The following is a 72,089-nucleotide window of genomic DNA, read 5'->3' on the forward strand; positions in this document are numbered from 1 at the left end:
GCGTTTTGGTAAGAAGAGGAAGTTGGATCCGAGGTATGTCGGCCCTTTTCAGATTCTGGAGAAGGTAGGGTCCGTCGCCTATAGAGTTGCTTTGCCAGGATATTTTGGGGATATTCATGATGTCTTCCATGTATCATCCCTGAAGAAGAGCTTTGGACAGCAAGAGCCACGCTTTGTCGACCCAGCGGGTATTCAGTTGCAACCGGATCTCACTTATGAAGTTGTTCCGTCGCAGATCATGGATTGGAAGGAGCAGCAGTTGAGGTCCAAGACGATACCTTTGGTTAAGGTGGCTTGGGGAGATCCGTTAGCACAAGACTTCTCTTGGGAGTGAGTAGCGGACATGAGGGAGTAGTACCCATACTTGTTTGAGTAATGAAGGTACGTATCTTAATCTTGGTTACGGGTGGTTTATGTGTTTTTATGTGGCTTGTTTTAAGTTGGTGGTTGATCTTGCAAATTTCGAGGACGAAATTTGTTTTTAAGGAGGGGAGGATGTGATGACCCGCTTTTGAGTGTATTTTCACTGAAGGGTTGTTTTTATTTTAATTAATATATTAGTTTATTTATTTTAATTTTTGCATTTTAAAATTGGTTTTTATTTAATTGATGTTGTGTTTTATTTCTTTTAGTCGTTTTCAGTTTTTAATCTTGTTTCAGCGGATTTGTTTTGTTTTCCCGGAGTGAGGATTGGATCTCATTTCATTCTTACATCTCTTTTCCCTTTCTTCCTTTTTCCTTTTCTCTTTTCTTTTTCTTCTTTCTTTTTCTCTTTTTTCTTTCTTTTCTTTTTCTTCCTCCTTCTGCCCCCGATCGGCTCTCTCCCTCTCTCTCCTCACCCACGCCGTAAACCACCCAAACCCTCGACCCACCGCCGTCCAGCCGCCCGGTCGAAGCCTCTCCATCCGGCGCAAACCCCCACCAAATCTCAGCCCCATCCGGCCAGCCTTTTGGCCGGAAAAATCTATCAAAGCCCCTACAATTTTTGCTCCGATCCGCCGCCGTTGCTCCACCTCCGGCCACCATTTCTTCACCACTTCATCACCGGTCCCTTGCCGTCCTAACCCACCTATTTTCGGCCTCCAATAGTCACCGGAACAGCTCCCACGAGCTAGCTTTCCATTTTGGAAAATCCGGCCATCAACCTCCATTTCCGCCACCACCCACGGCCAATCACCACTTCCAATAGCTTCATAATCATCCTTAGACCATTCCCTATCAATCCCAAGCCCTGGTTTGTCCCCGTTCAAAAGTGGGTATTTTACAACCCACGGCCACAGTGAATTTTCACTGTTACGTTGCTTTTCCTCTGCCGTTTGCAACGCCGAGTGTTTTCTAAAAGTACCGTATAGCGCTGTAAGTATTTTCCAAACCCTATTTTCAGATTTAAACATATATTGCTCTTTCAATTATTTTATCTGCTGGTTGGTTGATTCCGGACTGAATCCGAGGAGTTCGGGGTCGGACGGATGGAGGACGGAGTTGCTTGTTTATTGATTTATGTTGGTTGGTTACTTTTTGTGCATTGATATAGCATTTACATGGTGCATGCACGTGTGTTTTTGTGTAATTGTGAAAAGCCTGTTTATTGGCGTAAGTGGACTTACAGGTGCGTGTGTATCACGACCCCAAGCCGAGATGGGGTATTATCTCGGTGGAGCTCCTCTGGTCACTCGGGAGTGGAATAGACTGAGTGATGTCCCCTGGGTTGTCGCTGGGCGACGACGGGAGCGGGGGCTAGGGGGTGCTTGGCTACGAACGCGCCGGGCGAGGAACCGGGCATCGCTCTACGCACCGACTCCGTGGCCCTTTGCTGGTGAGGGCTAGAGGATGCTTGACTACGAACACGCGGGGCGTGGAACTGGGCATCGCTCGTTAGGTGTCACATGTGTGGTGGTACTCTGCAGTGTGGTACTGGAGCCAGGGTGTGCGGATGACCCCTAGGAGAGGTCATGGTGCATATGGATAAAATGAATTTTGGTTTGAGACGGTTATCGAGGCCAAATGTGTTCTTTTGGCATGTGTGGAAAAATATGTTTTATGGGTTTTGTGCATTGGGCATGCTTCATGCATTTTGTTTGAGTTCTATGTGTTTTTATCTGGTGGTGTTTGGGTTTTACTTACCTGCGGTACCATTTTTGGTTCCGTAGCTTTTGGTACAGGTTTTGAGGATGAGGAGGAGGAGGTTGAGCCCGAGGATGCGGCTCCTCCGGGTTGCTGATGTTATGCTTTATAGTTTGGTTTAAAACTATATTCGTGTTTTGTAATATTTTGTTTATGTATGTTTTAAACAGCTTGGATTATGTTAAGAAAAAATTCTGGTACTTAGTTATATGACTTTCGTTATCTGCTGCATGTTTTTTCATGCACATATGTTGCCTTTGCACACACTTGGCACCTGTCGTTAGGGTGGTGACCCGAGTTATCACCATCCGGACGTCTCGATTTCCCCGTATCCGTGTGTGGGGATTTGGGGGCGTCACACTCTAATTAGTTAAATTTACATAGAAATATGGAGTTATTAGTTGGGAATATTTTTAATATTATTCGAGAGAAGGTATTGAATAGTTAATGGATTTTTATCATCAACTTGAGAAATTTGAAATTTTATAATAAGAAAGAATAAATTGTTTGGGATTTGCTAGGTGAAATCAAATGATCTAGATCAATTCTTATTATATTTACAATCTTAGATTTTATGCTCTTTTATTTTTAAATTTATTTTTGTCAAGTATTTCAATTAAATTTAGATAGTAGAATCTTTCCATTTTTTGGTTTTCCAAATAGTAATTGATTTAGTAAATTTTAGTACTCAATAGCTGATTACACTTAAAGAATAATGCGGTAGTTATAGCACAACTTTGGGGTGTCGATTCCACAGGGAGACAAATTAAAAGAATAGCAAGAGGAATAAAGAAACTAAAGAAAAATATTAAATAAGTAATAGAGAACAAAGATTAATTTTAAATGTAAATTCAAGTGAAGCAAAGTGATTAAGAGAAAAAGTACTCAAATTTGACAAACAGTAGAGCGTCGGGAATCCCTTGCACAAATATGATATTTTAATTATTCTTAATTCATTGGATAACTCAATTAAGAACTCAATTTCCGCAATTTCCAATCGGAAGGTATAGATTTATAAACCAGACTTAAATAAAATGTAACCCTTTGAAAAAACATTCACTACTTTTAAAAGACGTGAATTACTACCCCTATTGATAAAATCTAATGACGACAATTTACTCAGGAAGCGATATTGCAGCAAAAACCTAAATCAATATAGATAAATAATTGATTCAAACATAATCAAAGAACTAATCCATTCAATAGAAAAAGCATGACTGAATCCATAAATACAATAAATTCTATGATTATTCGGAAAAGAAAACATCAACGATGAATTGAGAATTATAAAACAAAAGAGTTTTAGCAATTGAAAATCAAATACATGAATTAAGAATAAATTAGAAATACCATCTAATGTGCAAGTTCATCCCTAACCCTACTAGAGAATTTAGTTAACCATAAATATACTGGACAACAAAAATCTCCAGAGAAAACTGAAGCGAACGGTGGCCATGGAAGTGATTTTCTCCTCTCTTCAGATCTGCCTCTTGTGCCTCTTCCTCCTATTTCGTGCTAATGATATGCTTATATAGGGTAGGAAAGAAACCCTAATGTCCTCTTAATTTCTGCATAAAAAAATTGCCTAAATTTTAGGACTTATCTTGGCAGCCACGTATAGTCTTCAGGATTTCAAATTTGGAAATCCTTATTAGAGACAAAGTTATAGCCCTTTAAGATAGCTTTCCAATGCATCAAGAATAGAATCAATCCGATATGTGAGTAAAAAGATACAGTTAAAAGACTAAAGTATGTCTAGACTGTCTCCTAGAGAATTTCGGACTTGGACTTCTTGTGGTTTCATCTTGTGATTTTTTTCTTTTTCTTTTCTTCCAAATTGCTCTCAAACCCCATGAATGTCCTCCTTTGAATTTGACTGGGCTTGACTTGCTCTTTTATAAACTCTGAAATTAGACATAAAAAAACTGCTTAGGAGTATCCCAACGTAAATAGAAATTCAATTTAAGAATACACATTAATTCCTATGATTTCTATTAACATTTTAGCATTTTAGTCCAATAATAGGATATATAGAGTGCACTTTCGCACACTCATCAATAACAAAAAAAAAATAATTTCTGTGGGTTCAACATCTATTTTCTTTAAAACACTTTACTACTTATTACAATTTTGTGCACTTGTAGATATTTGCATGCGAACAATAGTCATGGACTTCTTCAAGTGTAAATACCTAGTGAAAATTGCAGATATTTCAAACAATACATTTTTAGTGAAATTAACTCTTTATTGTTGTACAAATTTAGTTGAGGTTCATCATTGTGTTGAATTCCTTAATAAGTTGGTTTCTTTGAGTGTTAATAAATGCTCTAACCTCTGGAGTTTTTCGAAAAGCCTCAAGTTGAGATCACTGGAATCTATTAATCTTGAAGGATGCTCAAGCCTTGACAACTTCCTCGAAATCGAGTGAGAAATGAAAGGTTTACAAGACACTAGCGTAAAAGAACTACCTTCATCCATTGCATACGTTACACGGCTGGAGATCTTGAATCTACTAGGTTGCAAAACCCTCCCAACTAACATTCTTTAGTTGCAACATCTAAAGTCTATTCATCTTGATGATTCATCAAGACTTAAGTTTCTAAAGCAAGTGGGGGATTCTACACAGTCCATGCAATCTATTATAAGGTTTCAATCACTGCAAGAGGCAAGTCTTCAAGATGGGATTATGTCAAGATGGGATTCTGTCAGAATCAAATTTCTTTACAACATTTAACTACTCATCCACTCTGGGGAATTTAAATCTGTTAGGGAGTGATATTGTTAGCCTTCCTGCATGTATCAAAGGATTTGTTAGACTAAGGTAACTTTGGTTGAATGATTGCAAGAAACTTGTTTAGATGCTGTTAGATGCATCTATATTAGAGGTATCAAATATATTAGAGGTGATACTACTAGATGCATGTCATTGGAATGTTTTCTAGAAGTATAAAAAAAGTGTGAACTCAATGCATCTGACTTGGAACCTCTACATTAGATTTACTTGTTTAGATGCTTGTAAATACTGGGAATCATGTTCAAGATTCTTTATGGGAACAAGTATGTCTCTCTTCTTTCTCCCTTTATCTAACCATTGCTCTCCCATCCTCAATTTCTTGCTTGAATATAAGGGATATTGATCCTTATATGTTTTTGCTTTGGTCTACATTTATAGCTAAGCTAGCTTATCTTGTTAACCATTTATAAATTTCATTTTTTAGGGGCATCTTAAGCACCATCGATTTGGTGTAATCTTTTTGGGACATAAGATTCCAGATTGGTTTAACCATCATAAGGTGATTGCACATGGTACGCTATCTGATAAAAGTTGTAGTGCTGAAAATGTAGAGGATGATCAATTTACCATTGGATTCTTCAAAATTGGGGTTCCAAATTGGGTCATCCATCGTAAGGAGGAAATGTATATTCATATTCATGAACCCCTGTGTTCGTATGAGAATAGAGAAATTGCTTTTTGTGCTATTATCAGAACTGTTCACTCAACCTCTACATAGAAGAAGTCAATGATAATTTCTCTATTGGTGTTGAGATCAATGATGTGCATCTCAAAAGGTTTATTGCAGACAAAACATTTGATTATGTAGGTTCAGATAATGGAATGTGTTTATAACATGTCTGGCTGGACTACTTTGTTGGGGAACCTTTGAAGATAAAGGGAGACAACCTCCAAGTTAAACTTTTTTGCACTTCAAAGCTTTTGGAATCCATATGATACAAAAGCATGAAGTGTAACGCCCGTCTTTGGGGTGGGTCATTTTCAGAATGATTTAAATAAAAATTGACGAGAATTACGGTTCCTTTTAAAATTTCTTTTCCTTTCATGCCAGGATACAAAAGACTCTATGTTATAAATAAAATTCATTTTTTTCTTAATTAAAAGATTACAGCGGAAAAAATTAAATTTTATAATTAAAATTTCTCGTACAAAATATCTTGCCTAGGCCTTCGTGCTCTTCCCCTTGGGTTGTGCCCGTCCTGACCTGTCATGCTCATCTTGTCCTTGGCAAGGCACACATAAAAACTAAAATGAGTCGATGACTCGTAAGCATTACTTCATACAGTTAAAATATAATAACATAGGTTTTCAGTCATGCAGTTATCATTCCATATACACATATCGTACATAGCATGCATTGACATTCTTTTTGTTTTAAAACGTTACAAGGTTGGGTTTTTCTTTAAAAACATGCTTTCTTCTTTAAAACAGTTTCCCATGCATTGCTGCCTTCATTTTTTAAAGAGTCTGTTCATGCATACGTCTTTTTACATACATTCATGCATTCATCTTTTCTTACTTACTTACATTCGTGCATATGTCTTTTCATACTTTCATGCATTCTTTCTTAACATGCTTACGTTCTTTCTTATCACTTTCATTGGCTGTTGCACACTGTTACATCCCGTGTGTTGGGGTTAGTGATTTTTTGGGCCTGATTCCGCTCATGGCCATGGGTTGGGAATCCATTTCATCAGGGTGCAGCACTGGGTGCACTACCAGCACTGGGTGCCCAGTATAGTCCATTTGGTACCATTTCCATTCCATTCATGTGGCTATTACATATTTTCATACATCATGCATTCAGTTCATTCATTCCTTTTCAGTCCTTTCCTTTCCTTTACAGTCCTTTCAGTCCATTCGTTCATTTCAGTCCTTACAGTTCTTACAGTTCTTCAGTTCATCAATTTCGTAAAGTCATTTTAAAAATGGTTTACTTTCAGTTCCATGGTTTTCTTTCTTTTCGTTTAAAAACGTCTGTTTGTGCATCTTTTAAAGCTTTAGTTCATTTCCTTTCGTGAACATACATACAATACGTACCATTCATAGCATCCTTTCACATGCATATACGTACATACTTTGGGTGCTTGAAAATGGGCTGCCAAGGATGGCCGCTACATACTTATACTTGAAAACTTAAACTTCATTTTCTTTTTCTTCGTAAAGTGCGTCTCGTAGAGAAAAAGTTTCATTTTCCTTTTAGAGAGAAGGCTTTCCTTTTCTTCTTCGTTTATATAAGAAAAACTCTAGTAGAGTATGAATGCAATACTTACCTAGACTTCATGCCATACTCATTTCATGCAGTCCATTCGTGTGAGTGTCAGATGGCAACCTACATGCATACACATAACCTTACGTCATTATCTATCTAATGCATAAGCCACTATACTAAAAATAGAACTATGCCTCACTTGGAACACTCTCCATCCATCCTTGGGCTCTTACATGCCATTTACTATGCTAAAACCTTCGGGGTCTTATTCTTTAAAGTGAACCTCCATGATTCACCTTAGGGTTAACACACTAAGACGTCTATCTCATTCTTCTATTTCCACATTCCTACGCATGATTCCGACCGACAGATTCATGCGTCCAACCTTAGACTACTTACCCATTACTACCTTCACGTATCCTAGCCCATACTAAATCCTCATTCCCAACCAGTCAAGCTACATGAATTTAAGCCAACTTCGGGGCTAAAACACCATGAAACCATGCTCAGGACAGATTACCCATTAAATATGGTAAACATGTCTGGCACACGTGTCTCACCAAAGGCACATGTACCTTATCCTTTTTATCACCTAAGAGTAACTTATAATTCCAATGGACGCCCGCTTGTATAAACAAGCTCCATACTCCGATACCAACTTGCTTAGACCCGGTCGATAGGACTTTTCCTACTTCTCGGCCCTGTACAAGTTCATCCCAACGCTTTATAGGAGAGAATTGCATCCACAAATGCAGCTCTATCACTTCATATAGCTCGAGACCAAATCCCGAGTTGCAGCACGACACCCATCATGCTTCCGCTGCACTCTCTGATACTTTTCCACCACTTCCATATACTCTTAGCCATAAGTCAACCACAAGGTGATACCTGCCACCTTGGACTACAGGCCACATCACAGCTATTTCGAGACACCTTTTCATAGTTCCTGACTTACACCATACACTCCACGCTTCTCCGCTACGCCAACCAACCCTTCGTGACACGCTGTCTGGTGTATCACGACATAGCACATAGTACACTCAAGTGAACTCTCTTCCATCCACACTACAACACATCGCTAAGATGCACACCTCACGGTGCATCGCGACACAACATGGAGTATGCACCATGCATACTTCCTTCACTACATCACTTTTTATCACGACGCACATCACACGGTGCATCACCATACAACATAGAGCACATGCCACGTGTACTCTATTCACTCTATGCCACATCACTACAACGCACGTCGGTGCACTACACGGAGTATGCTCCACGCGTACTCCCTTCCCACTTCACGCTGTATTACAACTATGTCATCCATCTCACACCCATACTCACAGCACAATCCACAATACTACACAGTCAAGCCCAACACTTCACAACTACACTTCACTTACCAACTACGCAATGAACTCCACAATTACTAACTACACAGTTTACAGTCTAACCAACCATCTAATATAAACATAAATAACTAGAGATAGAGGGTTATATCATTGACGGGATAACCTGTGTGTCGCTTGCTGCCCGTCACAATCAAGACATCGGAGGAGTCGTATGTGGTGGTAACACCACGTATGGTGGATGTCCACCACGTAAAGTGGCGGTTTGGGATTGAGAATAGCTAGGCATGGTCTTGGAAAGGCTCAAGGTGGCCTCATGGTGGTCAAAGGTGGTAGAGCACGGCGGCATCATGCCGTGAACAATGCATGCAAAATGGAGGGAGGTTGCTTGAGGTGGAGGAAGGCTATGCAACTTCATGGGAAGCTAGGGAATGGTAGAGGAAGATGTGGTGGGGCTGTGGAGGCGAGGTGACGGCTGGCGGAGTGGCCACAAGAAGTGCAATCCATGCGTTGGAGAGTGAGGGAGAGTGAGAGCTGTACAAAGCTCCGTTGGGCATGGAAATGGTTGGGGAAGGTCTTGGTGATGAGAGGAACAAGATGGTGCTAGTGAGACACCATGGTTAGCTGTGGATGATGGTGCACGGTGGTGCAACCAAACTTGTAGTTCTGGAGACCCATCTGAGAAAGAGAGAGAGGTAGAGGAAAAGGAGGACTTGGGCAGGAAGCCCGTGATGTGTGGTTTTGGTGGAAGTGCACGGTGGCCGTTTTGGTAGTGTATGGCGGTGCTAGGTGGAGGAATAATCTTTAAGACCCACTTGTTTGGAGGGAGAAAGAGAGAGAGAAAGCTGCCAGTGTAGCTCACCACCGATAGGGTTGAGCTCGCTGGTGGGAGGGGAACATGCTGGAGGTGGAGGTGAGGCACGGCGGCTAGAGGTGGCGCCGGCTGGGAGGCACGAACTGAATGGTGGAGGAGGAAAGAGTGTGTCTTGGGCTAGATGTGCATGGGAGAGAAAGAGGAGAGAGAACAGAGATAGGGAAAAGAGAAAAGCGATGAGGAAAAGAGAGGGGCTTGGGTATTTAATCCAAGCCTTTTGTTTCGGGATCCTCAAAAAAATCTAACGATGAGTTTAAATATTGATTTAAAAACACGTAAGTGTTTTCTTTAAGCTAAAGTTTAAAATAAAACACTGAGAGGAATTAAGATAGAATATTATTTTATAAACTAAAGTTTATAAATTAATATTTCTCAATCATTATTTAAAATGATGAAGTATCGTTAATTACTCAAAGAGAACAAAATAATTTAAATTTAATTTAGAGTTTTGAACGTAAAGTTAAATCTCTTAATATTTTAAAATAACTAAAATATTTAATTTAAATAACTATCAACAATTATAATATTTTTAGAGCTCATTAAAATATTATAATTATATTACTTTAAAAACAAGTTTATCTAATAATACTGGAAATATCACCTATAAATATTTTCAGAATATTTAAAATATCCTTAAACTTTAAAATATCTATCTAGCTTTGACATTCGCTGGATAACTTTGAAAACACTCCATCAAGGTATGGCATGTACGACGAGACTCAGCACGTAGATCGAGACTCAACACGTAGAATGAGACTCAGCATGTAGACCGAAACTTGACACGTAGAATGAGGCTCATAATTAAAGAAGAAGAAAGGAATGAATATCACATGAAGAGAGAGTGAAAATTCATCCAGGTGTGCTGCATGAAGATGGTTGTTTAGGTGGAATATAACACCCGTGTCCAGTACCAGGCCCTTTTTCTAAGTTATTATTATTATTATTATTTTGGGTTTATAGGTATGAAAATCCCATTTGGGTTATCAGTAAAACTTTTGGATGAGGGTACGGGCCTAAGATTTTATTTTGGCAGATATCGATTTTTTTTTTTTGTTTAATGGACTTGCCATGCTAGTTAAATTCATACGGAGCATGTATATTTATAAGGTTTGGTCGGGGCCCAAGATTTTGGAGAGAAAGCCCAAGCCATAAGAACCATGCTTGAATTTCCCTTCGCACGTGGCTTTGATCGCTTCATGTGCATTTGTCACTGGATGTCGTCGTGTTCGTGTCCTTCGTAAGCACGTTTGTATCTCTAGGGTTTTCTATCTCAAACACCTATTTAAACACCTCTTGCACGACCCTCATGCATGCGCTGCACCCTCGTACCCTAGGCTTTCTTTTCAGAGCTGACTGTGCCTCCTCAAGTAGCCATCGAGCAACTGCCCCTTAGCGTCCTTCTTCGTGAAGTTTTGTGACTCCAGCTGTGCACCACAAATTTTTTCTCCTTAGACTACTGCTGGAAGGTAACCTTCTCGTTCAGAAGGTTACTTTTTTTTTAAAGCATAGCTCCCGGTCGAACTACCTTCTCTGCACCACTCTCAACTTCATCGAAGGACACTGTTTTTGCATCTCAAAACAGAGCAAGTCTTCTCGTGTGGTGATTTTAGCCATGGCAAGGGAAGCCCAGCGACGTCGACATCCAGCCTCTCCGTGATCTGTCGCTTCCCAACCACCTTGTCACTGCCGCTTTGTTGCCTTCTCGGTGAGTATCCCGTGCGGTCTCTCTCTCTCTCTCTCTCACGGCTTACGGACCTCTTTCTCTCACTCCCATGCTTAGCCACTCAGACCAACGGTAATTATTTTTGCCACACTACTGTGATCCATTGTTGTGCTCTCGCCGTCACCGAACCACAACTCAGTCGCGCCTTGCTCTGCCGCTCGGTACTGTCTCCGTTGTGATTTTTTCCTTCTTGGTAAGAGGCAGTTCTTTTTGGTTTTAGAGCTAGTCTGCTTTTTACGTTGCTGTTAGTTGCATGCAAGATGTTGTAAATTATGATCTTACCCTTAAGTTCAACTTTTGGCAAGACCGTTGGTTTTGGTTTGGAATGGACCCTTTTAGTGGAGGTGTTTTGATCTTACGTTGGGTTTTTCTTTAAGGCTTGGTTTATTTCAAAAGGTTGTTTTACTGTTCTAAGATGTTTTGGACCTGAGTTTTAAAATTAGTTTGGGTCAGGATATAGTTTTTACGGAAACTATTTTTAACCATAAGTGATGGTTTTGGCAACAATGGTATTTTAGAAATTGTGAGGATGTTTAGATTTTGAGGTTTTAGAATGGATTATTTTAGAATAGGTTAATATCGAAACATGTGTTTGATAATATATTTATGAGAATTACATGATTATTTTTTTATAGGTGGCAAAAAATTTGTTTTCGACATGATTGAGGAAAATTTCTAAAAAGCTAAGAAGACCAAGTAAGCGGAGTTCCTATGTTACATAAATATTTGAGACTGGGGTTGACTTTCTGAAAACTTTGCATGCTTTGTTATGAAATGAGAACTTGAGAAAAACAACCTCGGTTGTTTCTTTGCATTACTCATAAAATTGGCATGAAAAAGGAAAAATATTTTCTTACACGCATAGTGTAGACATGAGCTATATTTTTGTCATGCTGCCTCTGAAATGGGAAAAAAGAGTGATATGAAAAATATGAAAAGTTGTGCATTTAGTTAGAAAGATGCTCCGACCTTATTTTTCAGTATGTGAGAAAGATCTGAATATTTTTAGTACTTTGTTTTATTTTGATATGGCATATGAAAACCTCTGGCATGATGTACTGATTTTGTATATGACTCTGTCTCTGCTTTGCTCTGCTCTACTGTGTTATGCTCTGCTCTATTTGGGTTGGTACCAACTTCTCTGTCTCTGAGTGCACCCACTTTGGAAACAAAGTGGTTTTTATGTGGTCTTTCCTGTATGCACACTCGAGGCTTCGAGAATAATAAGGAGAAGATTCATCTCGGTCTCTGCCCGGTTTGGCCATCGAGGATAGCACAACCCTACCACAGGGGTTAAACATGATCTCTTTTTTGTGAGATGCTTTGTTTTGATATGATGAAGATGCTCAGATTATGCTATGCCAAGAGAAATTTTAAATAAGAATATTTTTGAACTTTCACTCTGATATTGTTTTTATAACATGTTTATGCTACTGCACTCTGAAAAATGTTAAAAATATGTTTTGTTCTACATGATAACGCTGGAAAACATTTTGTTTTGCATACTGCACTCTGTAAATGCTCATGTTTGCATACTTACTGAGTTATTGATAACTCACCCGTTACCTCTAAATACTTTTCAGATAATTTTGATGGTTCAACCGGAGAACAAGAGTGGGTAGTTTTAGCAAGGTCTGATGATCGTAGTGGAATAAGTGCCTGAGGGTACAAGTGCTTATTTGAGAGTCTTAGTTAATATATTGATTTATTTTTGGATATATTGATTTGATGAGTTAAGGATATTTTCGGGTCTTTGGGGAGTTTCTAATTTATGTTATTGAGATTTTCTTTTTTGTTTATGAAGGAACATGGGTATTTGGATTGAGTGAATAAATGAATATTTTATAGAGTTTTCTGGATTTTATAATTGTGTTATTGAAGTTTATATTAAGTAATAAGAGCTAACTCTCCGGACCTTCAGGAGCGAGGCATTACATGGAATCTTCAATTTTTATTTTTTGTTCCCCAATTTTCTCAGTAACTGAATTGTGGATGGGGAGATGCATGCGCTTTAGGAGATTGATGATCCGTTTGAATGTTAAGAGTATATAAGATAATCTGAGTTTATCTATGAATAGTCATGAGTTAAGATGTTTAGTGGGTTTTGTAGGTCCCATTGATATGTGTTAGGGCAATGAATAAAGTTGAATTAGAGCAATGTGGGGATCATGTGAAAAATCTTTTATTGGATGAGGTAAGTGTCTGTCAATGTTTCTGTCTCTCTATTAACTGTCTCTTTTATATGTAAATATGCTTTAATTTATTGGTTAAATTTAATAGGAACATGTTGAGGGAACTTTAGGTGTCATTATATTTTCTAGAAATTGGATTCGAGACTGGTTTATCCTTTGCAAAGAGACCTCAAACAATAATTCATTTGAAATAGGCATTAATGGGATCCTAGCTATGTTCAAATGAAATTAGAGGAATCGCCATATGTGTGGTGATTGGACCTTTGTCTGAAATCTCCTCAAATACAGCTCTTGATATTGGTTATGGTGTTGAAATCATTGGTCATGCCTGATGGTGTTGTATTTCAAAGAGTTCTTGCTTTAACAAGCTCAAATCATGATCATGTATACTTACTCAAAACCCATGTTCTTTAAAACTTAAAGAATCTATCTGATACACAAGCATGAAGAGAATGCAAAAGATCATCATCAAGATGTGCTCCTTGAAAATGCCGATGTTCATTTGGATGTATCCCATGAAGAAATTGAAAACTCAGTTGAATTACTCTTTAAAAGATTAATTGAATTGGTATCCACAACAGAAGAGGCCTAAGTTGAATCATAGCTAATCTAAAACCCCATGGCTTTTCTTCACTAATGGTCTCATCATAATGACTGGTAATTTTATTTTTGGTTTAACCCTGTTTGTAGCATTTGACTGAGAACAAGTTTGTGCAGGGCAACCCAACTATTGAATGTCACCTGCAGTGCCACATGTATTGTTTTTTTTTTCCTATGAGTTTTGCACTATTTGTGTAATCTTGCAAAAGGCAAGTATCACCCTGGAAGACCTCTTTATCATTTGATTTTTGCCAATGATATGGCCAATTTGTACATGTATAAGCAGTTCTAAGATTGTTATCTCTTCATTATGGCCTTACTATTTCTAATATTGTCATTCCTTTCAAATGGCCTTAGGTTCTGCTTGGCCACTGAGAATTCTCAGATGAGAATTTTGAGTTTTAAGATTAAATATTAAAATATTATATTTTAATATTATTATTGTATTGAGATTTGAAAAAGTTAAGAAAAAGTTAAATTGTTTATTATATTTTATATGGAGATTTGAGAAAGTTGTAATGATGAGATGAGAATTTTATGTTTGAGATGAAAATTTTTTATGGCCAAGCAGAACCTAATCTTAGTTATTGCTCAAGCCTGTGTCACTTTCCTAAATTGGGTGTAAATACATTATATCTACATTGCACCGTAGTGGAAGAGCACATGTAAGAAGAAAAATGGATTGAATTCATGACAGCCCCTGTTGCTAATATTTCTTTGGCATTTCAGGTGAGATTTTCCTTTCATTTTTGTTTGTTCTCTCTAGTATTTTAAGACTTGAATTGGTATTTGTCACTGAAATTGGGATCTGTCATATGTTTCATATGTAATGTTAAAATTGCTTATTTTGGGTGGTTGGGATTATGGCAACTCACTCTCTTGATCTCAACTTTTGGATTTAGAAACATTATATATGCAAAAATAATTTTATGATTTACAACAATCATAATCACCTTAGTTAGGTGATATAAATATTCTCAAGTCTGTTAATTAAGAAACAAGAGCCCAATTTATTTGCTCAATGATTTTAGAATGACTCAAAGACTTGCAGAACATGTGCACTTTGAGTTTTGAGGGATGCTAACAGACTAGTTGAGGTGCATGATTCTGTCGAGGCACTTCTTTGATGGTCCCCGTCTGCCCGGTTTATGAGCCCCTTTCCGATTCTCTCACACAATCTCATGAGAGGCAAGCCCAAAAGCTTTCTTATTTGAGTTTTGAGAGATGTTTCCACAATGATCACTTGGCTTTTTACTTTATTCTTATACTTATAGCCATTAGTTTGTTTGTTAAATAATGAACTCATCAAGTGTTGTGCTGCCCTGAAAATTGTCTTCTGCATCCTTATTATACAACAAGTATTTGCTAAAAACAAGTGCTAAAAAGTCAGAAAACACTTCTTTTCATTCAAAAACTCCCATTAAGTTGGAGAGCAACGTATACAAAACCAATAAAAGTTGATTGATATGCATGCATAATACATATTTGTCATAATGTCGTTTTATTTTGTGTTGTTTTCTAAATTCATCATCCAAAACTAGCAGGTAAGCTTTTCACTTTGTTCGTTTACTTGTAGCCATTAATTTGTTTCTTGGACGATGAATTCAGTGTTGCACTAAACAATGGTGCCAAGTATCCTTTTGAATTGAAGTGTCTTATTAGTTTTTTCACCCCACTTTTGCCATAGATCTTTTTTTTTTCTTTGCAAGTAAACTTTCATTTCAATAAAAACTAAGACTAAGTTCATTACAAATGTCTTAAGCAGGAAGAGAGAATATTTACAGATGAAAAAATCTATTCACCATTCATTTTCTCATCATCCCATGATGCGGCATTAGATGATAGATTCACAAGTGAAATATAATAAATAGTCCCAAATCATCTAATGCCATATCATAGGATGATGAGAATTAAGATGATGAATAGTATTACTCTTTACAAATTATACATAGGGTAGTGAGGGAGGATCTTTCCGACTATGGAAATTTGGAAAATATTGAGGAATTTTGATTAGTGGAATATTTCCTAATTTTTTGTTGGAATGTGCCCATTGCACAATGGAATGCACTTATCGATTTTGAGATCAATGTATTTTGATTCTTCCCAGGCTTCGGAATCTTTGAGGAGATACCTTCTTGTTCTTGAGTGGTTTAGAGTAGAGTGGAAATGTAGGATTGACACTTGTTTATGTTAAAAGTTTTAATTTTGGGAGTGATTGAGCTTGGCTCATTTGCACCTATTTAATAACTCATTTTTAGTCTAGATAGATCGAAACATAAAGAGAATTCTTCAACTTTTGAGAATTATGATTGTGATCCATGATATTAGAGGCAGTTATTGAATTTATTTAATCTTTATTTAGTTAGATAGGGGAAAGATCGCTTGGGTGATTAGTTTTGGGCCATAAAATCTTATTCCGACATTCTATGATTTAAAGATGATCAAGGACAACGTACGAGCCCAACTTCAAAAGCCATTTTCAGATGGCGACAGAATAAATAGAATTATCAAAATTATGAATGCAAACAAAACCATAACTTGTGATTCTAGTCATGACTACAAAATTATTGTTCGTCCAAAAAGTTTAAATTGATAAGAATAGGTAAATTTAATCATTTATATTCATTTAATATTCTCACTCACGTGTATGTTAGACTTTCTTTCAATAAATAAGTCTAACATGTAAAAAATTTAATTAAAAAATACTTTTTTAATCATAAAATAAAAAAACATAAAAAAAAAAATAATCAATAGCCACCATCAGTGACTTATGTGGGTGGATAAAGTATTATCCTATTACAAATAATATAAGATTTTATTTTATTTTATTTACGTTGGCAAGCCAACTAGCATCCCATATACACACGATTTTGAGCCTGTGAATTAAATAAAGTTGTATTCAAAGTTTCTAGGTAAGTCTACTTGCAAAGCTTTACATTGTTTCAAGTTCAAGTTGTGACATCTTGTTTTTACGTGTATTTTTACTGAAGGAGTATTTTAATTTAATTAATATATTAGTTCTTTTATTTTAAATTATTGTATTTTAGTTGGATTTATTTAGTTGTGATATTTGTTTTGTGGAGCTTTCTTTATATTAATTATCGTTTTGAATTTAAATTGCTGTGTAATTTAATTTAGTTTGTTTTTGGATTTAAAATTTAGTTATTAGTTTTTATTAATTATTTATTATATTTTAACTTGATGTGGTGTTTAAATTAATTTAGTCGTTTTATAGTTTTTAAAATTGTTTTCGTTGGATCAGTTTTTAGACTCCGGAAGTGAGGATTGAAACTTATTTCTTTTCCTCATCTTTTATTTTTCTCTTTTTTATTTTTCTCTTTTCTTTTTCTTTTTCTTTTCATTCTTTTCTTTTTTCTTCTTTTCTTTCTTTCTTCTCCGTTTTTCTTCTCTTCCGCACGGTACGAGTTCTCTCTCTCTCCTCTGTCGCCGGTTGCTTCTTTAGCCCAGACCACTGTCGTCCGGCCACCGTGGCCTACACCACCCACCCAGAAACCTTCCCCTCCGGCCGGTGAACCACCCCACCAAGTTTCACCTCCATCCGAGCCGCCGTTTGCAGTTGAGAGCCCATCTAAGCCGCAAAGTTTTTGTGCATTTCCGCCGCCGTCACTCCACCTCTGACCACCATCTTTTCACCACTTCATCACCTATTTCTTGCCGTTCTAAACCACCCATTTTCGGCCCCGATCCGTTGCCGAAGAAGCTCCCACGAGCTCAACTCCGATTTGCCATTTTTTCACTTCCACTGCCACCCATAGCCAAAACTCACTTCCATTAGTTTCATAAACATCTCTAGGTCATTCCCTATCAATTTCAAGTCTTGGTTTGTCCCCGTTCGAAAATGGGTATTTTACAACCCACGGCCAGTGTATTTTACACTATTACGTTGTTTTTTCTCCGTCGTTTGCAATGTCGTGATCATTCGAAAAATATCTTATAGCGCTGTAAGTATTTTTCAAACTCTATTTTAGATTTAAATATATTATTGCTTTTTCAATAAATTCATTGATTGGTTGGTTAATTCCAGACTGAGTCCGAGGAGTCGGGGGTCGGATGGATTTGACGACAGAGTGTTTGGTTATTGTTGATATTGTTATTTGTTGGATGAATTATGTCTTGAGGTGTGCATTACATATATGTACATGTGTTGGAACTTGAAAACTGGGCTTTCAATCGAGAAATGTTTTTGGTATATATGAACGATTGGATTGACTGGTTTGAGTTAGAGGTACGTGTAGGGATGGTGGTAAGCAGGGACGGTGGTAGAATCATGCCTGTGGTTCCCGCCTACAGTGCACGCGGCGTAGGGATGGTGGTAAGTAGGGACGGTGGTAGAATCCAGCTTGTGATTTCTGCCTACGGTACACGTGTAGGGATGGTGGTGAGCAGGGATGGTGGTAGAGTCTCGCCTGTGATTCCCGCCTACAGTGCTTTGATGGTTTAGTTTTTGGACCATTATATGGGATAATGGCAAGATTTTGTTTAAAGGATATGTTTTGGACCAAAATGGGATTTTTGGCGTGCGTGGGAAAAATGTGGATTTATGGGATATGTGCATTTGTAATATGTTTTTATCTTGTGATGTTTGGATCTTTACTTACCCGTGGCACCATTTTGGTATCGTAGATTTTGATGCAGAGGAGGAGGAGGCTGAGCCCGAGGAGGCGGCTTTGCCAGAGTTTTGATTTGGAGTTTTATGCCTTGTAGTTTGGTGTTGAAACGAGATTTGAGACTTTTAATATTTTATTATGTATGTTTTGAACGGGTTTGTATTAAACAAAGAAAAATTCTGGTACTTAGTTATAAGACTTTTTTTATCTGCTGCGTGTTTTTATTGCACACTTGTTGCATGTACACACATTTGGCACTTGACAATAAGGTGGTGACCTGTGTTGTCATCATCCGGACGTCTCGATTTCCACGTGTCCGTACGTGGGATTTGGGGGCGTCACACAAGTCCTACTGCATAAAAAAAATGTCCATATCTCACATCTATTAATTTTCTGTAAGAACTCAAGACTTTTGAGATTTTCAAGAAGTTATCGAGAAGAAGTAGTCAATACGATTTGAGAAGACTTTTGAACTCGTGATAGCCAGTGTGGTTGTTGGCAACTTGGCAAAGAAGTTGTCAATAAGTTTCTCATCTTTCTTTGACCCACTTTTGAGATATTTATGTGTTCCATATTAACTTCCCGGTCCTTAATTCAGACCAGATCGATCAAGCTAATTGGGACCTACTCAAACATCTTTTTGGGCAAGCCAATAATGTTGTTTTAAGAACATAGAACCCATACAACTTCTTATACCCTGTAGTTGACATGAATTCCAACTCAAAGCAACTTTGGATGATGTTGAGATTAGTATTTCATATCATCTATAAATAATAGTGAAATAATTTATGAATAGTAAGGAAATAGTCGTGAAATATTTATGAATAGTAGTTTAATTCCTTCCATTTTGTGGACTTAATTTACTATTTAGCCTTATTTTCTTCTCTTTCTTTTTTCATTTATTTTTTATATTTAAAAAAAAATTGAACTCCGGTCTCTTTTAATTAATTAATTCCTATATATATATTTATATACAAAAATGCTAGAGTCATTGACAGTTGAGTCCCGATTGGGTCCCAACAATTTTGTTTCTTTTTTTTTTTTTTTACTTAATGATTAAGGAAGTATTTTTTAGTGATGTTGTGATTTAAAAAAAATGTTAAAGAATATAAAAAAAATAATTTTTTTTTTTTTTTTGGTTCTTGTTGGGACTGATCTTGTGCTACATCCTGGATGTTGCACTGCTCATATATATGATCCCTATAAGACCTCTTGATGATTATTTTTGTCAATGATATGGCCAATGCAATTTGTATAAGAAATTCTAACTATGTACGTGCATTTTTTACCTCTTCATCGTGGCCTTACTATTTCAAATGGCCACAGATGTTCATAAAATTAGTCATATTCTTTGGACAATTATAAGCGAAATAACCACACATTGGTCATAAGGTGCAATGTACGAATCCCAGTAGTTTAAGGTAAAAAGTACCGAAGTTACCAATTATCATATTTAATAGGATGATGAATGTTCTTTCTTTCTTTCTTTCTTTCTTTTTTTCTTTTTTATTTTTTTTTTTTTTTAAATTAATTAAACTTGCACCGTATTGAAATTTGAGACTTTGGATACTTCCTTATCAACTTTCAGACGTGGGGAACAGCATAGAATATTTTCATGTGCTAAAACAGAATAAAGTCAATTGCTGTGGGACCAGTTAATTGATCTTTGTGGGATTTTATTCTGTCTTTTTACAACAAAGTCATCATCAAATGGATCAAATGAATGGATCAAATTGCTTTGAGACGAAACTGATCACTTTAAGGACAGCAATGGGCCAACTAAATGGATACATATATTGATACATATTTATATATAATTGCATTTTTATATTTAATTATGCATTCAAAATAAATCTATGGTATCTCCCTCGTCTAAATTTTAAGATTACTTAATAATTACTTTTATGTATCAATTTAGTGAATGAGAATCGTGATTAAGCAGCAATTAATAGTACGAATTACATAAATTATGGAAAAGATTAATATCAATCTTTCAAATGGATTCGACACAATCCCTACTCATTTCAACCAGGTAAGCTGCATCAAAACACTCAGGGCCCAGCAGGAATAAATGCTCCCAGCCTCCCATTCTATTCACAATGCCGCTTTTCCATGACCTGCTGTCTCTCGTCTGGATTCCCATGGGATTTCATACACAACCTCTGTACATGATCTTTTGCTTTACCGCTGCGTATTACTAACATCATGCATCAGAGAATCGGTAGTTGTCCTGAGTTGTAATCAGGCTTAATTACGTGCATACTCCGTGACTTCTTCCATGGCCTTGCAAGGAGCTTCTTCATCTTCTTCTTCCTTTCTTTCTTTCACCGATCAGTACCGCTGGGCATATGATGTATTCTTGAGTTTTAGAGGTGAAGATACTCGTAATAATTTCACTGCCCATCTATATGATGCTCTACATCGAAAGGGAATCAACACTTACATAGACTATGATCTTAGAAGAGGAAATGAAATTTCATCGGCACTTCTCAAAGCTATTGAAGAGTCGAGAATTGCGGTTATTATATTCTCTCAAAACTATGCATCTTCCACATGGTGCTTAGACGAATTGAAGAAGATCCTTGATTGTAATAAAACAAGGCAACAAATTGTTCTTCCTGTATTTTACAACATAGATCCATCAGAAGTACGACATCAAAAAAGAAGTTTTGGTGAAGCATTTGAAAAACATCAACATAGGTTTAATGATGACATGAAAGTGCGGAGCTGGAAGGAAACACTCAAAGAGGTGGCCAACTTGTCCGGGTTTCATTTAGGGAACAGGTGCTTAATTTTAATGCTCATCGTGTGACTTTATAATTAAACTCTTTTTTTTTTTTTTTCGTAGTAGATGACGAAATAGTAATACCTTTATATATATACATATATATATTAGCAATTTCACTATATTTATTAGTACGTTATGTTACTATCTCTTTTCAATTCATTTGAAGAGTCCTTCTCATTGATTGGTTCTTAAGATCTTATGTTTGATTGTTTCTTATGATCTTTTGTATTGGTAGGAATGAATCTGAATTCATTAGCGAAATTGTTGAAGAGGTTTCAAGAATAGTAAATCGTATATACTTAAACGTTGCCAAGTATCCAGTTGGAATAGAGTCTCATATACAAGATATTAATTTGCTTCTAAGTATTGGGATGAATGACATACGCATGATAGGGATCCTTGGAGTTGGTGGAATTGGAAAGACGACCATTGCCAAAGCAATCTACAACTCAATTGCTTACCAGTTTGAAGCTAGTTGTTTTCTTGCAAATATTCGAGAAAATTCAAATCGAGAGGGTGGTCTAATGCACCTGCAAGAGACACTTCTTTGTGAGATCTTAGGAGACTCTAGAAATTTGAAAGTTGGTAGTGTTGATAGAGGAATCAATGTGATAAAGCATAGGCTTTGCTCTAAAAAGATTTTACTAATTCTTGACGATGTGGATAAGTTGGTCCAATTAGAAAATTTAGCTGGAGATCATGATTGGTTTGGTTTAGGAAGTAGAATCATTATAACAACAAGAGATCAAAATTTATTGACTAGTCATGAAGTTGATTCAATATACAAGATGAATGAGTTGGATCACGACAAAGCTCTTCAGCTCTTTAGTTTACATGCCTTCAAAAGAGAAAAGCCTATTGATGATTATGTGGAACTAACAGAAGATGCTATACGATATGCAGGAGGTCTTCCACTAGCTTTAACGGTTCTAGGTTCAGATCTAAAAGGTAGAAGCATACATCAATGGAAAAGTGCTTTGGATAAGCTCAAGAGAATTCCTAACAAAGATATTCAAATGATACTGAGAACAAGTTATGATGGATTGGATGATAATGAGAAGGATATTTTCCTTGATATTGCTTGTTTCTTCAAAACAAAAGATGTAGATTATGTCATCAAAGTATTGGATAGTTGTCGTTTCTTTCCAGATGATGGTATTCAAAGGCTTATGGATAAGTGTCTCATAAGTGTTGATGAGAATGAAAAATTGTGGATGCATGACTTGTTACAAGATATGGGTAGAGAAATTGTTCGACAAGAATCACCTAAAGAACCTGGCAAACGTAGTAGGTTGTGGTTTCATGAAGATGTTCGTTCTGTACTAGAGGAAAATACGGTAAGAGAATAAATGAAGAAAAAAAACACTAATTTTACTTTTTTTATGAGCATCTTCCGTTTTCATTTATGAACAGTTTTCAATGATATACAAATTTTGAAAACATTAATTTTGATATTTTGAATGTGATTAATTGCTTTTGGAAACTCAAATATTAGAACAAAATACTCATTTTGGAAAATATTAGCAGAAAAGCAAGGTACAGTCTAGATGTGAGTTTGCTAATACATGTTGTGTATGTTGTTGCACTAGGTAACAAACAAAATTGAAGGGATATTGATAGATTTGCCAGAACGAGACTTGATATGCTTAGGTTCCAAAGCATTCATGAAGATGAAAAGACTCAGAATATTTATAAATCGCAATGCACGTTTATCTGGAGGGCCTAATTACCTTTCTAATGAGTTAAGCTTGCTTGATTTGGGTGAATGTCCTTTGCAATCTTTGCCATCCAATTTTCATGGAAAAAAACTCATCGACTTTCAGATGCGTAGTAGCCACATAAAAGAATTGGGGGAGGGAATCAAGGTGAGTGTACTATGTTCTCAATATTTTTCTTTTCAATTTAATTTTGAACTTCTTTGAATCTAATTTCTCTCTTTTTTTTCCTGATTGCAGAATTTTCAGAACCTCAAGTTTATGAGTTCTTTTGATTGTAAATTCCTAACAACCATTCCTGATATCTCAAGAATTCCAAATTTAGAGGAATTGTATCTTCGTAATTGTGAAAGTTTAATTGAGGTTCATGATTTTGTTGGGTCCCATGATCATCTGACCTCTTTATCATTCTTCGGATGCTCTAGCCTTAAAAGTTTTCCAAGAAGCCTCAGGATGAGATCTTTAGAATCTCTTGTCGTTGAAGATTGTTCAAGCCTTCAAAGTTTTCCTGATATTGAGTGTGAGATGGAATGCTTAAGATTCATTAAATTTGATCAAGCTCCTATAAAAGAATTGCCTTCATCCATTGGGTATCTCACTGGCCTTCAGGATATATACATTAAAGGCTGCAAAAACCTGATGCATCTCCCAACTAACATTCTTGAGTTGCAGCATTTACGCAATCTTTGTGTCAAAAATTTTTCAGAAATTGTTAAGCTTCCAAAGGAGAAAAGATGTTCCACGCCCTGTGTCATGTCAACAGAAGAATGTGAAATTTCATCAAATGAAGAATTGCTCTTGCCACCTCCATTGCCAGCACTAGAATATTTGAATCTCTGCGATTGTGTCCTATCAAAGTCTGATTTCTTTACAGCATTTAATTTCTCATCCACTTTGGAAACTTTAGAACAGTCAAGGAGTGATATTGTTATTCTTCCCACAAGCATCAAAAGATTTGTTGGACTGAGGTGCCTTATGTTGTTGGATTGCAAGCAACTTGAACAAATTTTAGAACTTCCACCAAATATAGAAGAGGTGTTTGCCAGTGGATGCATTTCATTGGAAACCTTTCCAGAAGTAGGAAAAAAATTTGAGTTCAATACAAGCACCTTACCAACACTACATTGGATTGACTTGTCTGCATGCAATAAAATGCTTGTGAATATCAGGAATCATGTCACAAATCCTTTATTGGTTCTCTCTCTCTCTCTCTCTCTCTCTCTCTCTCTCTCTCTCTCTCTCTCATACGTGTTTGTGTATGCCATTAATGTTTATGGGTTGTACTACTGAAATTTATAATGATATTCATTCAATAGGGGCAACTTGAGGAGGCACTTTCAGGTGGCATTATATTTCCAGGGAATAAGATTCCAGACTGGTTTAGCCATCGCAAGGAGGTTTCAAACAGTGACTCTTGTGAAATACAAATTAATGGACCCTTGTGTTTGGATCAGATCAAAGGAATTGTTTTGTGTGCTGTTATTGGACCCACTATTGGGATCACCCCAGGTACACCCCCTCCTGATATTAGTGCTAAGATCATTGGCAATGGAGTCGAAAGGTTCCTTAGAGAAAGAACAATTCATTTAATGGATCATGTATGGCTAGAGTACTCCATTCCGGAATCTTTTAACCAAGAGGAGAACAGTTTGCGAGTTGAGTTTTCTTGTGAATCAAAGATAGTGTTCTTTAAAGGCTGCGGGTTGCATTTGATAAACAAGCTCGAAGAAAATGTGAAAGTTCATCCAAGTGTGCTCCCTAAGAATGTTGATGTCGAGATTGAAGATTCAGTGGCCTCAATGGATGGTATTCAAGTTTCTAAGAGACAACGTGATGGTGATGATGACATCTTGTAATCCAATTGGTACCTACAATAGAAGAGTCTAAAGTCCACTCATGATGCCGTTGATGGTAGTATAGAATGAACTGATTTTGCCACTGGGGTGGGTTATACAGACTTAAAATTTGTTATAGAATTGCTGGTTGTTTTAAGCATGTCATTAAAGAGGATGAATAACTTTAGCCCCCTCATTACCTAATAAGTTTCGTATAACCCAACAATATTGACAAAGTTGCACTCCAAGCTACATCCTCTGTCAGCAATTGATATCAACTAATGCCAGAAGTTTGGAGGACAACTCTTTCTATAACATATTCCTCCGCTTTCAGTAAAGAAATAAAAGAGTAATGGCTTATACAAGTTTTGCAGTCTCTTTGTAAAAAAAAGTGAACCCTATCATGAAGAGTGTTAAAAAAGATCTTTTATTTATTTATTTTTTATTTTTTATATTTTTTATAGTGAGACTACTTTTTTTATAAAAGACTTGAACGAGACTTATCTATTTGAAATTTGTTACTAATATTATTCATCAATAAAATTGAAAAAATTATGTTTAGAACTCGGCGTGCAAAACACACCCTCCATTTAGTTGACATGACAAGATTTGATTTATTAAAGAAAACTTAAAATTAAAATATCTAGCAAATCAAGTTGGACTAGTTTGATTGTTGGAATACACTGAGATTAACTCAATTCAATCTACTTTTAAGCCGAGTCTAACATCCAAACATAACTCTCAAATTAATGAACTCATCTCAACTCAAAACTTCCTTACATGTGGGATGCACAACTTTTTTTAACTCAATACCTTTTTACATATCAGACCTATAACTTTTTTCAACTTCACATAATTAAATAGTACTAAACTCATTTTAATATCCAAACACATCTAAAATTATTTTAGATGGGCCCCATAAAACTCACTCTACTATCTCAACTCATACTATTCATAAAGAACTGAGCTCAACTCAGCTAAATTCAACATCCAAACGCAGCAGAGGGTGGTCTCCTCTATACACCTGCTTTCAAGAATTGATAAAATTGAGTACCTTTTTTATTTTTTTATTTTTAAAGAGTGGTTTGAAAACCTGCCTCCTTGTAGAGCACATTTTGAGTGAAATTAATATTCCTGGTTCAAAATTTTTGAAGATTTCAATATTCTCTTGAAATTTCTCAATTAAACACAGGACATCAAACCTAATTACAAATACCACTGCCTTCTTTCAGCATGCGGATTTGGAAATTTGGAAGAGCCACTATTGTTTGGACTTGGGGATTCTCTATCGAGTCAAAACCAGTAAAACGTGACTAATTTTGGAACCAAACAGTGCGCCAGATGGGTTGGACAAGGAACTAAAACCAAGCATCTAATTAAATTGTTTTTTGGGTGCACCGACACTCAAATTTAGCAGAAAAACGGAATCAATGGATTTCTCATTTATCTATTTTTTTCTTTGTTTTTGAACTATACAGTTTATTCATTCAAATAAGGTCACATGCCTTTCAAATCACAATCTCCCTCGGTCACAATTATAATCCATCAAATATGTAAGAGCCAACTAGGTATTGTGTTTTAGAGGATACTGATCATCCATTCTGCAAAATCATCTTCATTTTTTACTTTAAAATGTTTCTGTGTGTGATGTATTCCAAGACATCTGCTTTTATGCTTTTCAAAAGCATCTGCTTTATAAAATGTTATGTGGGTAATTTATTCCAAGACATCTACTTTTTTGCTTTACAAAAGATGTCGTGTATGATTTATTCCATTTAGTTTTCTTTGAAAGGAAGTTGCTCATTTTTCTTTTACTAACTAGTGTGACCAACTTGTTCCACGAGGACTACTTCAATGGCTTTCCATGGTGGCTCTTCCTCTTTCTGTTTCCCTACTTCTTCTTTAAGTCCTCAGTGGACTTACGATGTATTCTTAAGTTTTAGAGGTAAAGATACCTGCAATAATTTTATTGTCCATCTACGAAATGCATTGCATCAAAAGGGTGTGATCACCTAAGTAGATGATAAGCTTAGAAGAGGAGAGGAAAATTTAAAAGCACTTCTTAGAGCCATTGAAGAGTCAAGAATTTCAATAACTATACTCACCAAAACATATGCATCATCCACTTGGTGCTCGGATGAGTTAACGAAGATTCTCAAATGTAGAAAAACAAAAATAGCAAATGGCTTTACCAGTATTTTATCACGTAGATCCATCAGAAGTACAACATTAGACAAAGATTTTTGGAGAAGCTTTAGCAAAACTTGATGAAATATTCAAAGATAGTGTGAGAGTGCAGAGGTGGAAGGCATGCCTAAAAGAAGTGGCCAATTTGTCAGGGTGGCAAATAGGAGGGAACGGGTACTTCTAACCATTCTTGTGTCTCTCATACAAGATATTTACATATTCTTTTCAATTTTACACCATGAATACATACAATGCATGTTCGATCTTGGACTAGAGAGTAGGAAGTTCAAAAGAGATTAATTTGATTCAAATTCTGAGACAAATCCATCCTCCATCCTGGATCTGGGGTGGAAGTTTCCTCCATCCTGGACGTTGCTATGTCCACATAAGATTTCCACCAAAATCTTCTACCGATCACTTCATTTCTTTTTTCTTTTCTTTTTTCACTTTTTCTTTCACCATTTTTTAAAAATATTTAAATATTTTTTTAAAATAAAAAAAAAAACACATATTCATTTAAAACACATACTTAATCACTAAGTAAAAAAGAAATGAAAAAAATTTTCAGTAAAGAATTTCAGTACAAAATTTCTGTGGGACTAGTGTTTTCCTTTATAATGAGGATTGTTCCTCAACAGTGTTTCCGTCATTGCAATTTTTGAATCTTGGGAAGTGTGTCCTATTAGAATCTAATTTGTTTAAGCTATTTAACTACTTTTCCACAGTACAAGTTTTATATTACTCGGGAACTGATATTGTGTGCCTTCCTACAAGCATAAATAGATTTATTGGACTGAAGATCCTTATATTGGAAGATTGCAAGCAACTTCAAGAATTTGTTCAACTTCCACCAAATAATATCAAGGGGGTAGATGCTAGTGGGTGCATGTCATTGGAAATTTTTCCTGAAGCATCAAAGAAATTTCAATTCAATGCATGCAACTTAAAAGCACTAGAATGGATTGACTTGTGCAAATGCCATAAAATGCTTGTGAACATAGGGAATCATGTGGCAGATCCTTTATTGGGAAAGGTCTCTCTCTCTCTCTCTCTCTCTCTCTCATGCATTTTCATGTGCCCCTTGGTGTGTAGTTTGTATTGCTGAAAGTTGATGATATTTGTTAACAGGGTCTATTTAAGGACCGTTTAGGTTGCATTATACTTCGAGGAAATAGGATCCCCAACTGGTTCAGCCATCCCCAATGGACTTTGGTACATGGATGAGGTCGTGGGAATTGCTTTATGTGGTATTATTGGACCCAATCTTTGGACTGGCCGGGGAAAGCCCCTTCATCTTATTGGTCTTAAGATCAATGATAATGAAGTCCAAGAAAGAACGGTTGATTTAACGGAATGTTGATGTCGAGAGTGAAGATTTAGTAGCCTCAAGGTGTAAAATTTAATTTACTGAAATATGAATATCCAACTATCATGAAAATCACATAATTATCTTTTATGTGGAAATAAATATTTCATAAAACATACCGGAATTAACAATAATGAAATCTCATTCTTGAAGAAAGCTTGTAGAAATTATTTCTCTTACTTAACCCATTTTCTTTGCTTCACCAGAACGTATGAGAAAAACTGATAAAATGAAAAAATGTGGGTAGAGAGAGAACAATTCCTACTTACAAAAAGAAAACAATTATCCTACTCCCCATAAAAGTAGGTAGATAGGAAAATAACTTCCCATATTATCTCTCATTATTTAAGTAACCGTGCATCTCTTTTCCAAAGCCAATAACCACCTTATCTCATTAAGTCCAAATAATGTCCATATTACCCTTTCATGTGTAACACATTTTAACATTCTCCCACTTGGCCCATATGAATGACACTTATTTGGATTGACAAGGTAAACATAATATGCGATAACATTAGCTTATTCGCACTTTAGTGAGATTACAATAATATCATAATTAAATAACTTACCAACATGAGTCATGGCGATAAATATCAATAAAGCAACATCTTCCATTCCATGCACTACAAAGCTAGCAAATCACTTAATTATAGTCCATAATGGATAATTCTTCTCGTCAGCTACTATTCACCATCCACACCCTATGAAAAACACTCCCACATTCTATGAAAAGCTATAAGTGTGGGGTGTGTGATGTGAATAGTGGCTGATTTGTAGCAATCTCATCCATAATAGGAAGTAACTGTAATGTCCCCATAATGTCCTTGTTAAAGACGATTCCTGTCATCAATAATCCATCTTCATAATTATGTAATTGATGGTAAGTAGGAAAAAAATGTTAGAAACACAATTAGTGATATCTCTATAGATGTTATAGAACCAAAAAAAAAAAAAAAACATAAAGCCATGCGATCAACGTGTTCCTTAAATGTCTTTGGTGCTAACCATTTAGTCAAAGGATCTAGAATCAAGAGTTGGTCTTAATATGTTCTATAAACACTGTTTATTTATGAACTTCCTCCTTAACGGCCAAATATTTGAGCTCCATGTGCTTAGTGCCATTAGAATATTTGTTGTTCTTGGAGAAAAAGATTGTTGTGGAATTATCACAATACATTCTCAACGGCTTGGCAATGCTGTCGACATTTCCAAGTCCCGAGATAAAATTCCGCAACCATAAAGCATGAATTGTGGCCTCAAAGGATGCCACAAATTCAGCTTCCATAGTTGATGTTGCAATGATAGTCTATTTGGCGCTTTTTCATGATATTGCTCCTCCAGCTAATAGAAACAAGTAACTTAAAATTGACTTTCGACTATCAACACAACTAGCAAAATCTGAGTCAGAGTGGCCAACCACCTCCAACTGATTAGACTTTCAATACGCGAGCATATAGTGTCTTGTTCCCTTCAGGTATCTTAAAACCTTCTTAGCAGCTTTCCAATGGTCCATTCCGGGATTACTTTGGTATCTCCCGAGTATTCCAACTACAAAATTAATATCCGGTCTTGTACACGTTTGAGCATACATCAAGCTTCCAACAACAGATGCATAAGGAATATTTTTCATTCTTTTCTTTTCTAATAAATTATATGGATAATCCTTTTCACTGAACTTGTCCCCTTTACAAATAGGAGTAGGAGTGGCCGCACATTCAGCCATACGAAATCTTTCAAGAACCTTATTGATCTATTGCTTCTGAGACAACTGTAACAATCCACGTGATCTATCATGAAATATTTTAATTTCTATCACGTAAGTTGCCTCACCCATATCTTTCATTTTAAAGTTCATAGAAAGAAATCTCTTGGTTTCATTCAGTAAACCAAGATCATTACTGGCAAGGAATATATCGTCAACATACAAAATCAAGAAAACAAACTTGCTCCCACTGGCCTTTAGATATATACACTGATCAACGATATTTTCCTTAAATCCGAAGGATGTGATGGTATCATTAAACTTAAGATACCATTGTCTAGAAGCTTGTTTAACTCCATAAATTGACTTCTTTAATTTGAAAACCATATGCACCTTTCCTTTAATCAAGAAACCTTCAGGTTGATCCATATAAATCTTTTCATCTAAATTCCCATTCAAAAAAGCCGTTTTCACATCCATTTGTTGTAACTCCAAATCGAAATGAGCCACCAAAGCCATTATGATCCTAGGGGGGTCCTTCTTCGATGTAGGAGAGAATGTCTCTTTGTAATTAACACCTCCCTTTTGAGTGAAACCTTTTGCAACAACTCTAGCTTTATGTCATTCAATATTGCCATTGTAGTCGTGTTTGGTCTTAAAAACCCACTTACACCTGACTGTCTTAAAACCTTTAGGCAAATCAACGACGTCCCAAACTTCATTTGTTCATTTGATTTCAACTCATCATTTATAGCATTGATACACTTTTCAGAATCACTACTTTCAATGGCTTGTGAAAATGAAACTGGATCTTTACTTGTCCCTAAATCATTATCAGATTCTTGCAGATATATGAAATAATAATCCAAAATAGCTTATCTCCTCTCTCTTTGAGATCTCCTTAATGCTATTCCTTGTGATTGTTCTAAAACTGGTTCATTGGTGACATTCTCATTATGGAGTGATTAATTATTAGATTGTTGTTCAATGTTATCATACTATTGGACAACTAGAGAAACAATAATTTCTATTGAAGTTATGAGTATCAAGATATGCACCCAAAACTTCTTCAATGACCACATTATGTGATACATCACTCCCACTAATTTCACCATTCTCAAGGAATCTGACATTTCCAGTTTCAATAAGTCTTTTACTATGGTTAGGGTAGTAAAAACTATACCCTTTGGACTTCTCTGGGTACCTACTTACAACTGTAGAATCCAAATTCTTTTCATGTGGATTATAGATTCTAGCCTCTGCTGGACAACCCCAAATATGAAAGTGTCTCAAACTCGGTTTCCTTCCCATCCACAATTCTAAAGGAGTCTTTTGAACTGCCTTACTAGGAACCCTATTAAGCAAATAAATGGTTGTCTTAAGGGCCTGCATCCACAATGAAATGGGTACTGAGGAGTTACTCAACATACTCCTAACCATTTCCATAAGAGTACGTGTGATGCCCCTAGATTCCGTTTGGGATCGGACGGACATCCGAAGTATTGGGACATGCAATATAAGGTTACCTACTCCCGTTCATGACATATAAGATGTAATGTTCCTAACATGCATATAACATTATGCAATATTCGCAGCGGATAATTTTTTTTAGCAATACTATGTACCAAACTTATAGTATCCCAAATTGTTAAATCGTAATCCAAGCATACTTAACAAAATAAAACATCCACAATTTCAATACGAGTCTCAGAAGACTGTTATCTAAAAAACATGGGAGGTCAGACTCCATATTTACATTACAAATACACTATTGAGGAATTTCATCGAGTAACTCATGTAACTCGACTAACGAGGCTAGAATACTGTCCAAAAACTAACTAGGGAAGCTGTAAGCTCTACGTCGTGTTTGCGGCTTCTAGTCAACATCCTTCAATCTACCAATGTCCGCTCCTTGCTCTAATCCTGACACATCGCCTACCATTTGGGGCAGAATGGTAGTTGAGACTACCACAGTGAGATTTGATTACAAATCTCAGTAAGTTAACAGGAAACTCCCACACGGGTTAAAGATGTATGCATGGCAGTAAAAGCATGAATGCATAATTAAAGTCGTAAGTAAGCATAGCATAACTTGACATATAGCATGGTATAACTGACATAACCTAAACTGAAACGTGAACTGAACTTGACTTGACATGAGATGAACTTGAACTTAAAATATGACATGGGCTAGCAACATAACATGAATGTGAAACATAACATGGACTTGAAGCATAGCATGAACGTGAACATACATAACATAAACATGAACTTGAATTTAACATAAATCTGAGCATAACATGACATAAATGTGAACTTGAGGCATAATGTAAGCATGAACATATCATAACATGTACGTGAATATAACATGCCATGAACGTGAACTTGAAACATAACATGAACATGAACATAATATAACATGAACGTGAGCTTGAATATAACATAAATGTGAACATAACATGGTATGAACATGAACTTGAAACTTAACATGAACATGAACATAACATAACATAAGATGAACTTGATCTGAAACTTATTCTTATCTCATGGGGTCTCCATGATTGCTTATTTTTATCTCATGGGGTTACCATGATTGCTTATTCTTAACTTCTTGACATGAAATTAGAATCTTGTTCAATAGACTTAATTAATAACGTGACCATATGGGTGCTACACGGGTCCCCTTGAGCCGTGTGTCCCTACCGATTACCGCATCACAACACAGGTATCTACACCAGCTGTGAGTGCGTTAATACGTACTCCACAGTTGTTATGGCCCCACGTATTCTACATGTCACAATTGCTGTGTCTCATGTAGTGTATGCTCCACAGTTGTTGTGGCCCCATGAATTGTTTGTGCCAACTTGCTATGAACATACATAAAATAAAAAATGGCTCCATCGACGTTAGTGCCTGGCGCACTCTGGTGACTAGCTAGTTAGGCCTCATTTGCAACCTGTTGACTATACTTCGTCAACTCAGGAAATTTCACACCTATTTAGACGCTCCAACATGAACAAAAGAGTTCCACTAGGAAATTACCCCATCCTAGCACTTAGGGTCGTGATTGACATGAATAACTTAGCATGAACGTGATCTGAAACTTGACTTAATATAAACTTGATCTGACTTCTTTACTTAATATGACATACTTGCAAATGGTAAATATTACATGATATGACATACATGTAACATGTGGCATACTTAACATGACATACTTATAACATATAGCAATATGTGACATAATAAATTGTGTAACAGATAAATATCTGTGATATAATAAATCATGCATAACAGATAAACATATAATGGCGTGGCATGGCATGGCATATATGATAACATACATACATAAATTGTAGTTCCCTTACCCATCATACATATACAGTAAACTGATAATAAGTTAGAAGCTAACTTACCCCGATCGTCGCGTTCTAGAAGAATAAAGTGCAAAACACGAGGAACTGTAAGAGGATATTCTAAAAGTTAGAAATTTAATTACTAACAATTAGAAACATGAGAACAAGCTAACTTAGAGTAAAATTACCATTTTACCCTCTACATGTGAAAAAATGACAATTTTACCCCTAGCTTAAGAATTTCACATCCTAACTCCAAAAATTTTCAAAATTTACATTCCTCATGTAAATTTTGTCCTAAACTCAAATATCAATTCAGAAAAATTTGAAACAAATTACAACTATGGAAAACACACTATGGCCGAGACATCCATAGGCTATTTCTCTTGATTTTTGTTGCAATTCCTTCCAACTTCAAAACTCATGCTTAAACCAAAATTTTGCAACAAAGATCTTCCTATTCTTAGTTTACAACCATACTTAAAACATCCATTTAGAAAAAGTTAATAATCAACACCAAACTTTTTGTAAAAGGATCCAAACACTTAATCACAAGCTTTGACCCTAAATCAAAACATCTCTAAGAATTCCAAAAAATCAAATCTTACTTCTAACATATTCATATCATTCTAAGATCAACCATGCTTTAAAGCATCAAACTAAAGTCACCAAAATCACAAAATAACACTTGGAGTTTTTGGTTTTACACTTAGTCCAAAAACAGAAACTTTTTCCTCAACTAACTTTGATAAATCTCTTGATCAATGGCTTAAGACGGTGAGATCTTCAAAATAAAGCATCACATGGTTTAAAAATGTGTCCTAAAGAATATCCAACCATTAAACTTAAAATCACATCACTAAAAATCAATAAAACATAGATCTAACCCAAACACATCAAATCTTAGGCCTAACCGGAATCCTCTTGCATAGAAAAATCATATCTTTGAAACTAATACTAAATGTCTTCAAAATAACATTTAACATGAAAATAAAAGACTTGGGATCATCATATAAAAATATCAAAGCCTTAAGAGTAAGATCAAACCACGAAATATTCAAACTTTCTCCAAACAAAAACTGTTTTTCCACTTCCAGTTTTCAAGTTTCTAGATCTAAGAATATCTATCATCAAAAGCTTTATTAATGCAAAAAAAACCTCAATGGAAACTCATAAAAATATGCTAAAAACACTTCATAAAATTTTCAGACTAAGATATGTCCATTAGCTTGGTCAAAAACTCCAAAACATATCATACTCTCCAGTTTCACGCCTAGAATGACCTTTCCATGGTTAAAATTAATTTTTACCGACCAACTGACCATGGAATGATACAAATAATATATGTACAGAAACTATACGAAAAGAGGAACAACTTTTATGAAGGAGTCATCATGTGAAAATAACTACAAAGGGTCTAAAATCTCCACGCAAAAAGACCTATAAATCTGCCCGAGAGAGCTCTTTTGGGTTTCTCTCTAAGAGCAGGCTGAGGAAGTGATGAAAGGGATGAAAGTGTATGTTGCACGACTAAATATTTCTGTAGGGGGAATATTCAGACTTGAATGACCTTTATTGGAGGTGGCTATGTGACATAAAGTGGAGAATAGTGGGGGGCAAAGGACTGTCTGTAGAAGCTGTGAGGTATGGAGGTTGATGGGGTGGGTTTCTCCATCTCATCAAGGCACTATTGGGTGCAGCCAAGGGCAGTGCATAGTATGCGATGTGGGGGAGGAAACTTCTTCAAGAATCTTTGCCAAGGTGGCCAAATTCGTGGGTCTTGGTGGGCCTCAACCAAGTGGGCTTCAATTTGGGGTTTAAATGGGGTTTGGTTAGGGTTTGAGATGCTATCAAGCCCAAATCCAAGTTTTCTTGGCCCAATAAAATTTCCAAGGTTTAAAAGGTTGGATAAATATGTCATAACAAGAATTTGAGAAGTTAATAGCATGTGGAAGTGACTTAATCAAGTGATTAAACACAATGCTAGAAATTGGATCAAAAAGGGTTTGAAGGCCAATTTAGGGTTTGGGGAAACCGTTTAGAGTTTCAGTTTCAACCAAGATTTTGGGGTTTCAATTGGATTCCAACCATTTATGGTTTCATTAGGGTTGAAACCCTCTTTGATCTGGCTCAATTTGGTTGATCAGATAAAAAAAAGGTTTGCTTAGGTGGCATGATCTCACAGTTTGATTTTCTTCACAAATCCATCTAATGGTTCCTCTTTATGCCAAGTATCTAATACTATTTACTATGTGTGGTCAAGATCTTGCCAAGTGTCCAAATAAAACTTCTCTAACCTAATTTGGACATTCCATATTGTGATTTTGAAAATACTGCACTTAGTACGTTTATCGAGGTTACTATTCACTCCACAAAAATGCATAATAAACTTAGTACCGAAAAATCCTAAATATTCATATTAACCTACAGTGAAAATCCTTTACCAAAACTCAACCCCGAAGTGCCCCTAAAAATAAATTCATAGTTTCAAACAAGCATTTCGTCCGAATTATGAAAATGGGTTATTGCGCCATAAAATCCTAAATATTCAACTGAGTCTAGTGGCGTAGACCATAACGTATTCTGACACTTCAAACTACCTCAAACAATTAAAATCACATTTCTGGCACCATAGTGAGTGATAACACTGACTATGTGGACAGACTAAAACCTTTGTGATTAGTCGATTCGTGAAAACTTATGGAGTTTTCACGAGATACCTAAAGTCTATAGAAATTCTACCATTGAATTTCTAGCTGGCTGTTACAGTACGATTATGCCTTTCAGCCACACCATTCTGCTAAGGTGTACCAGGCATTGTATATTGTACACAAATATCATGCTCTTTTAGGAATTTAGCAAACGGTCTTGGACATTGTCTTATTCGATCATGCCTTCCCTAATACTCACCACCTCTATCTAATTGAATGATTTTTACCTTTCTATCTAATTGTTGCTAAACTTTAGCAATATATGCCTTTAAAGCATTTATTGCTTAAGACTTTTCATTTAACAAACAGACATAATCGTAACATAAAAAATCATCGATGAAAGTGATAAAGTACTTTTCTATACAAAAAGATGGTGAGTCGAAAAGTCTACATACATCAGTATGGACAATCTCCAAAAGTTTTCCACTTGTGGTGCCTTTCTTTGTATGTTTGGTTTGCTTTCCTTTAATGCAATCTACACATACATCAAAATCAGTATAATAAAGATTTGAAAGAATCCCATCTTTTACAATCTCTCTATTCTTTCTCTGGATATATGACCCAGTCTTTTATGCCACAAGAAAGAAGAATTCTCATTAACTCTGCTACGTTTAGTTCCAACATCATGATGCTGGGTGAGGAGTGTTTTAGCAAAATTTTTGTTAAGATTAAATCTATATAACCCGTTAGATAAAACACCAGAACTAACAAATGAGTCATTTCTCAACAAACGAAAACCCTTATGTTCAAAGTACAAAGCATAACCATCATGGTCAAGTCTTGACATGGAAATTAAATTTCTAAAAATAGTAGGAACATAAAGAGTATCAAATAGGTCCAAACAGTGGCCTGACTCTAAAAACAAACGTAAAGTTCCAACACCAACAACTGGTACTTGAGTTCCATTTCCCAAGATTATAAAATGCTCATTTTCCTTTATGTTCTGGATCGAAAGGTATCCCTGCATCGAATTTGAAACATAAATAGTAGAACCACAGTCAATCCACCATGTATTAGAAGGAACTTGTGTCATATTTTATTCGAAACATACATAAGCCAATAGCTTACCCCTCTTCTCGAACCAAGCTCTAAGTTTCGGGCAATTTTTCTGTACATGCCCATAGCCATGACAGAAATAGCATTTTGGTCCATTATGTTCCCCCTTGCGAGCCCTATTGACATGAGAAGGTCCCGCAACCTTCAATTGATCTTTCTTGAAACTCTTCTTCGGTTTCTTTCCTTCACTTCCAACTCCATGACTCATAACATTAACTGAATGTTGTCATTGTTTCCTAAGCCTTGCCTTTTCTTGAATTAAAATGCTTGCCAATTCATTCACATTCCACTTTTTCTTAATAGTGTTATAGTGAATCTGAAATGGCCCATACTGAGTAGGCAAGGAATTCAGAATGGATTGAACAATTAAACTTTCATCAACATTCATGCCTAGAGATTTGAGTCTGGCAGCTAGATTGGTCATTTCAAGGACATGCTCATACATCCGATGGCTACCATCAAATTTCATGGTGGTAAGGTCAGCCATTAATCTCCCTCCAAGGGACTTGTCCGCCGAACGAAACCAATCTTCCACAGCCTTGAAATATTCCTTTGCATTTTCAATACACATTTGCATAAACATAATGCTTAATCTGTTCGATCTTTCCCATGATTTAGACAAAGCTTGCTGCTTTGAACTGCTTGTTTCAATAATAGCAGCCAGTTTGTCAATTCACAATGCTAAGTCAAGATCCAGAAACCAAGGTGAAAATGGATCTGTTCCTTCCAATCAGAGAAATTAGTTCCATTAAAGATCAGAATAGAAGAAGCTAGCGAATGAAGCAAAACAGGAATTAATGCTGCAATAAAATCATCACAACATTAATGCTTTGAGAAAATCACCTCCATTAGTAATATTGCATTCAATCTTTAGATTAACTAATGCAATATACTAATATTCAAATTTAATGGTGCTTTTCACTCACCTAGGCATAATTGATAACCCTTCAAAGTGTGATTGGTTTGTCACTTTTGGGCATCCATTCCAATCTCACTATCATTTTATCAATTATCCTAATTGATTTAAATACTTGAAATTTGGTGCACCTTTGGGTCAAACCATAATAATCATATAATCATTCCATAATAATTTTGCAAAGTCATAATTAAATTCAATATTTATAACTTTTCCCAGCAAGATCACTTTGGTGACAACATGCTAACAATAATCTAAATATTAATTGAAAAATAACCAAGCAAAAATCTGTCCATGTTCAAAACAGATAAATAATATCCCAGAATAAAAATATTGTCATGAAAGAGAGTAGCTCAATTGGTGAGCATGCATTTTTTTGAACACTATGTTTTGAGTTCAAAATCCTATACTGGCATTCTCTTTTAATTTTCTCAATTACATGCAAAATCCGGTCCATAACAGTTCAGTCCATGCATGCATAAATACAATTATTAACCCAATACAAGTGAGCCCATAACATAGCCACCATTACTAATTTATTATCATAAAACATGTAAGTGGCCCATACGAAATCAAACAATAAAAAAATGGTCTTCATGCATTAAACCATATGGCCCAACAAATGCTCACCAAAAGTAATCATTTAAACCAATAGTGAGCCCAACAAAACAAAGATGGCCAACGAATGTCAAGACTCAAAAAAAAAAAAAAAAAAATAATGGGACATTTATGCCAATAATTCGCCAGTTTGAATTGTGAGTAAATGAAACCATTATGCAACCAACAAATCCAGAATCAACTCATTTGAAATCAAATCGACAAATGCTAATAAATATCCACATGATATTCCAATAACGTAAATGTAATAACCTGCTCATCCCTTCTTCTTTAATTATGAGTTTCTATCTACGCGCTGAGCCTTGATGGCATATTTAAAAATCAATCGGATTTTAAATCAAGTTTGATATTTTAAAAATTACGAATATTTTAAATATTCTAAAAATATTTATATGTGATATTTTCAGTGTTATTAGACTAAATTTATTTTTAAATAACACAATTATAATATTTTGAAGAGCTTCAAAAATATTATAATTGTGAAAAATTATTTAAATTAAATATTTTAGACATTTAAAAATATTACAAGATGTAAATTATGTTGAAAACTCTAAATTAATTTAATTGGTTTTATCCTCTTCGAGGGATTTACCAGACTTCTATCTCAATTCCTCTCAGTATTTTATTTAATATACGTTTTCAAATCAGTGTTTAAACTCACCGTTAGATCATTTTGTAGATTCTAGATCGTTTTGTAGATCCCGAAACGAAGTACCTAGATTAAATACCCAAACCCCTCTCTTTTTCCCATAACTTTTTCCTTTCCTCTTTCTCTCTTCTCTCCCTCTCTCCAAGCCCGACGCACGGTTTCTCTTCTCCACCGTGCCCTTCCTTCCTCCAGCCCATCTCCACTACCAACCGCCCAACTCCACCTCCACCACCGGCAACCTCCTTCCCTACCAACAAGCCTCTCCTCCCACCAGTGAACACCACGGCACCCTCCTCCTCCCTCTCGGCATCACCTCTAAAATGGGCTTCACACACATTTCTCCACCGTAGCACCACCATACACGGCCAGCTTGGCCTTTGACCACCACCAATGGAATCCTCACTCCATGGACTTCATTTCTATGGTCTCCTTTCCCCCTACCTCCCTCTCTCTCTGATGGGTCACACGCACACACACACGGTTTCACCATCGTGCACGGATACCCATGCCACCTTACCACCACCACCATGATCCTCTCACCACCATGACCTCTCCTAACTATTTTCATGTCCAACCGAGTTAACAATAGCCCCCACTCTCCCCCACTCTCTCATGTACAATTTACAATACTTGTGGCCGATTTGCCACCATGAGCCACTGTCAAAACACCATCTTGCCACCACAACTCCACGACAGCTCCCTTAAGCTCTTCCATGCCTAGCCATGATGTCCAACCCATCCTCACCTCTCTCAAGCACTCTCATACCCTAGGATGCACTGTTCACAGCGTGATACCACTGTGCTCCGCCACCTCAGACCACCATGAGGCCACCTTGAGCCTTTCCAAGACCACGCCTAGCTACTCCCAAGCTCAAACCGCCACTTTATGTGGTGGACAACCATTCTACGTGGCTAACCGCCACCGTACGTGGTTTAACCACCATGTACGACTCCTCTGACACCTTGATCGTGACGGGCAACAAGCGAAGTACGGGTTATTCTGTCGATGGTATAACCATCTATTTCTCATTACTTATGATTCATGTTAGTTGGTTGGTTGGACTGTAGACTGTGTTGTTAGTAATTGTGGAGTTCGTTGCATAGTTGTGTAGTGAAGTGTGGATGCATCACGAAGTGTTGGGCATAATCATGTAGTGTTGTGGATTGTGCTGTGAAGTATGGGTGCGAGGTTTATGCTGTAGTTGTGATGCGGTGTGGTGTGTGAAGGGAGTACACGTGGAGTGTACTCCATGTAGTGCAGCGACACATTGTGCTACGTGCACTGTAGTGACATGTAGAGTGAGTGGAGGAGAGTTCACGTGAAGTGTGCTCTGTGTTGTGTAGCGATGTACCGTATGACGTGCACAAATAAAAGGATGGTTGCGTAGTTGAGGAGCGTAGAGTGTATTGTGTAGTGTCGAGAACTATGTAACAGTGTCCCAAAGCAACTCTGACGTGGCATGTAGTCCAAGGTGACGAGTGTCACCTTGTGGCTGACTTATGGTTGAGATTATGTGTTAAGTGGTGGGAAAGTATCAAAGTAGTGAAACGGAAGCATGACGGGTATCGTGCTGTAACTTGGGATTTGTCTCAAGCTACGTGACATGACAGAGGTGCATTTGTGGATGCAGTCCTCTTGTTAAGTGTCAGGATGGACTTGTACAGGGTCGGAAAGTAGGATGTCCTATCGACTGGGTCTGAACAAGTTAGTATTGGATTATGGAGCTTGTTTATACAAGCTGGCATTCATTGGACTATAAGTTGGTCTTAGGTGATAAACATGATAAGATACATGTGCCTCTAGCAAGATGTGTGCCGGACAGGTTTACCATATGTAATGGGTAATCTATTCTCAGCATGGATACACGATGTTTAAGCCTCAGAGTTGGCTTAAAGTCATGTGGCTTGTATGGATGGGAATGAGGATTAAGTATGGGCTAGGATACATGAAAGTAGTATTGGGTAGGTTGTCTAGGATTGGGATGCATGACTTGGTCAATCTGAGCCATGCATCAACTTGTGGTTAATAGAAGAATAAGATGAAGGTCTTAGTGTCTTAACCCTATGAATTACAGAGGTTCATTTTAAGGGATAGGACCCCGAAGGTTGTAGCATAGTAAATGGCACGTAAGAGCCCAGGGATGGATGGAGAGTGTTCCAAGTCAAGTGTAGTTCTATTTCTAGTACAGTTGCTTATGCATTAGATAGATGATGATGTAAGGTTATGTGTATGCATGTAGGTTGCCATTTGACATGCACACGAATGGACTGCATGGAATGAGTATGGCATGAAGTCCAGGTAAGTATTGCGTTCATCCTCTTTTAGAGTTTTCTTAAATAAATGAAAAGGAAAATGAAGTGCTTTTTCTCTAAAATGCTTTACGAACCGGTGCTTTTCTCTACAAGACATGCTTTAAGAAAAAGAAAATTAAGCATAAGTTTTCAAGTATAAGTAAGTAATTGCCTTCCTTGGCAGCCCATTTTCACGCACCCAAAGTACGTAAGTGTATGCATAAGGATGGATGTTATAAGTGGTACGTATTGTATGTATATTAACGAAATGAAACAAACGAATGCTTAAAATGAAATGAAAGAAAATTGTTTTTAACATGTCCCATGCTTTTCAAAATTAATTTTATGAATGAGCTTTTAAAATGACTTTATGAATGAAAAGAATTGAAGAACTGAATGAAAGAGCTGTAAGAACTGAATGAAAGAACTGTAAGGACTGTAAAGAACTGTAAAGGACTGAACAGACTAAAAAGGAATGAAAGGATTGTAAAGGAATGAATGGACTAAATGCATAATGTATGAAAATACGTAACGACCATATGAATGGAATGAAAAGATACCAAAAGGACTGGACTTGGTAGATTGCAATGCCGGGTAAGAAGTACTAGTAGTGCACCCAATGTTGCACCTTGACAGAATGGATTCCCAACCCGTGGCCACGGGAGGAATTAGGTCCAAAAGACCGCTAACCCCAGCACACGGGGCACAACAGTGTGCGACGGCGAAAGAAAGCAATAAGAAAGAATGAATGTATGCATGTTAAGAAAGAATGCATGTATGTATGAAAAGATGTATGCATGAATGTATGTAAGAAAAGATGTATGCATGAATAGATTTTTTAAGAAATGAATGCAGCGAGGTGTGGGGAACTATTTTACAAAAAGAAAACATTTTTAAGGAAAAACCTCATCTCGCAACATTTTAAAAATGAATTGCATGTCTATGCATGATACGTATGATATGTATGGAATGATGAATGCATGACTGAAAACCTACATTCATATATGTTAACTGTATGAAGTTATGCTTACGAGTGATTGGCTCATTTTAGTTTTTATGTGTGCCCTCCCAAGGACAAGATGAGCATGACACGTTAGGACAGGCACAACCCAAGGGGAAGAGCATGAAAGCCTAGGCATGTTATTTTGTACGAGAAACTTTAATTAGAAATTGAATGTTTTCTGCTGTAACCTTTTAATTAAGAAAACAAGTTTTATTTATAAAACATGGAGTCTTTTGTATCCTGGCATGAAAGAAAAGAAAATTTCAAAAGGAACCGTAATTCCCTTCTATTTTTCTTAAAATCATTTTCTAGAGGATCCACCACAAGGATGGCCATTACAGTAAAATCCAAATAAATCTGGCCACTACATGCTTTCATCAAGATTTCATTAAATCTGGCAAACATCATAGGAATTTTTGGAATCAGTGAACAGTGAGTTCTAAACATTATGAACACAAAACATTACACATAAAACAATAGTGAGATCGAAAAATACTAATGAAATTGATCTCTATATTAAAAAGAAAATCATGATAGTTTCAACCTGGCTCTAATACCACATGTAAAATCTAATTTACTGAAATAGGAAACTTCAACTATCATGAAAATCGCATAATCATCGTTTATGCGGAAACAAATATTTCATAAAACATACTGGAATCAACCATAATGAAATCTCCTTTTTGAAGAAAGCTTGTAGAAATTATTTCTCTCGCTTAACTCCTTTTCTTTGCTTCACCAGGATGTATGGGAAAAACTGATAAAATAAAAAAATGTGGGTAGAGAGAGGACAATTCCTACATACAAAAAGAAAATAGTTATCCTACTCCTCGTAAAACTAGGTAGATAGGAAAATAAATTCCCCTATTATCTCTCACTAATTAAGTAACTGGGCATCTCTTTTCTAAAGCCAATAACCACCTTATTTCATTAAGTCCAAATAATGTCCGTATTACCCTTTCATGTGGGACATATTTTAACACAACGATTGTGATGACCCGCTTTTACTTGTATTTTCACTGAAAGGTTGTTTTTAATTTAATTAATATATTGGTTTATTTATTTTAAATTATTGTATTTTAAATTATTTTTAATTTATTTGATGCGGTGTTTAATTTATTTTAGTCGTTTTACGGTTTTTAAAATCGTTTTCGGCGGATCAGTTTTTGGATCCCGGAGTGAGGATTGGACCTCATTTCATTTCATTTCTCTTTTTATTTTTCCCTTTTTCCTTTTATTTTTCTTCTTTTCTTTCCTTTCTTTCTTTTTCTTCTTCTTTTCCTCCCCGTTTTCTCTCTCCCCGTGAGCTGCCTCTTCTCTTTCTCCTTCTCGTCGCCGCCTGTTTGTCAGCCCGGTGCGCCTCCGTCCGGCCGTCGTGTAGTACACCACCCCCACCATTCTCTTCCCCTCCCACCAGAGATCATCCCCACCAATTTTCAGGGCCATCCGACCAGCTGTTAGCCGCCACGCATGGCTGGAAGTCACAGCACCAGCCCTGTTTTTCTCCCCTGTTGCCAGTTGCTTCGTAGCCCAGAACAGCCGCTCGCCAGTGGCATGGCCTACGCCACCCACCCAGTTTTCTTCCCCTCTCAGCGGTGAACATCCCCACCAAGTTTCACCTCCATCCGAGCCACCGTTAGCCACCACGAGCTCCTCCAAGCCACACGGTTTTTCACCGATTCTGGCGTCGTCGCACCACCTCCGGCCACCATCTCTTCCTAGATTCTTCCCCTACCTCTTGCCGACCTAACCCACCCATTTTCGGCCTCGATCCGTTGCCGGAGCAGCTCCCACGAGCTCAACTCTGATTTGGGCTTTTTCGGCTTCCACCACCACCCACGGCCAAAAATCAGTCCTTTAGCTTCATAAATATCTCAAGACCATTCCCTATCAATTTCATGCCTTGGTTTGTCCCCGTTCGAAAGTGGGTAATTTATTACCCACGGCCACAGTGTAAATTACACTGTTACGTTGCTTTTCCTCCGCCGTTTGCAACGCTGCGAGCTTTCAAAAAATACCGTATAGCGCTGTAAGTATTTTCCAAACTCTACTTTTAGATTTAAATATATTTTGCTCTTACAATAAATTATCTGGTTGGTTGGTTGATTCCGGACTGAGTCCGAGTAGTTCGGGGATCAGATGGATTGAGGACGAAGTTGATTGGTTTGGCTGTTTGTGATTGGTTGGTTGGTTTGTGCCTTGATGTTTGCATTGTATAGTGCACGCACGTTCATGTTTAGAAAGGGAAAACCGGGTTTTTCGTGTAGTTGCATGCATGTACATGTGTTTGTAAAATGGAAACTGGGCTTGTAAGCGAGAAATGATTTATGGTATATGTGAACGGTTGGATTGACTGGTTTGAGTTAGAGGCACGTGTAGGGATGGTGGTAAGCAGGGACGGTGGTAGAGTCCCGTCTGCGATTCTCGCCTACAGTGCTCTGATGGTTTGATTTGGGCCATTATCTGGGATATTGGCGAGGGCTGGTTTTAAAGGTTATGTTTTTGGGCCAAATGGGTTTTTGGCGTGCGTGGAAAATTGTGGTTTTCATGGGACATGTGCATTGGCTTTTCTTTCATGCATATTGTTTGAGTTAATATGTTTTTATCTAGTGGCGGTTGGATTTCACTTACCTGCGGCACCATTTTTGGTACCGTAGATTTTGGTGCAGAGTTCGAGGAGGAGGAGGAGGCTGAGACCGAGGATGCGGCTCCGCCGGAGTTCTGAGTTGGAGTTTATGCTTTGTATTTGGCTTTGAAACTATATTTGTGTTTTGTAATATTTTATTATGTATGTTTTGAACAGCTTTGTATTAATCTAAGAAAAATTCTGGTATTTAGTTATGACTTTCATTATCCGCTGCGTGTTTCTTCATGCACATTTGTTGCTTATACACACACTTGGCACTCGTCGATAGGGTTATGACCCGTGATGTCATCATCCGGACGTCTCGATTTTCCTGTGTCTGTGCGTGGGGATTTGGGGGCGTCACAGGTGGTATCATAGTGGTTTGGCTCTGGGTAAAACCACATGTCCCGTAGGTAGTAGCAGAATGTTTTTAAAGTTGTGTTTTAAAAATTTATTTTAAGTAAAGTTGTTATTTGATATGTTTTAATTGTTTTATTTGTTTGAACTTGTTTGCTTGTATGTATTTATTTAGTTGTGTTATTGCATGTTGGTTTCTTTTTGTTTTCTTGTTATGTGGTTTGGTTTGGGTTTTTGGTTTTATGTTGTTGGTTTTTTTTTTTGTTTTTCTAAAAGGGGGTCAAAGGTTGTGTTGTGGCAGGAAGGCGGTATAATCAAGGATACTATTATTAGGCATGAACATTTAGTGTAGTACGCTTGAATTTTTTAGCGATGTGGTTTGCTTGTATGATGTTCAGGTATGAAGGGAATGTCATGGTTTAGGCAATCTTTGTAAGGTGGGAACTTACATAGCAATGAGGAGAGGAATTAGCTTTAAGTCGCTTAAGATGATTGAGGTCAAGGTTTTGTAGAATTTATGTAAGGAGGCTATAGGATAGGAGAGTGTAGGTTCAGCGAACTTTAAGGATGTGTTTAAGGGAGTTTTATGTAAGGTTTGCAACCAGATTTATGCAAAATGGTAGTTTGCCACCGGATTACAACTTTTTAGGATTTAGTGGATTTGGCCACTCTAGCAGAGCGCGAGGTTAGTTTGAGTGTGGGCTCCCCTCTAGGACATGAGAGACGGAGTTTTTCTGGTGAAGGAAGTAGTTCGGGTTCGCCTCAGAAATTTGTTCAGCGGATCGGGACCCGACCACAAGCGACCTCAGGTATACGTATGGGAGGACGGGTGCAAATTTGCGGAATATGTAATAGAGCTCACGGAGGCGAGTGTCGTCTGGGTAGTAACAAGTGTTTTGATGCGGTCAGACGGGGCATTTTGCTCGTGAGTGCCCTAGTCGAGTTCAATAAAGTTGTGGAGCTCGTCGCAATGGTAGAACTAACCAGAGGCAATTAGCTCGGGTTCAAATGTACGCAGTGACTCTTGGTACCGTTGGAGGCGAGGTTACGGAGACTCAGAATGCTGGAGTCATGGCAGGTGGGGTATAATCTAATCTTTAGTGATGAACGCCTTGTGTGGTTTTTTTTTTTTTTTTTAATATATATATTATCGAGGCTTAGATAGAGTGGCATGATCTGGGTAATCTTTTAGGGAAGTAGAATAATTGAGTTCTTTGGTTCCGTGGAGTTTATGATAATGGTCTATAACGTAGTAGGTTGTAAGTTCAACAAATTTCGATGTTAGATTTTATGAAGTTTCAGCAAAGTTTTTAAGGTTTGGGGCCTTATAGATTTTAGGAAAATAAGTTTATGGTAATTAAGGTGTTAGGTTCGACAAGCTTTGGGGGGGAATAATTAAATTTCGAGTTGTAGATTTCGTGATTCGGATGAGTAAATTGGTGGCAATTGGGGTTTTAGATTTTACAAGCTTTTAAGGTGAATGTTTTGGATTAAAGCCACCAATCTTGAGAATTTCAGAAAATGATTTATTATCTATTAATGTTTTAGAATTTGAAAGATTTGGGAGTCGATTTTTTTTTTCTTTTATGGGATGTAAGTTCTTTGATCTTAGGAGTTCTGGAAGATGTTCTTATTTGATTTAAAGTTTTAGAATTGCAGAGTTGAAGGATTGATTTATAATAAGAACTGAGTTCTTAGTTTTACAGACTTAGTGCTGTAGCTTGATCTACTCTAGTGAGGGATTAGTTTGTAACCATTAAAATGGGGTTGATTGGAGTTGAGTTATTGATATTTAAATTTTTCTAGAGTAGATTTCTTTGAGGATTGAAGATATCGAGCTAGTTTAGAAAATAATTATTGTTAACTCGAGGTTGTAGTGGTAGATTTTAGGAAATGATTCTATCGATTCGAAAGATATAGGTCCATCAGGGTGTTGGAAATAGTAGATTTTGTGTTGGTTTTGAATACGATTGAATTTGAGGTTATATGATCCGTAGACTTTTGGGAATGGATTCTTAGCAGGTTTAAGGTCCTTCTCGGTACCAAACTTTAAGCAATAGCTAGTTGTTGATTTAAGGATATAAGTTGAGTAGAATCAAGAATGATTCTTGTTGAGTTGAGGATATAAGTCTAGATGATGGAAATGTGATAATGGATCACTTGTACATTCGGATGATTTTTGGTGTTGGCTAAGAGTACATGAGATCGATGAGTGGTAATGGTAAGTGCGTATGGATTCGGGGAGTGCGGGTCCTAGTCTCATCTATTTTTGGCTTGGTAGGAGTTGAGGAGGAATCTGTGTGGTAATATTAAATTCAAGAGATTTTGGCTTTGAGTTGTTTGGTAAGTTGAACGGAATGTGTAGGCGAAGCGGGTTACCCATTGGGATGATGATTTGAAACGACTGTTGTGTTTATCTTGAGAATTAATTGCGACTTGAAGTCATAGGAATTTAAATTGGTGAGGCTATACTTTTCTTTGGAGATCAAGTATCAGTTGGGAGAATTGGGGATATGGTTATTTAACTTGAAAAGAGATCGTTAGGTCACCATGTGTGGTGTATGAAGTAATAAATCTTGGAAGTTGAAACTTATGCACCAGCGGTGGCTAGCATAATCATTTGTATGTAGTAATAAAGTATTAGGATCCATGAGTGTTGTTTAATAGTTTTCGATGGATTGAAGATTTAAACAGTATGGCCTATTTTGAGATTTATTTGTGAAGTGCTATTGAAGGAATTAGTTGTGCAGTTTTTGAGAGTACAAGTAGGTGGGTGAGTTACCAAGAGCGTTTCGATTATGTCTAGGTGATGTCAATGGTAGTTTATAGTGAGTTAGTTTTTGCAAGATTAGATGTTATTCAAAATATAGGTAATGAGCTTGAAGTGTGGGGTATCGGATAGAGGTTATAGGCGTTCTCGTTGGTTGGCCGGGAAGGACTTGGGCCTTTTGGAGATGTTCCTTATCTTCAGGAAAGACAGGTGTATTTTGGGATGATGTTATGTGTTTTTAAATTGGATCCTAAAGGTTGATTAGTACTGGTTTCCGTCATCAATCAATGGATGTATTTTTGCGGAATGTTGGTTTTCGTTTAGGGCAGCGATGGCCAACTGAGGAATGAGTGGAGATTTGTGGTTTTTTGGAGGTATATGATTTTCTATGGAAAAGTGGCAAAGGTTTTCTTGTGATTAGGTGTGGTTTGAGCTTATACTTCATGATATTAATTTTTGAGGATATAGCCTTTATGTAATTTGGTGAGTTATCAAAGTGTGCGCGAAAGCATGATTTTTGGAGATTCTTAGAAGTTCAAATTTTGTGTTGATTTTGAAGAATTAGTAGTCATTCGAAGTTTTAATGAGAGATTAATCATTGGTCGTACAATTTGGTTTATGGATGGTTAATTTTGGAAGTGGCTATTAGGTTACCAAAGTTGGAATGGGATGAAAGTTTGGAAGGTAAAGCAGAGACGTCGTTGATATTAGCAATTTATGGTGTGAAGATAATAACCTTTGGATTTGTTGGGAGTTGTCGATGATGTGTATCTCTCAATGATGTTCAGAGTTGTATCCTGTATCTTTTTGGCGCTGGTGTTTGATCTTGCAAATTTCGAGGACGAAATTTGTTTTTAAGGGGGGAGGATGTGATGACCCGCTTTTACGTGTATTTTCACTGAAGGGTTGTTTTTAATTTAATTAATATATTGGTTTATTTATTTTAAATTATTGTATTTTAAATTGGTTTTAATTTATTTGATGCGGTGTTCAATTTATTTGAGTCGTTTTACGGTTTTTAAAATCGTTTTCGGCAGATCAGTTTTTGGATCCTGGAGTAAGGATTGGACCTCATTTCTTTTCTTTTCTCTTTTTCTTTTTCCCTTTTTCCTTTTCTTTTTCTTCTTTTCTTTCCTTTCTTTCTTTTTCTTCTTCTTTTCCTCCCCGTTTTCTCTCTCCCCGCGAGCTGCCTCTTCTTTTTCTCCTTCCCGTCGCCACCTGTTTGTCAGCCCGGTGCGCCTCCGTCCGGCCGTCGTGTAGTACACCACCCCCACCATTCTCTTCCCCTCCCACCAGAGATCATCCCCACCAATTTTTAGGGCCATCCGACCAGCTGTTAGCCGCCACGCACGGCTGGAAGTCACGACACCAGCCCTATTTTTTCCCCCTATCGCTGGTTGCTTTCACAGTCCAGAACCGCTGCTCGCCAACGGCGTGGCCTACACCACCCACCCAGTTTTCTTCCCCTCTCATCGGTGAACATCCCCACCAAGTTTCACCTCCATTCGAGCCACCATTAGCCACCACGAGCTCCTCCAAGCCACATGATTTTTCACCGATTTCGGCGTCGTCGCACCACCTCTGGCCACCATCTCTTTCCAGCTTCTTCCCCTACCTCTTGCAGACCTAACCCACCCATTTCCGGCCTCGATCCGTTGCCGGAGCAGCTCCCACGAGCTCAACTCTGATTTGGGCTTTTTCCGCTTCCACCACCACCCACGGCCAAAACTCACTTCCTTTAACTTCCTAAACATCTCAAGACCATTCCCTATCAATTTCGTGCCTTGGTTTGTCCCCGTTCGAAAGTGGGTAATTTATTACCCACGCGCACAGTGTAAATTACACTGTTACGTTGCTTTTCCTCCGCCGTTTGCAAATCCGCGAGCTTTTGAAAAATACCGTATAGCGCTGTAAGTATTTTCCAAACTCTACTTTTAGATTTAAATATATTTTTCTCTTACAATAAATTATCTGGTTGGTTGGTTGATTCCAGACTGAGTCCGAGGAGTTCGGGGATTGGATGGATTGAGGACGGAGTTGATTGGTTTGGCTGTTTGTGATTGGTTGGTTGGTTTGTGCCTTGATGTTTGCATTATATAGTGCACGCACGTTCATGTTTAAAAAGGGAAAACCGGGTTTTTCGTGTAGTTGCATGCATGTACATGTGTTTGTAAAATGGAAACAGGGCTTGTAAGCGAGAAATGATTTATGGTATATGTGAACGGTTGGATTGATTGGTTTGAGTCAGAGGCACGTGTAGGGATGGCTGTAAGTAGGGACGGTGGTAGAGTCCCGCCTACGATTCCCGCCTACAGTGCTCTAATGGTTTGATTTGGGCCATTATCTGGGATAATGGCGAGGGCTGGTTTTAAAGGTTATGTTTTTGGGCCAAATGGGTTTTTGGCATGCGTGGAAAAATGTGGTTTTCATGGGACATGTGCATTGGCTTTTCTTTTATGCATATTGTTTGAGTTAATATGTTTTTATCTAGTGGTGGTTGGATTTTACTTACCTGCGGCACCATTTTTGGTACCGTAGATTTTGGTACAGAGTTCGAGGAGGAGGAGGAGGCTGAGACCGAGGGTGCGGCTCCGCCGGAGTTCTGAGTTGGAGTTTATGCTTTGTATTTGGCTTTGGAACTATATTTGTGTTTTGTAATATTTTATTATGTATGTTTTGAACAGCTTTGCATTAATCTAAGAAAAATTCTGGTACTTAGTTATAACTTTCGTTATCCGCTGCGTGTTTCTTCGTGCACATTTGTTGCTTATATACACACTTGGCACTCGTCAATAGGGTGGTGACCCGTGATGTCATCATCCAGACGTCTCGATTTCCCCGTGTCCGTGCGTGGGGATTTGGGGGTGCCACAACGATGGTATTCAAGTTTCTGAGAGACACTGTGATGGTAATGATTACATCTTGTAATACAATTGGTACCCACTACAGAAGAGGCCTTCTTCAAGTTTGATAATCAAGAATTTAGATTTAGAGGATATGATACTCGATTAATGCCAACTAAAAGGATCAAAATTGCTCCTAGCAGTACTAAAATCTACTGGCTTTCTCTTCCTCAAGACCCCATAAGAAAGGCTTCTTTTGTTGCTTGGTTAGCCATGAGCCCCCACTCATGACACTGCTAATGGTAGTAGAGTGATCTTATGTGTTATCGAATGACACTAATTTTGCCACATAACTTTTCCTAAGTGTCAATGGGGTGGGTTATAAAGACTTAAATTTTGTCATACAATTGCTGCTAGTTTTAAGAATGCCTGAACAACTTTAGATCATTTGGCATACCCCTGTCATCTTTTATGTTCAGATTACCTAATAATTTTCATATAACCCAATGACATTGACAAAACTACACTCCAACCTACATCCTCTGTGCGGAATTGACATCAATCAATGGTAGAAGTTTGGAGAACTATACTCTTGCATTGAAATCTGATGTTTAAGATCTATAATACAAAAACATGAAGAGAGAGTGAAAAATCATCTAGGTGTACTGCGTGAAGATGGTTATTTAGGCGGAATCTTTAATTTTATTTTTCTATTTGTATAACACCCGATTATTTTTATATTCACACATGACTGATAAGCTCTCTTCGAGGGGAGCACCTACAGAAAGGCAGATAGGGTTTAGAGAGAGAAAAAGGGAATAAAAGGGAAAATTAGGGTTTCATTATTTTTTAGATACCCTTTACAGACAATGCAGCTCCACCATATACTGTTAGAAACCATATAGGAAATTAAAAGAGGCAATAGGCCTCATACTGGAAGCAAAAGAGAAAATCACTAAAATAGAAACAAATGACATGGATAAGAAGTAAGCCTAGGGACATGCCCCTTGGCCCACATCGCTCACTCTACCTCTACTGACCCATGAATTGAGGCCTACACATAGCCCAGCCCATGACTAACGCTGACCCACTTCCACTTAGCCTTTGAACACTCCACTTCCAAACATTCCCTTATGCACCTAGGGTTCTTCTTCCTTCTTCCACAACCATTCTCCCTGCTATCTCATGTTCCTTTGCTAAGGATCTAGCCGTCACCTTGTTACATACTCCCTCCCATTAAAAAACCTCGCACTCAAGGTAAGGAAAATCCTCCTTAAGCCTTGAGTACAGTTCATAGGTGGCATCATTGGGTTCTTGGTCATGCCATCGTACTAGTAGCTCGACTAGTACCTGTTGCCCAATTTATCCATATAGAGTCTTAGTATTTTCATTAGCTCTAGATGCAGAACACTACGCTTGTCCATAGGAGGCAACAATGGGATTACGACTATCTTTAATCCAATCTTCCTGTTGAGCTAAGATACATGAAATGTTGGGAGGATCCATGAAGAATGGGTAGATCCAATGTATAAGCGATGGCTCCCACCCTTTGCAGTACCTTGTAAGGGCTGAAATATCTTGTGGTCAATTTCAGGCCATTTTGGTGAGCCACTACTATTTGGTGGTATGGTTGTAGGTGCAGGTATACTAATTCCCCTACCTCAAACTCTTGCTCTTTCCTTTTGATATCCTCATACTTCTTCATTTGGTTTTGTGCCTAATGTAAATTTTGTTTGATAAGTTTGTTGATCTAATCTCTACTACGTAGAGTTTGGTCCACTATGTCCACAGGGGTTGTACCAAGGATATAGTCTAATACATGGGGTGGGGGTAGCCATAGAGGGCCTCATGGGGAGTGATCTTCATGGGCAGATGTTGAGTGGAATTGTATCACCACTTAGCAAGGGGGATCCACAATGACAAATCCCTTGATCAATCCCTCGAGAAACACTGCAAGTATGTCTCAACAGTCTTGTTTACCGCCTCAGTTTACCCATCGATCTAGGGATGGTATATTGTACTCAGTGACATCTGGACCCCTTGTAGAGAGAAAATTTCCTACCAAAATTGGATGGTGAATGTACTAACTTGGTCTGACACAATGGATTAGGGCAATCCATGTAGTCTAGAGATGTTTCTAAGGAAGGCTTTAGGTACAATCTTGGTTGCGTAAGGATGTTTTAGAGGCACGAAATGGATGTATTTGGTCAAGCGATCTACTATGACCCATAAACTATTGTAGCCATGCGAGTTAGGTAACCTGTCAATAAAATCCATAGTTATATGGGTCCATGATTGGGAGGGTATAGTTAATGTCCATAGTAAGCCATTAGGCAGGGAAGTATTTGCCTAAACTCTCTAGCACAAACCACATGCCCTAATAAATTGCTTTAACTCTTTTTTTATCTCAAGCTAATTAAAATCCTTCCTCATCTTGTGGACAGACTAATCATGGCCTGAATGTCCCCCCCACAGACTACTGTGGGACAACTCCATCAACCTGTTTTCAAACTCCTTCCATCAGGGAATATATAATCTATTTTTGTACAATAGTAGACCTTCCATGAGAGCATAATTAGAGTCTAACTTGCCCTCTGAATAGCTTTGGAGTAGGCCTTTCAGGTGTTCATCTGACTCATAAGCCTGTTTTAGCTCTTCCACCCACTTCACACTAGGGAATGTGATCAACATTAGTGCTTCTTCCTTTTGTTTTTCTATCCTGGATAAGGCTTCAGCAACCTTATTTTCATATCCTTATTTGTGATTAACAACAAAATCATAGCCAAGAAGTTTGGTGATCCACCTTTGTTGCATGGGTGTCCACACCTTTTGGTCCAATAAGTGCTTAAGACATGCTGGTTTGTCTTCAGTATAAAAGTCCTCCCCAGTAAGAAGGGTCTCCACTTTAGGACTGCTAACTCATGATCAAATAATTTCTTCTGGTATGTTGACATAGTGAGAGAGCTTCCTTTGAGAGCTTGGCTGTAAAATGCTATCAATTGTTCCTGCTGCATTAAAACTACTCCTACGGCCATTCCTGATGCATCAAATTCAATCATAAAGGGGAGGGAAAAGTTGGGTAAAGCTAAAACTAAAGGTTGAGAAACAGCTTCCTTCAACTTGTAGAAAGCAACCTTGGCCTCCTCACTCCATTGAAAACCATACTTTTTAAGCATTTTGGTTAAGGGCCTGCAATTCCCCCTTAGCCCCTTATAAATCTGTGGTATTAGCCTGCTAATCCTAACAACCCCCTCAATTGTGAAACCCATATATTTCTTTTTTGGCTTTTGTTTTTATTTTCTTTTGTTTTTATTGTTGTTCTTTGTTTTTCATTGGTAAAAATGGGGCCCAAGTAAGTGGGATGGTGGACTTGTTTATTTTCTGATGGACTTGGGCCCAATTGGATAAAGTTGGGTGCTTGGAGGGCCCAACCTGTGTGCTAAAGCCCAGCCCCCTCCCCCACCTGAAACGGAGTCTTTTTGAGGCATAGAGAAAAACTCAAATTTTCTCCCCTTAAATGACACTGTTTTGGTTTAAGAAGTGAGAACCCTAAGGGTTTCATCTCATTCTCTCCTCCCTTTATTTTGTGCTGCATGAACTCCCCCCTTCCCCTTTGTTTTCTTTTTCTTCTTTCGCTTTCTCCTTGCTAGTCGCAACTGCAAAGCCGCCCACCTCCACCATTGAGCCACCTTCACATGTGCGCTAGGTAGATGCCTTCCTCCCCCGTTTGCCACCACTGCTAGCCAGCCCAACCTGTTGCCCCTATCATTACAAAATCTACTCCTCCACTGCACGAATTTCCTCTCGATCTGGTGAGCATCGTGGGCCACTCCAATCACACAAACACACACGTCTAACCATCACCAGCTCCTCCTCATGACCTATGCACTATTTAGCATGCCCAATGGCCGTCGTAGGTGGGTTTTTTCAAGGGTAGGTCTCTCGCCTATAAATAGGCTGAGCCTCTCCCCTTCAAAATCATCTCTAAAGCTTTCCCTCCTCCTCTTAAATACATCACCACCATCTTCCCCTCCCTCAAATCCCCCTTCCTGTAACCTTAGGAAGCCTTTCAACCTAGCGCCGTCATGCGCCGCTATGAGCCATTGCTCTCAGCTATGTTCCAGTGGTTGTTTAACCACCCTCTGGCCTTTCCCACCCCATTCCCAACTTCCTCCTCCATTGTTATCACCCAATCCATGAGCTAAAGCTCACTTTTGCCATTGCCCTGCCATGCTCTACCACCCTCTACCACGAGAATCTCTTCCTCCATCCTTGTCACAGTAGGATTTACCTTCTGGTGACTTTACCTGATTGTGGATCTCTTGACCAAATCCACCCCTGCCTCCACTGCGCTGCCACTGTTGTTGCCACCTTTATAAGCCTTGTGACCTTGCATGTTTTTATTTCTCATTTAGTCGTCATATTAGTTATGAGTAAGTAAAACTCTGGACAGGCCTTGGATTTCTAATGCTAGGAAATTGTGTTTTATTGTTGTCACAACCCCACCCTACCATGGGCCTTGGATTTCATGATCCCGTACCTGTTCTATCCTTATTATATCTGTATATCATTTTATGCCTATTTTTTTTTATAAAGTAAAATAATATGTGACAAGCTCGAATGCATCACGCATATACTTTGAATTTCTAAGCTAATAAAAGGGAAACACCTGATAGACATTCAATTTAACATTCATTCATAAAGGACTCTCAGAGTCCATCATTCATTCATCTAACATAACCAATTTTAAACAAAAATGGACTCAATCCCTACAGTTCATACAAAAAGGAAGTTAAATTAAAGTATGAGGGGTTACCATCATCCCATCATAGAAATTACACTATTACCATCACCCCATCATAAAATTTACATTATACCTGAAGGTACCTTGTCTAAAGGTTAACTAAAATAAACATCCCCACATGGGACTCATCCTCAAAACATATAAACCATAAGTCGTCACCAAAAGAACTGAACCAACAAGGGACTACTAAACATCGGCCTCTCCCTCTTCGTTAGTGTTCGGCTCCTCAGCCTCTCCATCAATACCTGGACATTAAAACATGAACACAATGAGTTTAATACTTAGTAAGCAGTACACCATGATGTTAACTTATTAAGCATCTAATAGTTTCTTTTGAAACATGCATACATAAACATTTGCTACTTTTGACAATGTTTTCATGCATAAACTTTTAAGCCATACTTAATGCATAACATTTAAGAAATATTTTCATGTATAACATTTACTTTCATATTTCACTTTCCTTTAGTCTGCACATTATTACGCCCTGTGTGTTGGGGTTAGCGGTCCTTTAAATCTGGACTCTGCCCGTGGCCATAGGTTAGGAATCCCTTTCAGTCAGGGGGCAGCACTGGGTGCACTAATAGTACTACTTGCCCAGTATTGCAATCTGCCCAATCCTTAGGTACACTTTTCGTTCATATGGCCGTTACGTATTTTCATACATTAACCTTCATTTCATTTCTTTTCTTTCTTTAAAGTCAAACATTTTCATTATATTTTCTTAGTTTGATGCATATGCATTTATTTTGAAAAAAGAGTATTTCATGTCATACTTACATATAAATGAGGCATTAGTTATTTGAGAGAGCATGTATGAAAATCTCATGATTTAGAACCTACATGCATGCATTACTATATACACATATAGACAATTATAATCGATAGGGTGCTTAACAGGGGCTACCAAGAAAGGCTTGTACATAATATAGATTTATTTACCCTTTCATTAGAAGAATATTTACAATAAGAGAGAGATATTCTTTCATGAGAGAACTTTGTATAAGAGCATGGTCATAGCTACTTACCTCGATATGCCTCGGTACCTCCAACATCAATATGTCTTATTCCAATTAAATAATAAGCATGTTAATACTCATCCAACATCCTTTAGGCCTCCCTTTAAATGAGAAATCCAAATATTATAAATTTAACGTCCCTTTCTACCCTTAGCGTTACCTCAATAACTAACCTCTCGTCTAACCATTACAAGAGGAACATAACTAATACTAAAGCATACTAGCTGTCCATAAAAAGACCATTTGGGTATTTTATATGAAAAGGCAGTTGAAGACTCATGGGCTTAATAGGATTTAGTTAATTTAGGCTTACTTTGGAATTAATGAAAGTAACGGTTCAAATATGGAAATTTATCAAAATAGCTAAAAGTAGATTTAGGCATCTCAAATAGGCTAAATAATTTCTAAGAATCATGCCCCTTTTTAAAATAGTTAATTGTACATAAATGGACTCTTGGGTTGGTAGGAAATAAATATAGAAGGAGCAAAAGCCAAGGATAGCTTTAGGCATAAACATAGGGCATTTATAAAAATTTTCTATTTATTGGACAGCTTACACACTCTAGCACCTTTGCACAATTAAGATTTTACTTCCAATACCAACTTAGGTTGAAAATCTAGTAACATAAGCATAATAAATAGCCTAGTTAACATATATAAATTAATTAAGCCTAACATAGAAAATAGCAAGAATAACTCTTTAAGTAACTTAAAATCCTTAGCATCAAAGTTTATAATTTAATCATTTAACACGTACCTCAAAGAAAAAGGGTGGGATATTTATTCCACATGTCATCCTCGTGCTCCCAGGTTGTCTCTTGTTCAGAATGATGGTTCCATAGCACTTTGACCATCGGAATGGCTCTATTGCAAAGTACTCGAACCTCCCGTATGAGAAATCTTTGTGCACCTGAAGAGGTGCATAATCCAACACATGTGTAGGGTCATGCACATATTTTCGAAGCATTGAAACATGGAAAACATCATGCATGACTGAAAACTCCAGGACTTGTGCAAGTCGATAAGCAGTTGCTCCTATCTTTTCAAGAATCTTGAATGGGCCAATGTATCTTGCTAAATCTCATAACTCCTCTCATCGGAGCCACCCATAGGAACACCTTGTCTTCTACTTCAAAGTGCAGCTCCTTTCTTCTATGATCGGCATATTTCTTTTGCCTTTCTTGTGCTAAAGCAAGTCTCTTCCTAATGATAGCCACCTTTTCTTGCATATTTTGAACTAAGTTAGGGCCCAGCATTTTTTCTCACCAACCTCATCCCAATAAAGGGGCGATCTACATTTACGCCCATACAAAACTTCATATGGCAGTGCATTGATACTCTCTTGGTAGCTGTTATTGTAGGCTAATTTAACTAGTGGCAAGTATTTTATCCAACTTTCCTTGAAATCCAAGACACATCCCCGTAACATATCCTCAAGAATATGAATCATTCTCTTAGACTGGCCATCTGTCTAAGGGTGGAAGCAGTGCCGTAAGTCAATTCTGTCCCCAGGTTCCTTTGCACGCTCCTCCCAAATGCTGAAGTAAACCATGAGTCACTTTTTGATACTACATTGGACCGAACTCCATGCAAGCTAACTATCTCACTAACATATAACTCTGCCAACGTACTCATTGAGTAAGTCATCTGAATTGGTATGAAGCGGGCTGATTTTGATAATCTGTTGACAATCACCCACGCAAAGTCTTGTCCTCCTTGAGCTTTAGGAATCCCGTTACAAAATCCATACTGATTTCATCCCATGGCCAGACTAGAATCGTCAGTGGTTGAAGTGCTCCTGATGGTCTTTGATGCTTAGCCTTAACTTGCTGGCAAATCAGGCATTGAGCTACGAAGTTGGCCACATCTTGTTTCATCTCACTTTAGAAGTAGTGTTGTCGCATGTCTCGATACATTTTGGTACAACTTGAATGCACTGTGTATAGAGACCTATGTTCCTCCCTCAACATTAGCTCTCGTAGTTCTTTCTTAGCTGGTACACGTAATCTTCCTTTAAACCGTAATGATCCATCGTCAGAAACCACAAAATCTAGTTGTTTCCCTTATGAAATCCCTGCTTTGATCTCCTGGAGTTTGGCATGTTCACCCTGAGCAGCCTTAATTTGGTCCAATATTGTTGGGCCAAGAACTAGGCTATTCAGCCTTGCTTGTACATCTTTCACCATTTCAACTCCCAGCTTCTCTATATCCAGAAGGATAAATTTCTAAGGGGTGTACATACAGAAGAAGACTTCCGACTAAGGGCGTCAATAACTATATTAGCTTTGCCGAGGTTGTAGTTGATACTACAGTCATAATATTTTAACAGCTCCAAACATCTACGCTGTCTCATATTTAATTCCTTTTGGGTGAAGAAATATTTTAGACTCTCGTGGTTTGTATAAATTTTGCAACACTCCTTATAGAGGTAATGTCGCCATATCTTTAAGTCGAACACCACGATAGCCAACTCTAAATCATGGGTTGGGTAGTTATGCTCATAATCCTTAAGTTGATGCGAAGCATAGGCTACAACTCTTTCATGCTACAAAAGAACACATCCCAACCTTTGTGTGAGGCATCGTTGTATATAACAAACCCACCAGTACTTGAAAGTATGGTGAGAACAGGTGCCGTCACCAGTTTCTCATTGAGCTTTTGGAAGCTCTTATCACATTCCGTAGTCCATATAAACACAATCACAAACTAATTAATATAGTCCCTCAAGATACGATTCATCAAATCCATGAAAGCCGCTGAGGCGTTGGTCAATCTGAAGGACATCACTAGAAATTCATAATGTCCATATCTTACTCTGAAAGCAGTCTTTGGAACATCCACCGTCTTAATCTTTAGCTGATGGTACCTTGATCAGAGATCGATCTTCAAAAATACTTGGGATCCTTGAAGTTGATCAAACAAATCATCAATCTGTGGTAAGGGATACCAATTCTTAATAGTCACCCTATTCAGTTCTCTATAACCGATACAAAGTCGCAACGACCCATCCTTCTTCTTAACAAAGAGAACTAGTGCACCCCACGGTGATACACTAGGGTGAATAAAGCCTTCCTCCAACAACTCTTGCAATTGATCCTTGAGCTCTACAGGTGTCACCCGGTATGGCGCTTTAAAGATAGGCGTTGTTCCCGGAACGAGGTCTATAGAAAACTCAATCTCCCTTTCTGGAGGCAAGCCAGGCAGCTCATATGGAAAGACATCAGGAAAATCCTTCACCACCTCAATATTTTGTAGCTTAGGCTCGTTTGGTTGCGACATCACCACACTGGCCAAAAATTGGGCACAACCCTTCCTCAACATAGTGGTGGCCTTATTGCAGAGATCTCCTTAGGCATAGGACTCTTACTCTGAGCACAGAAATAGAACTCTGACTCAACTAGTGGTCTAAAGATCACTTTCTTCTTGAAGCACTCCACACTAGCTTGGCATCGAGACACCAAATCCATGCCCAAGATCACGTCAAACTCCTCCATGTTGAACAATATCAAATCGGCTAGGAGGTGTCAACCTTGTATTTCTATAGCGCAACCCTTCAGCACTGACTGATAGTCCACAAATTTTCCAAGAGGTGAAGAAACAGACATCACTGATTCTAGGGGTTCAGGTGCTCTCTTCCTCAAGCAAGCATATTTATGGGATATAAATGAATGTGTGGCACCATAATCAAATAGCACTAAAGCATGATGTTAAAACAGGGTAAGAATACCTATCACCATATCGGGAGAAGCATCTACATCATCCATTGTAAGAGCAAAAACTCGGGCCAGTGCTAGGTTCTTCTACCCTGGGTTAGGTGCTTGAGCATTGGGAGCCACAAGCATGGGACTGTGACGCCCCCAAGATTTCCATTTGGGATCAGATGGACATCCGAAGCGTCGAGACATGCAACACAAGGTTACCTGCCCCTGTTCATGACATATAAATACAATATTCCTAATATGCATCTAGCATTATGCAATATTCGCAGCGGATAATTTTTTTTTTTTAGCAATACTATGCACCAAACTTATAATATCCCAAATAGTTAAATCGTAATCCAAGCATACTTAACAGAATAAACATCCACGATTTCAGTACGAGTCTCACAAAACTGTAATCTCTAAAACATGGAAAGCCAGACTCTATATTTATTTTACCAAAATACACTATTGAGGAAGTTCGTCGAGTAACTCGTGTAACTCGACTAATGAGGCCAGAATCTATCCAAAAACTAACAATTGAAGCTGTAAGTTTAGCATCGTGTTTGCGGCATCTAATCAACCTCCTCCAGTCTACCAGTGTCTACTCCCTGTGCTGATCTTGACGCAACGCCTAACATTTAGGGGGAACGGTAGTTGGGACTACCACGGTGAGGTTTGATTACAAATCTCAGCAAGTTAACATGAAACTTTCACACAGGTTAATGATGCATGCATGGCAGTAAAAACATGAATGCATAATTAAAGTCGTAAGTAAGCATAACATAACTTGACATATTGTGACGCCCCCAAATCCCCACGAACGGACACGGGGAAATCGAAACGTCTGGATGGTGACGTCACGGGTCACCACCCTATCTACGAGTGCCAAGTGTGTGTTTAAGCTACAAATGTGCACAAAGGAACACGCAGCGGATAGCAAAGTTAAAACTAAGTACCGGAATTTTTCTTAGGAAGCGCTCATAGGTGCATCCAGCTTGCACCATGCCACTTGGCCCTCCTGGATGTAGCCAAGGCCCTCCTTGTTGTGCCCAAAGCCCCTCTTGTTGTGGCCAAGGACCTCCTTATTGTGGCCAAGGCCCTCCTTGTTGGGGCCTAAAATTCTGCAGCATGAACTCAGTCATCGGCCTTATCGCTTGGGCTATGGTATCATCCCTAGGCGTATCGTCCCGAGGCCCTTGAGTAGACATTCTTGGCCTCGCCATTTTCCTGTCACAACACAACCTTTGACCCCCTTTAAGAAAAACAAACAAAAACCAATAACATAAAACCAAAAACCAAAACCAAACCACATAACAAGAAACAAAAAGAAACCAGCATGCAATAGCATAACTAAATAAATAAATACAACCAAACAAGCTCAAATAAATTCAAAACAAATAAAACAAATCAAATAGCAACTTTATTTAAAATAAATTTTAAAACGCAACTTTTAAAAACATTCTGGTACTACCTACGAGACATGTGGTTTTACCCAGAGTCAAACCGCTCTGATACTACCTGTGACGCCCCCAAATCCCCACGAACGGACACGGAGAAATCGAGATGTCCGGATGGTGACATCACGGGTCACCACCCTATCTACGAGTGCCAAGTGTGTGTATAAGCTACAAATGTGCATGAAGGAACAAGCAGCGGATAGCAAAGTCATAACTAAGTATCAGAATTTTTCTTAGTTTAATACAAAGCTGTTCAAAACATACATAATAAAATATTACAAACTACAAATATTGTTTTAAAACCAACTACAAAGCATAACTCCAACTCAGAACTCCGGCGGAGCCGCATCCTCGGGCTCAGCCTCCTCCTTCTCCTCGAACTCTGCACCAAAATCTACGGTACCAAAAATGGTGCCGCAGGTAAGTAAGATCCAAACACCACTAGATAAAAACATATTAAAACTCAAACAATATGCATAAAAGAATTCCAATGCACATAACCCGTAAAACCATATTTTTCCACGCACGCCAAAAACCCATTTGCCCCAAAAACATAACCTTTAAAACCAGTCCTCGCCATTATCCCCGATAATGGCCCAAATCAAGAAACCACTATTTTTCCAGAAAATGGATCACATAACCTCAAACCAAATCTCGCCATTTTTCCAGAAAATGGCTCGTAACCAAAACCATAAAACCGATCCAATTATTGCATGCACCATGATCTCCCCTAGGGATCATCCGTACACCCTGGCTCTGTGCCACACCGCAGGTAACGTCTACACGTGTGACACCTAAACGAGCGATGCCTAGTACTCGCGCCCAGCGCTTCCCTGGCCAGGCCATCCTCTAGTCCCTGCCACTCTAGGGACCACGGAGTCGACACGACAGCGTTACCGTATCGTGTGATCCGGTCGTCGCAGGAATGTCACTCAGTATTATCCACTCCTGAGTGACCAGAGGAGCTCCACCGAGATAATATCCCATCTTGGCTTGGGGTCGTGATACACACGCACTCGAAAATCCATTTACGCCAATAAAACAGGATTTTCTCAATTAAATAAAATGCGTATGAATGCAATATATAAATGCAACCTCAAGGCATAAAACAACCAACAAATCACAAATCAAAAAATCAAGCAACTCCGTCCTCAATCCATCCGACCCCCGAACTCCTTGGACTCAGTCCGGAATCAACCAACCAGCAGTCAAATAATTCTTGTAAGAGGAAAAATATTTGTAAATCTAAAATGAAGTTTGAAAATACGAACAGCGCTATAAGGTATTTTTCAAAAGCTCGCGGCATTGCAAACGGCGGAGAAAAAGCAACGTAACAGAGTATTTTACACTGTGGCCGTGGGTAATAAATTACCCACTTTCGAACGGGAACAAACCAGGACACAAAATTGATAGGGAATGGTCTTGAGATGTTTATGAAGTTAAAGGAAGTGAACTTTGGCCGTGGGTGGTGGTGGAAACAGCGGTGGAAGTCCAAAAAGGGGTTGAACCGAGTTGAGCTCGTGGGAGCTGCTCTGGCAACGGATTGGGGCCGAAATTAGGTGGGTTAGGTCGGCAAGAGGTAGAGGAAGAAGTTGTGAAGAGATGGTGGTCGGAGGTGGAGCGACGGCGCCGGAAACGGCAAAAAGCTGTGCGGCTTAGATGGGGCGTAGGGGGGATCGGCCGGCCTGATGGAGCTGGGATTAGGTGGGGTGGTGCGCCGGCCGGAGGGGAAACTTCTGGTGGGGGTGGTGTTGGCCACGCCTGCCGGATGGCTGCGGTCTGGGAGGGTCAACGGACGGCGACGGGAGAGAGGGAAGAGGGGGCTATTGCGCGCGGGGAGAGAGAGAGAGGAAGAAGAAAGAAAAAGAAGAAGAAAAACAAAGAAAAGGAAAGAAAAAGCAAGAGAAAAAGAAAAAAGGGAAAAAGAAAAGATGAGAGAAAAGAAATGAGGTCCAGTCCTCACTCTAGAAACCAAAAACTGATTCGCGGATAACGATTTTAAAAAACATAAAACGACTAAAATAAATTAAACACTACATCAAATAAATTAAAATCCAATTTAAAATACAATAATTTAAGATAAAAGAGCCAATATATTACTTAAATTAGATACATCTCCTTCAGTGAAAATACACGTAAAAACGGGTCATCACATCCTCCCCCCCTTAAAAACAAATTTCATCCTCGAAATTTGCAAGATCAAACACCAACTTGAAGCAAACCATATAATTGCACTGAGATCAAGCTTAAGAAATGTACCGTCATTTACTCGAACAAGTAGGGGTACTGCTCCCTCATGTCAGCTACTCTCTCCCAAGAGAAATCTTGAGCTAACGGATCTCCCCATGCCACCTTAACCAAAGGTATCGTCTTGGACCTCAACGGTTGCTCTTTCCAAGCCATGATCTGCGACGGAACAACGTCATAAGTAAGGTCCGGTTGCAACTGAATACTCTCTGGGTCGACAAAGCGCGGCTCTTGTTGTCCAAAACTCTTCTTCAAGGATGACACATGTAAGACATCATGAATATCCCCAAAATATTCTGGCAAACCAACTCTATAAGCGACGGACCCTATCTTCTCCAAAATCTGAAAAGGGTCGACATACCTCGAATCCAGTTTCCTCTTTTTACCAAAACACTTAACTCCTTTCATGGGAGAGACTTTGAGATAAACCCAATCACCTTCCTCAAAAGATAACTCTCTTCTCTTGGTATCAGTGTAGTTTTTCTGACGACTCTGAGCTGCCGCCATTTTATCCCTGATGATCCGAACTTGGCTTTGCATCTCTTGAATTATTTTGGGCCTAATTATCTTACTCTTCCCCAACTTCATCCCAACACAAAGGCGATCTGCACTTCCTCCCATAAAGAGCTTCATAAGGAGCCATCTGAATGGTCGCGTGGAAGCTATTATTATATGCAAATTCTATGAGCGGCAAGTGATTTTTCCAACTCCCTTGAAATTCCATGACACATGCTCGCAACATATCTTCAAGGGTCTGAATGGTGCGCTCTGATTAGCCATCCATTTGCGGGTGATATGCAGTACTGAACTTCAACTTAGTACCCAATGCTGCCTGCAAACTTTTCCAAAACTGAGACGTGAACCTTGGGTCCCGATCCGACGCAATACTCTTCGATATACCGTGCAACCGCACTATCTCCTTTACATACAAGCGGGTCAACTTACCCAAGGAATCAGTGTTATTAATAGGCAAGAAATGAGCACTCTTCGTTAACCGGTCAACAATCACCCAAATAGAATTCTTCCCACTAGGAGTCCTCAGCAAGCCCACTACAAAATCCATCGTGATGTCATCCCACTTCCACTCAGGAATAGGGAGGGGTTGGAGCATACCTGCGGGTCTTTGATGCTCGGCCTTTACTTGACGACATGTGTGGCATCTCTCAACATACAAGGCAATATCCTTCTTCATTCCATCCCACCAATAATTTTTTTTCAAATCCTGGTACATCTTCGTACTGCCAGGATGAACTGAATAAGGGGCCGCATGAGCTTCTGCCATGATCCGCTCCTTGAATTCTAAATCTTTGGGGACCACTCTACGATCTCGGAATCGAAGTATTCCATCTTTATCCATACTATAATGCAACGACCCTCGAGATTTTCTGACTCTTTTTCTGATATCCAACAGCTCCGGATCCTTCCCTTGAATAGTCTTCAATTCCTCAAAATCAGTTACTCGAATATCAAGAATTGAAGATGATATCTCCTCTTGCTGTGAACTCTCAATAAGGAGTCTTCTCATCCCACAAAGCAAAGAATCCAGCCCTGACGATTCGGCTTCATCTTCTAAGTGCGATTTTCGACTCAAAGCATCAGCAACTATATTTGCCTTCCCCGGATGATACTTGATCTCGCACTGGTAGTCACTGATTAGCTCTAGCCATTGCCTCTGCCTCATGTTCAGATTCTTCTAGGAAAACAAGTGCTTCAAGCTCTTGTGATCGGTGTATACTTCGCAAGCTTCCCCATACAAAAAGTGCTGCCAGATCTTAAGAGCAAATACAATCGCAGCCAATTCTAAATCGTGCGTTGGATAATTCTTCTCATGATCCTTTAGCTGACGGGATGCATAAGCAACAACCCGTCCTTCCTGCATAAGGACACAACCCAATCCAAATTTAGACGCATCGCTGAAACTACGAATGGCTTGTGCAATTTTGGAAGTGCCAACACTGGCGTAGTTGTCAACCTGTTCTTCAATTCTTGGAAGCTTCTCTCACACTTGTCTGACCAAATAAATTCTGCATTCTTTTTCGTCAAAGCTGTGAGAGGTCCGGATAGGCGAGAAAATCCCTCCACAAACCTTCATTAATATCCGGCAAGTCCCCAGAAACTCCGGATCTCACGTACCGTCGTCAGACGCTGCCATGACGAAATGGCTTCCACCTTACTAGGATCAACAGCCACTCTGTCTCGGGAAATCACATGCCCAAGAAATCTGACTTCCTCCAACCAGAATTCACACTTGCTAAGCTTGGCATACAACTAGTGTTCTCTTAATTTCCCAAGAACTAGACGAAGATGATAAACATGCTCTTCAACATCTCGGGAATAAATCAGAATATCATCAATGAATACTACAACAAAAGAATCCAAATAAGGCCTAAATACCCGATTCATTAAATCCATGAAAGCAGCAGGGGCATTGGCTAACCTAAACGGCATCACCTTAAATTCATAATGCCCAGATCTCGACCTGAAAGCAGTTTTGGGCACATCCTTGTCTCGTATCCTCAAGTGGTAGTATCCTGACCTCAGATCAATCTTCGAGAACACAGCTGCTCCTTGAAGCTGATCAAATAAATCATCGATCCGTGGGAGAGGATATTTATTCTTGATGGTCACCTTGTTTAATTCCCGATAATCAATGCACATACGGAGGGTTCCATCTTTCTTTTTAACAAACAGCATTGGCGCACCCCACGGTGAAGTACTAGGCTGGATAAACCCCTTATCTACCAGCTCTTGCAACTGAGTCTTCAACTCTTTTAATTCAGCCGGTGCCATACGATAAGGAGCTTTATGTACAGGAGCCGCTCAAGGTTCCAAGTCTATAACAAACTCTATTTCACGAACAGGGGGTAGCCCAGGCAAGTCATCTACAAACACGTCCGAAAATTCTTCCACAATGGGGATATCTACCAAAGACTTCTTCTCGGACGGTGTAGACACCATCTGGACTAAGAAGGCAACCACTCCCCATGCAATCTCTCTTCTTGCTTGAATTGCCGATATAATTACCGGCTTTTCTTTTAGCTTCCTCTCCGCAAATTCCAGACAATCACCATCTGGAAGCTGAAAGCTAAATACCCGACTTCTACAATTAATACTCGCAGAATATCGGTATAGCCAATCCATCCCAAGGATGATATCAAAACCCAACAGCTTAAACACAACCAAATTTGCATCTAGAAACCTTCCACCAAAATTCAAAGGGCATCCCAAAGCAACTTTGGAACCCCACACCACTTCACCATTTGGTAGAGCCACTACCAATGACTTCGGCAAAGGTTCCGTAACCAAATTACACATCCGAGCGAAAGTGGAAGATACAAACGACTGAGAAGCACCCGAATCAAACAAAGTGCAAGCATAAAACTCATATAAACGGACTCTCCCTGAACCAAACACATTAACCCATGAAATCCAAATACAAAAAGAAACCAAAGCACACCAAAATCAAATCCAACATTAAATTAAATTAGATCCATACCTGTAATTACTCCAGCATCATGGGTCGCTAGTGCCTCATCATCAACATCTCCGGGTGTAACAGCATAAACCCGGGCTTGCACTACTTGTCTTTGATTTGTTCTTCCACCCCGTCTACCTCCACGGCTTCCTTGAACTGGCTTACGACACTCATGAGCAAAGTGCCCCTGCTGGCCATAATTATAGCATTGGGCCCCACCCGAAGGGCACTCACCCACATGGGCTCTATTACAAACTCCGCAAACGGGCACCCGTCCTCCCTACGTACACCCGAGGTCGCTTGTGGTCGAGTCTCGGCCCGCTGAACAAATTTTTGAGGAGAACCCAAACTACTTCCTTCACTAGTAAAACTCCGCCTCTTATGTCCTGGAGGGGAGCCCATACTCAGATTATTCTCTCGCTCCGCAAGAGTGGCCAAGTCCACTAAATCCTGGAAAGTGGAAATCCGGTGATAGACCACCATTCTGTGTATATCAGGATGCAGACCTCCTGGAAATGCTCTGACTACATCTGCTCCGAGGCGATGAGGTGGGGAGCAAATCGACCAAGTTCTATAAATCTTCGGGTGTACTATTCTATAGTCATGCTCCCTTGAACCAAGCTTGAGAACTCTCTTGCTTTTTGCCACCTCACGGAAGTGGGAAAGAAGCAATCATTAAACTCTTTCTTAAATCGCTGCCAGGTCACAGTGGCAAAAGATCCCAATTCTGATTCCAGCATTACTCTCTTGGTATCCCACCACTCATAAGCGATGCCTTGCAACAGATAGCTGACATAGAGTACTTGTTGCGCCTCAATGCAACCACATACCGCAAAAGTTCTTTCTAAATCTCTGACCCACTTTCCAGCCCATAGTGGATCCTCTTCTCCCGTGAAGGGCGGAGTTCTATGCGCTAGGAAGCGCTCATAGGTGCATCCAACTTGCACCATGCCACTTGGCCCTCCTTGTTGTGGCCAAGGCCCTCCTTGTTGTGGCCAAAGCCCCTCTTGTTGTAGACCTCCTTATTGTGGCCAAGGCCCCTCCTTGTTGGGGCCTAAAATTCTGCTGCATGAACTCAGTCATCTGCCTTATCGCTTGGGCTATGGTATCATCCCTCGGCGTATCGTCCCGAGGCCCTTGAGTAGACTTTCTTGGCCTCACCATTTTCCTGCCACAACACAACCTTTGACCCCCTTTAAGAAAAACAAACAAAAACCAATAACATAAAACCAAAAACCAAAACCAAACCACATAACAAGAAACAAAAAGAAACCAGCATGCAATAACCTAACTAAATAAATAAATACAAACAAACAAGCTCAAATAAATTCAAAACAAATAAAACAAATCAAATAGCAACTTTACTTAAAATAAATTTTAAAATGCAAATTTTAAAAACATTCTGGTACTACCTACGGGACATGTGGTTTTACCTAGAGCCAAACCGCTCTGATACCACCTGTGACGCCCCCAAATCCCCACGAATGGACACGGAGAAATCGAGATGTCCGGATGGTGACATCACGGGTCACCACCCTATCTACGAGTGCCAAGTGTGTGTATAAGCTACAAATGTACACGAAGGAACACGCAACAGATAGCAAAGTCATAACTAAGTATCAGAATTTTTCTTAGTTTAATACAAAGCTGTTCAAAACATACATAATAAAATATTACAAACTACAAATATTGTTTTAAAACCAACTACAAAGCATAATTCCAACTCAGAACTCCAGCGGAGCCGCATCCTCGAGCTCAGCCTCCTCCTTCTCCTTGAACTCTGCACCAAAATCTACGGTACCAAAAATGGTGCCGTAGGTAAGTAAGATCCAAACACCACTAGATAAAAACATATTAAAACTCAAACAATATGCATAAAAGAATTCCAATGCACATAACCCGTAAAACCATATTTTCCCACGCACGCCAAAAACCCATTTAGCCCAAAAACATAACCTTTAAAACCAGTCCTTGCCATTATTCCCGATAATGGACCAAATCAAGAAACCACTATTTTCCCAGAAATGGATCACATAGCCTCAAACCAAACCTCGCCATTTTCGCAGAAAATGGCTCGTGACCAAAACCATAAAACCGATCCAATTATTGCATGCACCATGATCTCCCCTAGGGATCATCCGCACACCCTGGCTCTGTGCCACACCGCACGTAACGTCTACTCGTGTGACACCTAAACGAGCGATGCCCAGTACTCGCGCCCAGCGCGTCCCTGGCCAGGCCATCCTCTAGTCCCTGCCACTCTAGGGACCACGGAGTCGACACGACAGCGTTACCGTATCGTGGGATCCGGTCGTCGCCCTGCGACAACCTAGGGGATGTCACTCAGTATTATCCACTCTCGAGTGACCAGAGGAGCTCCACCGAGATAATACCCCAGCCCGGCTTGGGGTCGTGATACACACGCACTCGAAAATCCATTTACGCCAATAAAACAGGATTTTCTCAATTAAATAAAATGTGGATGAATGCAATATATAAATGCAACCTCAAGGCATAAAACAACCAACCAATCACAAATCAAAAAATCAAGCAACTCCGTCCTCAATCCATCCGACCCCCGAACTACTCGGACTCAGTCTGGAATCAACCAACCAGCAGTCAAATAATTATTGTAAGAGGAAAAATATTTTTAAATCTAAAATGAAGTTGGAAAAATACTTACAGCACTATAAGGTATTTTTTGAAAGCTCGCAGTGTTGCAAACGACGAAGAAAAAGCAACGTAACAGAGTATTTTACACTGTGGCCGTGGGTAATAAATTACCCACTTTCGAACGGGGACAAACCAAGACATGAAATTGATAATGAATGGTCTTGAGATGTTTATAAAGCTAAAGGAAGTGAGCTTTGGCCGTGGGTGGCGGTGGAAGTCCAAAAAGGGGCTGAACGAAGTTGAGCTCGTAGGAGCTGCTCTGGCAACGGATTGGGGCCGAAATTAGGTGGGTTAGGTCGGAAAGAGGTAGAGGAAGAAGTTGTGAAGAGCTGGTGGCCGGAGGTGGAGCGACGGCGCCGAAAACGACAAAAAGTCGTGCGGCTTAGATGGGATGTAGGAGGTGATCGGCCGGCCGGATGGAGCTGGGATTCGGTGGGGTGGTGCACCGGCCAGTGAGGGTGGTGTTGGCCACGCCGGCCGGACGACGGCGGTCTGGGCGGGTCAACGGACGGCGACGGGAGAGAGGGAAGAGGGGGTTGTTGCGCTCGCGGAGAGAGAGAGAGGAAGAAGAAAGAAAAGAAGAAGAAAAAGAAAGAAAATGAAAGAAAAAGAAAGAGAAAAAGAAAAAAGGGAAAAAGAAAAGATGAAGGAAAAGAAATGAGGTCCAGTCCTCACTCCGGAAACCAAAAACTGATCCGCTGAAAACGATTTTAAAAAATATAAAACGACTAAAATAAATTAAACACTACATCAAATAAATTAAAAACCAATTTAAAATACAATAATTTAAAATAAAAGAGCCAATATATTACTTAAATTAGAAACAACTCATTCAGTGAAAATACACGTAAAAACGGGTCATCACACATATAGCATGGCATAACTAACATACCCTGAATAGAAACGTGAACCAAACTTGACTTGATATGACATGAACTTGAACTTAAAACACAAGATGGACTAGCAACATAACAAGAACTTGAACTTGAAACATAACATGGACTTGAAACATAGCATGAACGTGAACATACATAACATAAACATGAACTTGAACTTAACATAAACCTCATGACATAAACGTGAACTTGAGACATAATGTGAACATAAACTTGAACATAACTTGTACGTGAACATAACATGACATGAATGTGAACTTGAAACATAACGTGAACATGAACATAACATGAACATGAACATGAGTTTGAACTTAACATAAATGTGAACATAACATGATATGAACATGAACTTGAAAATTAACGTAAACATGAACATAACATAACATAACGGCAGCGCATAGCCTTGATTGCAGTACCAGGCAGATTATACTCCTTCACCACAGTACTTGACAGTGCATAGCCTTGGCCACAGTACCAGGAAGTGCGTATTATCCTTGACTGTAACATAACTTAACATAATGGTAGATTATA

General features: G+C 38.5%; 1 protein-coding gene across 1 annotated transcript; it reads left to right on the top strand.

Moving 5' to 3' along the window:
- Nucleotides 1-20,519: 20,519 nt before the first annotated feature.
- LOC122299286 (disease resistance protein RPV1-like) lies at nucleotides 20,520-25,086 on the top strand. Its single transcript, XM_043109434.1, has 5 exons — nucleotides 20,520-21,280; nucleotides 21,520-22,621; nucleotides 22,874-23,149; nucleotides 23,240-24,193; nucleotides 24,316-25,086. The coding sequence occupies exons 1-5, from the start codon at nucleotides 20,775-20,777 to the stop codon at nucleotides 24,853-24,855; spliced, it is 3,378 nt and encodes a 1,125-aa protein (XP_042965368.1). The 5' UTR covers nucleotides 20,520-20,774; the 3' UTR covers nucleotides 24,856-25,086.
- The last annotated feature ends 47,003 nt before the right edge of the window (nucleotides 25,087-72,089 follow it).

This window comes from Carya illinoinensis, chromosome 16 (genome assembly GCF_018687715.1).
Source record: "Carya illinoinensis cultivar Pawnee chromosome 16, C.illinoinensisPawnee_v1, whole genome shotgun sequence".
Classification (NCBI taxonomy): domain Eukaryota; kingdom Viridiplantae; phylum Streptophyta; class Magnoliopsida; order Fagales; family Juglandaceae; genus Carya; species Carya illinoinensis.

Bases quoted from the DNA above. Each gene is read 5' to 3' on its own strand.
- LOC122299286 (XM_043109434.1), top strand. From the start codon at position 20,775: ATGGCCTTGCAAGGAGCTTCTTCATCTTCTTCTTCCTTTCTTTCTTTC. The intron at 21,281-21,519 runs GTGCTTAATTTT...TTGTATTGGTAG, and splicing joins GGGTTTCATTTAGGGAACAG to GAATGAATCTGAATTCATTA. The intron at 24,194-24,315 runs GTTCTCTCTCTC...TTCATTCAATAG, and splicing joins ATGTCACAAATCCTTTATTG to GGGCAACTTGAGGAGGCACT.